General features: G+C 46.6%; 1 protein-coding gene across 7 annotated transcripts; it reads right to left on the bottom strand.

The window, feature by feature from the left end:
• Nucleotides 1–21,840: 21,840 nt before the first annotated feature.
• Nucleotides 21,841–60,517, bottom strand: LOC119169432 (uncharacterized). 7 transcript variants are annotated; one of them, XM_075883790.1, is made up of 7 exons: nt 60,327–60,517; nt 49,407–49,466; nt 43,056–43,117; nt 42,163–42,234; nt 36,760–36,897; nt 24,327–24,425; nt 21,841–21,955 (listed from the first exon to the last, which is right to left on the bottom strand). In XM_075883790.1, exons 2-7 carry the CDS (start codon nt 49,453–49,455, stop codon nt 21,860–21,862), a joined length of 516 nt encoding a protein of 171 aa, XP_075739905.1. In that variant the 5' UTR covers nt 49,456–49,466; nt 60,327–60,517; the 3' UTR covers nt 21,841–21,859. The 7 variants fall into 7 exon arrangements, with proteins under 7 accessions (XP_075739905.1, XP_075739915.1, XP_075739907.1 ...); XM_075883800.1 differs by having other exon boundaries at nt 36,760–36,882; nt 60,327–60,512; XM_075883792.1 differs by lacking the exon at nt 60,327–60,517 and adding an exon at nt 54,856–54,875.
• Nucleotides 60,518–60,948: the final 431 nt, after the last annotated feature.

Raw genomic sequence — 60,948 nt, forward strand, 5'->3', positions numbered from 1 at the left:
GTGTAGTGGTTATGACGCTGGGCTACTGACCCGCGGAGTGCGGGATCGAATCGAAGCTGCGGTGGTGAAAATACTAAAGGCCCATGTGCTTAACTTAGGTGCACATAAAAATGCCAGGTGGACTGAATTCCCGGAACTCTTCTCTACTGTGTCTCTTGTCACCATATCTTGGTTCACATCACATCCATCACATCACATCCAGCAAGGGGGAGTCATCAATCACGAGTCAGGCAAATAGGAAACACGTCGGCAGCGTGGTGTCACCCAAAGGGCTGACGGGGTATTGGTCCTGGATATTTTTTCGGAAAGTACCATCTATCTTCTGCCAAGCCGCTGCGCCTCACAACCTCCTCTCGGGCCGCCCGTCGAGAAAGGTCACGAACATCGCGCGCGTTATCAGCGTTACATGGCTTTATTGATAGGAAAGTGGCGCGAGCTGAGTTATACGGCCGGCACCTGCATGGTGGTCATTTGGGAAAGATTATATCAGAGTCCTTCATATACAAGGTTTGGACACTTGGTAGAGGAGGGTTGTACACTTTGGAGAGGATATGGAGGGGAGTGTCGCTACTTTCTTTATATCAAAGTACTTCATCATGAGGACCCCGCAGCGGATTGCACTTCTTCGGCATAAACTGTGTATACTTCGCGCGAACTTTGTATACTTCGAGTGTGTTACCTTGGCAAGAAGAAGCACACATTTCAAACTTTCTTACTGATCAGTTTGCGTCCAACTAATAGACAGCACGAAAGACGCTTCACTCCACGGAGCAAACCCGTTTCCTTTGGCGAGCGTTTTGTTCAGTTACGTCGGGTCCAATGCCTACAATTTAGTTGCTGGCCTAAAAACCAAAAACTTTCCACGTTATGACCTCACGCAACAAATTTCGAACATAAACCTTGCTCTTTGTTGGCATTAGGCATCGCTGACAGGGGACTTGACTATTAAAGCTAAATTCACACGCGAGGGCAAAACACCACTGCTCCGCGGACTGAATAGTCACGCGATTAGTTTTATCCGGTGCAGCAGAGGACACGTCGCATGCAGACAGCCGGAGCTACGATCGTAGGATCGTTGTGCGTACTCTCGACTCCTATGCTTATGCAGCGCGCTTATGAGGTCATGCTGGCCACACGCTGTGAATGAAAACCACCAATCTACCACCAAAAACCACTCGCCTCTCCCACTATCGCACGAAACACATTCAGTTGCTGCGCAAAACTAAAAAAAAAAATGTGGACTTTAAGTCAGCAGCCTGCTTCCTAGCCACGCCAATCTGACCAATGTTGACAGGTTTGACGCCGAATCCTCTCGATCGAGAGCAGAAGACCGTCAAACGGAGAGATCAAAATAGAGGCGACTCATTTCCATCCCTGCCGCGAGCGGAGAAGAGTGGATGAAGCGAGGATGGCACGTTTCGATGACGCGCACGTCACGTGATGCACCTTCCGCTGCGAAAATTCTTCATCCGTTCTCTCGTGTGAATTCACCTTAAAAGAGCAGTGATATCAACTTGACGCGTGTCGAGTTTTTAGCGTCAACGTGTATAGTTGTCGATACTGTAGTAACGACTCGGTGCTAATAATGCAAGAGAGAGATGAATAATATGTGTAAAAATGATCGGCATGACTGATATAAAACCCAATTCAAAACGGGTGCAAAGCCGACAATTTTCGATGGTGCCAGCCCTGCCAAGCGGTCACTTCACACGCTCGTGCCCCATCGGATCACGTGATCACACGAATTGGTGACACGACCTTCAGTTGACATTTTCTATGCTCGGCCACCGTAATCAACGTCCACAAGCGACTATGAAAACAGTTTAGAATATGTGATCACGGGGATTTGAGGCCTGGCAAATCATTTTCGGGTCAACCCTCATCTTAGCAGTGATTCGGCAATAGACTCTAGACTGAGCATCGGCGAAGCAGCTGATTACCCAATCTGTAGGCATGTCTAGGCCACGCAGGCCAGTAAGACATATATGTACGATCACTGCGCGCGTTACTTGTTCGTGACGACTGCAACTCTAAATAATGACATTGGCACTCACGACACCATGACAAATCAACCGAAGTGGTTGAAGTTTCCGGAGCCCTCCACTACGGCGTCTGTCGTATACATCTGTTTTTTTTCTGGAACATTAAACATCAAATATCAATCAACCGAAGTGAATAACACGAAAACGCTGGATTCACTCGAACGCGCTGCAGGAAGCAAGCGAAACAAAACAGGTGGAGCCGTTGCTAGGCTGCCATGCGTCCCCACCAGACGGTACCGCACGTAAGCACTGCGATGACAACACCAAAAATTGTTGACATCATCGTTGCTGACTCGTCGACACTAGGTTCCTGAGCCGTGGCACAAGAGCTAACCGAGCCCGTCAGAATACTGTCGTTGTTTCGTGGTCGGGAACGCACTGGTGATCCTTGGACGCTCTTTGCGCTCGAAATATAATAACAACAACAAAGCAGACGTGATTGATTCTTCACTAAAATAAGCCACGCGTACCAAGCAGTCGAATTAACGCTACATCCCGAGTTTGAAATTTGGTGTGCAGTGACATGAACTTCACGCATGTCATGTTTTCTTCTTCAACGCGTAGCCATTCCCATACTAACAATTCGCTACTGAAAAAGCAACGGAGGAGCGAATGAATATGGCTAATATTGATTTAGGTGCAATTCAAAATGAGTGCGAAGCCCGCACATTCACAGCGCTGCCACAGAGCCACCAAGTGCGGTAACACCTCATCTATTGACATGGCCTCGCGAAACGGTGACACACGAGTTTCAGCAGTTTCTGCTGAGATTTCGTCTGGCAGGCGTGCACGTGTAGCCAGGTGTTTGTCACCAGCTGCAGGTATTTCATTTCTCCGAGATGCGTGTTTTAAATTTGTGACCTCACAATATACCCCTTATGTAATAGCCCAGCAATAGGGACTTTTAACTGACCGTGTTTTGCCTCCCGCTCATCCACTCGGTGTTTGCGCCACTGCGCGTGGGCTATACGGTCCGGCACTGAGCGGACCGTCGTAGCGAGCGAAGGATCACGTGACACGAGGAAAAACGACCAAAATGGCAGCCTGCCAGCCTCCTGTGCCACGTGTCCACGCTGCTCGGGAAATGCAGTGGTTGTTCGACAAACACGCAAGCACCGACGGTACTTCAGGACACACAAGGATATGTGCCTCGTCTGAGAAGTCGTCGCAGGCAACCCTTTCGCTAATTCGCGCAGGTGGGATGAAGTTCCACGTAACAATCTAGAGCTGACACTTGGGACCATAAAGGAGCGTCTCGGGATGCTTCTGTGGTACTTCCTTTAAAGGGACTTCGCGGATTTTCAGTAGTAAGCGATTTTATGCAACAATAGTAACAATTTAGTATTTATTAGCAGCCACTTTTCCTCTTATTCAGAGAAGCTTTTTAATTTGTTTTGCAACAAGGAAACGTGGTGAACGCGCGGCCCCAGGGCAGGGCGTTTGAAACACGTTTGGGCTACCTTGAAGGCTTTGAAGTATCAACTGCAAATGCAGGTGACAAAAAATGGAAGAAATGTTCATGCGTCCAATGGTAAATGACTTTACATTCTTTTAAAAAAGAATTTTCTATCTCGCTGCATGATAACACTTATGTAAGTTTCTTTTGAAATAAGTTTTATGCAGTGGTGGCGTCACGATTGCGTTGACCAAACGACGCTTGGCTAAAACTGGAACGTGCGTGGCCCTCCGGTTATTTAGAGCGTTTGAGCGGAACAGGGAACGAATTTCAGCTAAAAGTTCCTAAAGATGACGATGATGATAACCACCATTGTCGCCGTGACTAGTGTTTACAAGTTTTAAATAAGTACTGAAAAATTGAAAACTGCTGTGATTCGACGCCTCAGCTCATTTTCGCTTCGATCTTTCTCAAAGCACCTATTCTAAAACTGACGCTGCTCGAGAAGCTGCGAGAGGGCACCTGGAGGCGTCCGCTTAGACCATGCTAGGTGGTGAGCACACAGGAGAGGAACGCTGTGGGCAGGACAGAGGCTCCTATACTGCCCACAGAAATGAGCAGTCCAGTGGCTAAAAATAACAAAAAGTTTATTGAACGCAAATGGTATATCCGTTAAAGATTAAGTGCGTACTTACTGCTCTAATTTCACTACGCTGAACTCGCATTTTACCACTCGCCACCCACACATAGACCCTGTCAACGCTGTGCTCGTCTCATTCTGAGCCAGGAGTCGGTGCTGGCGCGTCTCGACTAGAAAGCCCATACTCGGCGACAACTGTCTGTGGCAGCAAAGCCAAGACTACGAAGCCCACGCAAGCCCTTTTTTGCTACGCTTCTGCATGTAGTCCACAAATGCTAACTTTTGTATACTGTCTAGCTTGATGGAAAATATAAAAAGAAATGATGTAAACGTTACGTTCAAGATTGTTTTCATTATTATTATAAAGCATCAACCATACAGGTTTTTCGTTTGTGTCTGTTTCTAGTTTTCTCGTTTTCTAATGTTATTTCACCTTTTCCCTGCCCGGTAAACAACAATGGCGTGTCGCTCAGTTGCAGCAAGTTCACATTGAAGCTTGTGAGCGAGCATGAGCGCGTGTTCATTAGGTGATCTCCATTCATCGAGCAGAGAGAAGTGAAGACAGAGGTGCATTGTGAAATGTTTTGTTTCCCGCACAAGCAATCACCGAGAATTCGTGTGCGATGCGATATCATCAGTTAAAGTGCGACTCTAACTGAAAGTGACACCGGCGACCAGCCAGTCTTCAGCATACTAGCTGCTTGGATGAAAAAGTGTGATTGGAAACCGTACGTAAACCCACTGGCCCTATCGCTGAATTACGTTGCATACGTGGTTGGCGTTCCAGCTGGCTAGTGTTGTTGATACGATAACACTGAAGATTGTGTACCGTAGCACTACTCCTGTCGGCGTCTACGGAGAGAGTCGTTCCTTGCGCTTTGCCTGGATAGCGGACGCACTCATGTATGTTACCCTGTTGACTGTGCAAAAACAGCATTCTAGGCTGAGTAAAGATTACGTTTCAACCAATTGGGTTTACAAACGTCAGACGCCCGCTCATGACCTATCGGTGCAATCATTTCTGCTTCTCGTGGTTGCCATCGCGTCCGCTAAAAAACGTAAAGTAAACGTCTTTAAAAGAAGGAAAACAACGATGCCGACCAAGTATGCACTGAAATTTAGGAAAACGTTTCTTGGCTTTGCGTCGTTCACATTGCCCAGTGAAAGTTTGGTCATACCTTTCTTTTCTTTCTCAAATAGATTTCAACGCTTCAAGGAAGCTTCGTGTTCTTTCTCTTAAAAAGGAACATTTTATTTACTTCCTCCCAAATAAATAAAATATTCATAGTATGATGGTCATGCTAAAAAGTACGCATTGGATGCGCTTGCCAAACCGAAACCTATATCGCACGAAAACGGACTACTTGGTGTAGTACCGCATGTGCATAAGCTCCGCCCAAGTCACTTCGACTGTGCTGGCACACAAAGTTAAGGCAGTACGGTTAGCGTCTCTTTCATTTTGGTACAGCCCCGGTCATGTAAGTCCACAGTTACACGTGTAATGGCGTGATTACTCAACTTTAGAAAGAAGCATGGCAAACGGTCGATGTCAGGTAGTCCTACCATGGAAATTCTAACAACCGACTGTAGAAGTTCTCTGAAACAAAGAGGGCACTTGAAACGCCACTGGTTTCAGTCAGGCAAAGCTGTTTCACGACATGCTCGCATGTAATACTGTTGACATCAGCGCGCAAAATTATCGTAGGCCGACTAGCACACACATAATAATTCGAAGCGTCGCGATGAAGACACGGTATTCGCACGAACGCGGTTCATGAACCAAGCAAAACAAAACAAGTCAGGCCGTTGCCAGGCAGCCAAACATCACCGCCAGATGGTATTACAAGTAGGTACCACGTAAGGCCTCTAGATGAAGCAAGTTTTATCTAGTGACTCTAGCACCACGATGACAACACCAAAACTTTCGACGGCATCATTGCTCACACTATCGTCCTCGGTGCCTGAGGCATGGTCTTTGAGCTCGCCGAAAACGTCACAATACTGTCACGTGGTCATGATGTTTCTAAAGTGCGCGTTTAGGATGAGGCTGTTTATATTTGGCTGAACTTATGTGCAGGAAACTGATGGTCAGATTACACTGACACCTGACCACTGATGGCGGCGAACAGTGTTGGCCGTCGAAAGAACTGGCAAGGGGTGACGCGCGTCGGCATTTATACATGCCATAGGATATTCCAGTGCTATCCTGGGCGGCGTTCCAAAAAAATTTTTAATGTTCTCGTTGTGAGCGTAATCACATCGGAAGGTTCCACAGTTATCCGGAAGGCTCTTGAGTCAATGAACGTGGTTTGCAAGAAAGCACTTACACGTGTAATGGCGCGATAACACAACTTTACAAAGGTGCGTGGCAATACTGTCGATGTCGGGAGGTGCTGAACGTGCCGTTGAGCCTATGGCCAATCTGTGCGCTCGAAGCAAAATAACTTCTACAAATGGTGTCAGAAAAATTACTTTTTATACTGCGTTTTTATACGTAACTGACGCCATACATACTTCACTAAAAATGACTCATGATGTATGCCAATGATTCGAATGAACTCCACACTTAAAGTTTAAAACTTGATGTTCCGGCTTCCTCAACGTTCCGGCCTGCCAACTTTTATGCGACATTGATCCGTCGTTCATTGCAGCGTGATTCTGGGCTTCACGCTTGATGATGAATGCATGACTGGTGCGTTTTGGTGCGTGTCCATCAACGTGCGCGACGCCCTGTAATATGACCGAAAGCAGTTGTGTGCCTCAAAAGACGCCTGAAAGTGAGTAGAAGCGTGCGAGTGCACGTCTTTTGCACATATGTTGTTGCTCGCACCATCTGTTTTTTTTCACACAAAAAATAAATAAAGCATCGCAGCAGATTTCATCCAAAAGAAACGCCTGATTATATGGTTACCGCAGGTGACCTATGTTGCGTATTTTTGATCTATTGAAGCAAAAATAAAGAGTTGGTCTAACAAATTGCATAATTATTTAGGAGATAGTAATGAAAAAAGACAGGTTGCGTGTACAAATGGCTAACACTGACGTAGAGCAGATAGACCTTTCATTGAGCGCATGTTCTTTTTTGTTTTATCGTCTTTGTACGAGCTCAAATGTGGCACCCTGTATAATAAACTAATATGTGTACTAGTTCGCGTACGCTGGTGCAGTAATGATGGTTGGCGAATATTCGCTATCATTTGAAACACGCTTTTGCTTGTGATTACGTCTGCAACAGCCACGGTGTTCTTCACACACAAGACTAGCAAACCAGATATCTGGCTGATCAAGGTTCCGCCCACGCATTGAACATATCCCCGAGTTTAATGCAGTGAACGTAAACAAGTCGCATGTTTAGGTATTCCTCCTCCGAATCAAATGCTGGGAACTCGAGTTATTAAGGGTGGGAATTTTGTTTGTATGTGGAAGTGCCCGTAGCTCTAAGTAACTCTATTAAAACCACCTGTGCTGCAGTCAATATTTATTTGCGTCGTTCACAAATTATAGATAAAGAAAAAAATATGGACCATCCCCCCGAAGAGATCTTCATGGGATGCGAAACAGCGGTGGTGCGCACGGCGTTGACCCGGCTGAAACTGGCGTCGGCGCGAATGCTGGTAGAATTGTCTGAAGCGAAACTCGGTGTAGCGTTTCTTCGAGTAAACATTTGTTCGAAAAGCAAGGACACGCTAGGCGGTTTGGGTAGCGTGTAAGTTGCATCGCAGATAAAAAATCACAGCATATCCACGCAACGAAGGATGTTGAGTGGGGCGAAGCGTTCATCAATCCGTCTGTGCGTCCGTCTGTGCAGCGTGCCGATGTTTCTGTCTGTCCGCCGGCTTGTTTGTCCTTCCGTGCGTCCGTCCATCTAGTGAACAACTCAAGTACCACCATCTCACTTCTTTTTATTATGTATTCATCCTATACAAGTACCACCATCCATCGGAATATCCACGGGCTAAACGAGTGTATGTACCACATATCTGCTGTCGCCCCGCCGCGGTGGTCTAGTGGCTAAGGTACTCGGCTGCTGACCCGCAGGGCGCGGGTTCGAATCCCGGATGCGGCGGCTGCATTTCCGATGGAGGCGGAAATGCTGTAGGCCCGTGTTCTCAGATTTTGGTGCACGTTAAAGAACCCCAGGTGGTCTAAATTTCCGGAGCCCTCCACTACGGCGTCTCTCATAATCATATAGCGGTTTTGGGACGTTAAACCCCACATATCAATCAATATCTGCTGTCAGCGCTCTATTAACACCGAGAGCATGATAAGCGCACCGTGATACGTTTTAAATGCGAAGCATTTCTTAGCGAACTTCGGCGACATTGAGCGTATCTGATGTTACGGTGCATCATCGACAGGAGCAAGCATGGCACTTTGCGAAGATGAAGAAGACGCCTGTGCGTTAGGCGCTTGCGCAAGAGGCAACTCAGCCATCTTTTTCGGCTGCCGATTCTCAGTGGACGGTATCCTATAGGCCAAGGCCTCGCCCCGTCACAATTGATGGAAGTGCGGGGTAACCGCCTCGCAATGAAACTTCGCAGCGGCCGTCGTTTGAAGGGTCATTCCACAACGATGACGGAAAGTACGGCGTCTGCATCTGCTCCTGGTGTTCCTGCGGCCGGAGATGATGCGGTAACTACATCTCCTTCTGTGACCACAACCTTCGTGCTCGAACCCCCGCGGGATTCTGGCACGTTTAGTGGTTCCGGCGATCCAGATGAAGTTGACGTTGAAGATTGGCTGGTAGAGTACGAACGTGTGAGTACTCGATACCGATGGGGCCCGACTCTTATGCTGGCGAACCTGTTATTCTATCTTAGGGGAACCGCCAAATTGTGGTATGAGAACCATGAAACAGAACTTGGGAGTTGGGCAGTATGCAGGGAGAAAATGTTGGACTTGTTCGGAAAGCCGATTGGAAGAAAAATGGCCGCGAACAAAATGCTCGCGTCTCGGGTGCATACCTCGACTGAGTCTTACGTCTCCCATATAGAAGATGCGTTATCATTGTGTCGCAAAGCCAATGCGAAGATGCCGGAGGCTGACAAGGTCGGACATATTCTTAAGGGGATTGCAGATGACGCATTCAACCTCCTCATCTGCCAAAATTATTCTACAGTGGACGCCATTATAAAAAAAATGTCGGCGCTTTGAGCAAGCGAAGAGCCGGTAGATTAACAGCGTGTTTACCCGCCTTCCGAATACGGCTACAACGTCGTCTTGCGAAGACCGTGCAAGAACACAGCCGCCACCTCTAGATTCATCGGATCAGGTGACCCGAATTGTATGGCGCGAACTTGAAGCCATTGCCTCTGCTCCGACTCACACCGTCGCAAGTGGCACGACCCCACTCACTGCTAACATGGTTCAAGCAATCGTCCGCCAAGAACTCGCCAGCATAGGTATTCCCTCGGTGTGCGCTTTGCCCAGCCCGCAGCGGGCTCCATGGCGTCCACCCTCGTCCTATCACACGCAGCAATTAAGGGCCCGATCTCGCGACTCTGCTGCGTGGAGAACCCTCGACAATCGACCAATTTGTTTTCATTGCCACCGTAACGGTCATGTCGTACATTACCACCGGTCCTCGCCACCTCGGACTTCATCTGCACCTCACTACCGACAGGACAGCACCCGCTTCGCATCTGCCGCGCAGCATTCTCCGCCAAACAACTACAGAAGGTTCAACAACCGATCTCCGTCACCGCATGGTCGTCAGTCGCGTTCGCCACCAGGACGTCGCCAGTCGTCTCGCTCACCGCACACTCGCAGGTCGTCGTCCCCATTCAACCCCGCTCCTGCCTGCCTGCCTGCCTGCCTGCCTGCCTGCCTGCCTGCCTGCCTGCCTGCCTATCTATCTATCTATCTATCTATCTATCTATCTATCTATCTATCTATCTATCTATCTATCTATCTATCTATCTATCTATCTATCTATCTATCTATCTATCTATCTATCTATCTATCTATCTATCTATCTATCTATCTATCTATCTATCTATCTATCTATCTATCTATCTATCTATCTATCTATCTATCTATCTATCTATCTATCTATCTATCTATCTATCTATCTATCTATCTATCTATCTATCTATCTATCTATCTATCTATTTATCTGTCTGTCTGTCTGTCTGTCTGTCTGTCTGTCTGTCTGTCTGTCTGTCTGTCTGTCTGTCTGTCTCTCTGTCTGTCTGTCTGTCTATCTATCTATCTATCTATCTATCTATCTATCTATCTATCTATCTATCTATCTATCTATCTATCTATCTATCTATCTATCTATCTATCTATCTATCTATCTATCTATCTATCTATCTATCTATCTATCTATCTATCTATCTATCTATCTATCTATCTATCTATCTATCTATCTATCTATCTATCTAGCCGCCTACGACTTTTAGCCCTCCTGGCCGTTTCGATAATGGTATCAATACCAAACTTGGTATGGCACAACATGACTCCGTGAAGAACGCATGTGACTAGTCATAACATAAAATCATGATATGTATGCCATGAATGTCATGATTTACACTTCATGGTCCTGCAGCTCTTGCGGTGGTTTCGTTCACATGGCATGTTGCAAAACTGGTATAGTATGACATGATTGCATGGCGAACACGGACTCGCTTGCTGGATTTCGAGCTGACCGGTCGTGCGCTCGCGCGCTCCGCGCGCTTGCGATCTCCCGCGTCAGCATGGCTCTGGCCGACTGGACTCGCCCTACGTCATCTCCTGCCGCCGACGACCTTCCACCTCCGACGACAGTGCAGCTCTGATTTACTGGACTTGTTCTACGCCATCCACCGACGCCGAAAGGAGCTCTCGCAGGTGCGCCCCGTCCTCGGACTCCAGTGACCGTGCTCCATCTTTCCTATCTCTTCTATCCCCTCGATTTGTCCTCGCTCGCTGTGGCTTACCACACGTCTCTTCTTCTCTTCTCCTTCTTCGGCTTTCCCACATCTTTACTCCTATCCTTTTTATCCCTCCTCACCCCCATCCCTCGTGAGCTACTGTGGCGGTGTCGCTCTTTGAAGCAGACAATAACGGGGCTCGCTTTTCTCTTCTTTTCTCTTTTCATAGCCACTCCGCATGGCGAACACAAGGGACAGACCCTAACATGAAAATTATTACATGCGTGTCATGTAACAACATGATTACATGCCACGCTGATGACGCGCTTGCGGTGCTAACGTCACATATACAAAATTTGGTATTAGGGTACGCGAATGGATGACGAAGGTATGTTACTGGTGCAAACATGATAATCATGCGATGCGTGTCATGTACCAACATGACACTATGTGACGCTCATGATGCACTGGCGGCCGTTTCGTTAGCTACACTTATGCCAAATTTGGTATTACGTGACGTCAATCAATGATGAAGGTATGCGACTAGTGCGAACATAATAATCATGAGATGCGTTTCATGTCAGAACATGACTACTTGCCATGGTCTAGGTGCCAATACGTTTCGATGTGACGCGATACGCGTGCCCGCTGGCGTTCATTTCATCGGGTCACGCTGGTGTTGCCACGCCAGGCACCGGTTCTGCCATATACTCGCAGGCGCGCGCCGCGCTGCGTTGCTTTAACGCATGCCCGTTTAAGTGCGTGCGGCGTCCCTCCGTCCCTAAAAGAGAGAAACGCAGTGTTGTCTGGGTAACACACAGGCGCGAAATGCAGCATGTCGAATTTCGCGCCGGTTGCCGTGGGCCGCGCCAACGGACGCTGGTCGGGCCGCTTGCGCATGGCGTCAGAGTGCTCGCGTTTTGATTACGCAGCGTCGCTGTGCCCAGTGTTCGCGCGCGTCAACGCTACATTGGGGTATATAGGGCCCTTCATGATGCACTCGCGGCCGTTTTGCTAGCTCCACATACACCAACATTGGTGTTACGTGACGTCAATGGATGACGAAAGTATACGACTGGTGCAAACTTGATAATCCTGACACGCGTGTTATGTAAGAACATGACAACTTACCACGTTCATAGCGTTCTCGCGGCCATTTAGCAAGCTGCACATATACTATATTTGATATCACGTAACGTGAATAGATGACGAATGTAAACAACACATCCAAACATGATAATCATAACACGGAGGTCATGTAGGGCGTCATCCACCTCCACTTCATAACGTTGTGCTGATTTTAAAGTGACATATCAACAATTCTCATTCGTGCTTCGCACATCATTGATTCCGACTTTACGTGGGATCTGCGAATTTTTAGGGGCGAAGCTCCTTATAGCGGCAACCGTTCGTCCCTCGTAATCGTAGTCGTAATGTGTAACCAGTCTTACGCTTTGACCTCCAAGGTGGTGCCGGTGGGAGATTTCTCCTGTGCGTTGTTGAACAATAAAAAAAAATCGCAGCGTGCGCGTCAACTAAAAGCCGAATTCTTCTGTCTCTCATTCGCCATTAGCAGCCATTGGCATGTTCCAGTAGGAAACGTTAGTAGAAGGGTTCAATACCGACTTCTGCTGTCTCTCATTCCCAGTAGCAGCCATTGTTTACCTCCAAGGTAGTGCCTAGTGAGATTTCTCCTGTGCGTGAATAAACAATAAAAGTTTTTTGTTCAAAACGCCTATGACTGATGAAATAAACCAACAAAAGAGGCCAGATGTTTTCTAAAAGCAAAACAAGAAGACGCCCGAAATTTCTAAAGCAAAACAAAAAAGAAGACGCAAGCTGCATAACGAAAGACGCCAGGTGTTTTCTAAAGCAATAATTTTATAATCAAAACCATATCGATACAGGTTTGTAGTTGCCGACGCTCGTTGCCGTCGGTGTGCGCTCGTATGGATAAGGATGCCGAAAGGCGGGCGCGCAGGGCAGTGGCGGCGCGGGCTCGCAGACAGGACGCTGAAGTTAGAGGCACGCGAGGCAGAAGCGCACCGGGAAGCTGCGCGATGTCACCGCCAAGATCCTGCTGTACGGGAACAAGATGCCACATCAGCAAGACAGCGTCGGCAAGACCCCGACGTACGTGAACAAGAAGCTGCAGCGGCACGTCAGCGTCGGCAAGATCCTTCCGTACGGGAACGAGAGGTCGAGGCAGCGCGTCAACGTCGCGAAGCAGATCTTGAAAACATTCGACAATGGGAAGCGGCGAGGATGCGCGCATATTGCCAGATGAATTAACGGAAGAAAATTTCACGGTATTACTTCCAAGAGCTTCGCCCAATCTCATCATCATTCACCTCGTAGATCTGCCGTCAATTTGTTTTTTCGTAACAGCTGAACATGCGGGTATGTGCCCGAGGGCGGGCATGTGCCACTGATATGCAGGTATGTGTCACAGGTCATACACCACGACAGCAGGGGATGCACAAGCCACGCCATAAGGAGCTTCGCCAGTAAAATGGTTCGCTCAATGTGCGCTCGAATGTTACGAGCAGTAGAGCAGCAGTAGTGCATAGTAGTGCATTAAATAATAAAGGCGATAGTACTGACCCTTGCGGTATACCTCTCGTTTACCTGTATATTGAAGATCTGACACCAGATTGCGAGCAGTAAAATTCTCTATCACCTAAGAAAGCATGGATCCAGGCCAGAAAGTATTGAGGCAGTCCTAAATTGTGAAGTGAATATACCAGCTTCACATGCTCCACGCTATCATATGCTTTTGTGATATCTAAGGTTACCAAAGCGGAGTACTGTTTCTGATATCGAGCAAGTTGAATTCTGCTTTCGAGATCCACGTGCGCACACCAAATGGAGCAACCACGTTTGAATCCAATTTGACATGGGCTCAGTGTCAGTTTTTCTGACATCCATTGATCTATACGTCTATATAAAGTTCTTTCAACGAGTATTACTAGGTTCGATGTAAGTGCAATGGGCCTGATATTATCTAAGGTAAACCCAGCGCCTTGCGTTTTTAACAATGGAATCACTTTTGTCATTCTCCAATCAGGTGGCATCCAAGAGCTTCTAAGGGAGTGATTAATAATTTCGAGTAGGCCAAGTGGGTATATTTTATGTACTGACTTTATCACCGACGTCGTCATGTCATCAGGACCAGGAGCAGAATGTGGTAGTGTTCTGATTACGTTTGCTAATTCTTCAGGTGAAACCTCTTCAAAATCCTCAGCCCTATGGGGTGACTGGGCTTGGTATGAGAGAAGTGTCGTAAATCGACTTTCTAGGCCCTGAGCTATATCTTCTAGAAGGGCCTTCAGTTCAACTGGTGATGATACTACAGATTCTATGTTTTTTGTACCGGAAGAACTTTCTTAATTCTCAGAAAGCGAAAAAGTGCTTTTCTAATGACTGGCTTTGACAGGAACTCACGTCGGTCGTTTTTAAATTTATCCTTCCCATTAGCGATGGTTCTCTTAAAAATAGCGGCCGCATACTTATAATCAATCCAGTTCCTGGGACACTGGTTGAAAATAATCTTTTCCATGCAGCTTTTCTTAGTCTATAAGCCCGCGAACAGTCTGCATTCCACCAAGGGTTGGTAGATGGCTTAGACCTTTCAATGGCGAATTTTGATTTATATAACGACTCTTTTAAAATGTCGCTAATTCTGGCGTCTAGTTCTGCATCATTCGTTTGGTTAGATAAAGCGCCTCGTAACGATTTCTCGAAAGTATTAAAGTTTACATGTGTTATGAATGATATATTCTTGATGGTTATTGGACATACCACCTCGAACAATATTGTCATATTGCCACTACTTGTTCCTGAGTTAATCGCCGACCATGATAAGATGGAAAGTTTTGCGTTAGAAAAAGTTAGATCGAGTACCTTGGAGGACTGATTACACATAAAAGTAGGAGTTTTTGTGTTTATGCATATAAAGTTATTCTTGTTTACCGAATACCATAAACGTTTGCCATTCAGATCAGTTTTAAAACCGCACAAAATATGATGAGAATTGAAGTCACCTACTAATACAATATCTTTTTGGCAATAGTGAACTGCAGTATCTAGAACGGAAGAATTTAGAACACCCGCAGGAAAATAAGCATTAATAAATGAGAATGGGAGGGACCCAGGAATAGTAATGCTTAATGCTAAAATCTCGCTTTCTGAAGTCATTGACTGATAAATAATTTTAGCTCTATGGGCGATTTTAGATGAGATAAATATTGCCAAACCTCTACCCCGAGTTGGACGGTCTAGAAGAAATGTGCGGTAATTTTTGATCCTAAAATACTTATTTTCTTCAAGCCAAGTTTCTTGCAAAGCAACAATATCAGGGGAATAATTATCGCAAAGTTGAAGTAAGTCCGTAGCTGCTGAAAAATGGGGCGGCAATTCCACTGTAGTACTTTTACATTCCCTATTTTGAAGAGATACCAGCAGCACTCACTGCTTTCTCTATGATGCTATCCTTTAAAAATCCTTTTTGATGGGTTTTCCTTCTGATATCTCTTATTTCTTGATTTAGGACTAATTGAGGAGCGTTGTGCCTCAGGAGAAGCACGTCGTTTTTTATTTCTTGAGTCAGAGTCCATTTGTTCTGGTTGTGAGACATGAGAATCGGAGTCCGAGCTCCAATCTAGGTCCTGTACAAGAGGCATAATTATTCTACGGTCAGAGTTCGGCGTGTCTGGCTTTAACTTCGATGGGCCTGCTTCCGATGGAATATCAGTAACCTTAACTGGTGAAGGTAGAGAAGGGGGCACGGTAGGTTGGTTACCTCCCTGCAATATTTGATTCAACTGAGTGCTCACTATTTGTGCCAATGACTCCGTTAGGCTCACTAATAGAGATTCCATAAGCTTCGTCATGGCCCTTTCCATCGTTGATGTTATTAAATCAGGCAACGACGATTCAAGCATCTGGTTTGCCCGGTTGGCAATGGAGGCGTAGCCACGTGAGCACTCAGAAAGAATGGATCGGGCTTCACGACGGGAGCATCGTTGTTGTTCGATGATCTCTAGAAGTTGCAACTCACATGTCCTTATGGGGCAACTTTCATCGTCAGCCGCGTGATTTCCTCTGCATAGACAGCATCTCACCTCTTCGGTTAAACATTTATCGGGTTTATGTTGGTCAGTACATGCGCGACACCTCACATCCGATCTACATCCCTTGATGGTATGCCCATACCTCCAGCATTTTTTGCACTGCAGTGGGCGAGGAGATAGTGCATCTACACGATAAATTAGTGGTCATGGCTTAATTTTGGTCGGTCGAGCCGTGCCGGCAAAAGGCACGATCACTGATTCTGTGGGGACCTTTTTTTTTCTCAACGTTTCGCGAGCATCTAAATACAGAGACTGCTCCTGCGGTCGCAAACATTTCAAGTATTTCGGGTGGTGTAAGGCTCAAGTCCACTCCTCGAACTAGTCCCTTCACACAGGCCAAATGGACAGGTATGAAACAGCTCACCGGATTTGAGGCAAACATTGTTCATTTTAGAAGATCTGTGATGCAGGCCTGGTCTGGCGAGCAGCGCAGGATGCCTCCTCGTCAAAATTGACGCACCTCAGTAATCATTTGGTAATAATCGGAAATTTTCCGGAGTTCTTTCTGAAGTGGTTTCGGATTTTTCATGCGAATAGACTCGCCGTTGGTTGGAACCAGGGCCACAGGAACGCTCTTCAGACCACTGCGCAAAAGTAGATCGATTGGCAAATCACTGTGAGGAAAGGAAGCCGACCAGGCAGAATATGCCTGGCCGGGAGAGGAAAGAGACATCAGGTTAATAGGCTTAACTGCACCGCCCGATCCGGCCGCTCCCCCACAGGAGGAAGCAAGAAGGTGCCCTTGAAGTAGCAGCGGGGGTAGATCCTGAATTGAAACCGGACGCTCAGGCCTCAGGAAGCACCGGAGGAAACCTCAAGGACAGCGAGGACAGCGAGTCCTGGTGTCTTGCGGGAGCTTGGACAGGACCACTTCAGGCGCTGTGAGGTGACGAATCCTAAAATGCTTATTTTCTATACACTGGTGGGCTGCGACCAGTCTTTATCCACTTCGTAGTCTTTTCTTCCAAGCAGAGACCCTCTACCGCTTTATGCCCCAATCCTACTACTGCCTTGCGGCAATAATAAATATCAAATGATGGCAGAATTGATGACACAGAGGTTACCATGCGCGCGCACACACACACACACACACACACACACACACACACACACACACACACACACACACACACACACACACACACACACACACACACACACACACACACACACACACACACACACAACATATGCAGAATAAAACACCACATGAGCAGACTGCACGTGTTTTTTCTTTATTACTTACTTTTGCACATCATACAATAATAATACAGTGCATAAACCATCCATACAGTGTTAACAAACGAAATAGTTACATAGCGACTAGAACTCTTTTATACGAATAAGTGGCTCAAGATGTTCAAGCCACGCTGGAATTGGGTCTTTAGTTTTGCACTATTCTATAAACTTCATGATCTTTTGGCGGAAATATTCACGAATAAGCAGTGTATTGATGTCGGCATGGCGGACTGCCTCGTACTTTTTTGTAATGCTGTGAAGTTCGAGCAACATAACAGTATGTTAAGGGGCTCTATCATCTTCTTAATTGACTGGTAAAAACCTAATTTCGTAAGAATCAATCGGTAAATCTTTTTTTGTGGTTCTCTGCACAATGTCCCAGAAAAAACCCCCTTCCCAACAATTTAGAGAGACATGTTCGATGGTTTCAGGTTTACGACAAAGAAAACAGTGCGTTCCCTATGGTAAGACCAGTGCCCTTTCTTGCATCCACGTTTTAACTTCTAGAGTGCTTGTATGAAGCTTAAAGAAAAATGATTTTGAACTAGATGGGACAGCCATTTTTTATTCACTCGGGCCAGTACATTTTGGCCACGTCCAGCAGGATACAAACTCCTGTAAAGTGGTACCGGTAAAACAATGTCGAGATGGTCTCTATAAAACATTTTTCGTTTTACTCCCGCTAGATATTCGCTGGAGAACCGTGACTATAAGAAATTGCATGCACCAACTACTTCTTTTAGATAACCATAAAGCGCCCCTTGCACATGGTCCGTTGTGACAACGAGTGAAGGTAAAAATCTTCCAAGCCTCAGCAGAATAACAGAACGTAGAAATGGGTCTCTTGTGTCTCGAAGAAACATAAAACGACTAACGACCTGTCTTAAAAACAAATGTGACAGACTGAGACCACCAAACCAAACACGACGAAAAAGATTAGTGTGACTAGACCGTTCCCACACTGATCCCCATATAAATACTGCAAACACACTGTGAAGCTTCTGCTCGCTTCCACGCGAGCAATGTAAAACTTGTAATGGGTACCAAAGTTTAGATACAAAGAAAAGGTGACATATGGTGGCCCGTGTGAAAATCGAAAAGTCCCATCCTCTAACATTATCCACTTTTTCACGCATTTCAGTGGCTTGCCACCGCCAGTACGGTTCACTGTCACAATAAAATTCTAGTGGTACACCGAAATATTTTGTAGGCTGATTCACCCATGGCATGTTGACAAAAACGTCTGGAGTGAAAGGCCGATCTCCGTGCCAATATCCCAAGCTGCGCTCCAGCCATCTGGTTCAGGTGACTTTCCCTGGGTTTAGCCGTTCATTAGCTCTTTTATCTTCCAAATTTAAAAGGCAGTTTCAATCCTACAACAACACTTTCGGGCACTTTTGACATCAAAGGTAAGAATTTCTTCCTAAACATTCCTATGTCAACCTCCGATCGCTTAAACAGATCTCGATAGTCGTTAGAAAAAACGTTTCTTATCTCTTGTTATCTATGTAAATGACACCAGTGTGATGTCTTTCCGCTATGGTATTTTTGCGGGCATACCTCTTCTCTTCAGCCAGTGACCGTTTTGTTGGTGTTTCATGAACGAACAACTTTTCAGCATGACCTCGAATTATAGCCCCCTTATCACGCTCAATGTTAGAAACTTCCAGCTTATGCCTAGCCTTGCGAATATCTTCCGTGAATGTTACTGGTGATTTTGCTTCTTCCTCTAACAATGCAGTAAAATTATGTTTTAGCGATTCTTCCTCCTGTCTCTTCTCTCGTTTAATTGTACAGGCTCTTTCCGTTGTCAGCATCTTAATATCACTTTTAAAATATTTCCACTGAGCACCAATCATTATTTCGCTGCTTTTGCTAATTTTTCTGACATGTTCTAGTACCTTCTCTTTAAAAATGTCGTCCTCCAGTAGCTGCAAGTTCAGCTTCCAAAGGTTCCAGGAAAACCTTAATTGTCTAGCGCCGTCACAGCGGATATTAAAGCTGATTAGGCAGTGATTTCTAAAAAAGACTGGTTTGACTACGTATTTGTAACACATTAGTATTATACTCGCCTTTAAATAAGCTCTGTCCAAACGAAAGTGACTGGAATTCTGAAAGTGCGTAAAATGAATGCTTTGCCCCGTATCTAGATATTCCGCCACATCTTCAAGGCTATATCGGTCTATATTATTGCTAAGGGCTGCCGTACAGGGGTCCTTATACGATGCCCTGCTGGTCTTGTCATGTGCAGAAAGCACACAATTAAAGTATCCCATTATTACAACCTGCATGTCGGTATCGCAATATCCATATAGGGATTGGAAGAAATCACATCTTTCGGATTGCACATAAGGTGCATAAACAGCACTTACGCGCCATTTAGAATAAAAGTGCCTTAAATCGCATAATACTAACCTCCCCGATAAACTAGATGTAACAGACTCAACGACCAGCCCCTGTATCTGGCGGACAAATAAAGCACAACCGGCTGAGGAACCAATGGCATGACTTATACAAACACTGAACCGTCAACTAAAAGGGTTCACCATGCTCCCAGTTTCTTGTTCACCTTCAACTTTGGTTTCCTGTACAGCTATAACGTCCAGATCTTGCTCTACAACTAGTTGTTACAGTTGATTCTGTTTCTTTCTGCCAGCGAGACCTTGCACGTTAAGTGAAGGAAAACGGAAAAAGCTTTCCATAGCCATGGTGTGGTGGTTCTTGGGCCCTCAGACGCAGAAACCCAAGACAAGGACAAGAGAAACATTTATCGACTTCACACACAAAACGATCACAACACTGTGGCTATCTGTACAACACACTGGCTCCATAATTCAGTCATACAGTCCTTATGTCTACGCGCCCGCGGGTAACCCACGCGTCCTCACTACTCGGAAGTCTAATTCCGTCGGGTGCCACTCACGCTCCCGCTGAAGACGATGGCGTCGACGACGCAACCTCGCCACGGGAAGGTTGCCGAGTGCACGGGAGCTCACGAGCAGACCATCAGCTGCTCGTGCTGGACCAGGCGGCCCCACGCTGCGGCCGACGCAACACCGAGGTCGCACCTTCAATTGGCGGTTGTGCCGGACCGGCTCCGACGTGGCACCGTGGCCACGATCTCGGTGACTGGTTTTGCCGGACCCGAGTCTGGACAGGATCAGCCGCTTGCCCTGGCCCGCACGCTCGTCCGTCACAGGAACAGCATGTCAGGCCCGGCCCGGAACCGCCACTCACCTCAGGAACATGCCACGCTCGTCCCGGTTGGGTTGGTGACACCCGCTCGTTGGTTCGGTCCCCTGAGGCCCAACGCCTAGCGCTCTTGCTAGCTGGCCGCGTTCTTCCTCTGCCCGTCGCTGTTCCGAAGCTCACGCGCTCACGTTCGTCTGACCCCGTGCACACTTTCGTCTTCGTCGGTTATTTTCCGCTGTCGGTTTCACTTCCAGTTTCGATTTTGGTTGTGAGAAGCACTCTTACCACACATGGTATTTGGTCGACTGAGAATAGGAGCATGATGCTCACCTCCACCACTCAGTACAGCTGAACCTGCCAGCCGCACGCCTCGTTCCCCATCCGTAGACGCGCCCTCGATGCTACGAAGGCGACGAAGCCGCTGCCGGCGGAATAGTAGGCCGCGGGTGCCACGCCAATCGACGCGGCGGTAATGCTTTAGATGGTGGTTCTTCAACGCCAGCGTCTCCTGCAACGCCATTATCTCCCACGTCCTGCCGTTCCCGTTTGCCTGTTGTGCAGCTGGAAGCTTCCATCGCCAATTCATCCACTTGCGGATTCTTTCTGGTCACGTCCACCACTACCTTACTTACTTCTGATGTCAGCGTCGCTGTCACTAGCGCCGAGGTTTCCGCAATGTCCATTACCATGTGCTCTTTTTCTGCTTCCGAAGTAAGGGAGGCGCTAGCCGCGCGTCGCTCTGTGTCTTCTTTGCTTGCAGGTCTCGGTGTGCTGCCAGCGACCTCCTCGGCATCGGCCTCGTCCATCATGAGCTCCACAGCGTCTCCACTCGCCATTACCCTGGCAGGTGCCGTAACACTGGCATGCGTTCGAGCGCAGACCACGTCCTTGTGACCGTAGCGTCGGCACTGTCCGCACCGCGGTATACGACAATCTCGTCGAATATGACCAGCATTTCCACATTGCAGGCACAGTGGAGCTGTACCCGGGACAACCACGAGGGCTCGTTCACCAGTAACTCGCAATTGATGGGGAATATCCTCGATGGTGATGCCACTTTTAAGCTTCAGAGTAACAGTTCTCGTTGTTGACCCTTTATCCGTGACGCCATTCACACGCCATCGCACACGAGTGATGTCTGTGACACGGCCGTAGGGCCGGGTCACCGACATCACTCGTGAGCATCACTCGTGAGCAACATAAAAAAAGACGCGGCACCACGTTTAGAGAAACTTCATAAAACTATTATGCCCCTGATCGTATGCCGAAAGATATATGTTCCATTCCCTAGAACGATCGGATTGATTTGCAAGCTTCTTCAATGACAAAAAAAACACGCATCGCATTTAGAGAGTTCATGTTGTCTAACAAGAAAGTGGGGCTTTTATTGGATGGCAAATCATTTTATCCTCTGCTTTCACACATGTACCCTTAGTGTAATTCCCTGGACCAACGGCATGCTGGAACAACAAGAAAGAAAACTTTCGTTGTACTGCAATGCCCCAGTTTTCTTACTAAGCAATATCCTAATAATGCAGTAATTAAAGTGCGGATGAGTGCTCCGTCACTATTATAAGACTGAAATCGCCTCTTATGCTACAGCTTTCCTAAAGGTAGTATTTATCTCTGTCTTCGTGCATTTTTAGGAATGTTATAGGAAGCACTGAATGCAGTTAGATTAGTTATTGTAGAAATTTAGCTAGCGCAAGTGCTATATGTAGCAGTTGATAGCAGACTATGGTTTATGTCTTATTGAAAATTAAAAGATACGATCATGACATCGCGAACCATCCCAAATTTAATGCATTTTGTGCGTGGAAAAGATGAGCTGGGACTCGCATTAGAATGACTTACATTATGTGCGGGAGTAACAAAGACTGGCGGTACTTTGCCATCTTTTTGAGAACTGGGTGTTCTAGTGACTTCGAGCAAGGGCCTGTAACCCCTCAACTTTTGCTGTACACTTGGATGCGTAGCAGCAGTCAGTGCTCAGACCTCTTCGATATTTATTCTATGTCAACAGCCTGGATTCCACACCTTCTTATTACAATCTCCCCAATGCTGAAGAATGACCACGTTTCGTGTAGTAACCAACCACATTCTCTTTATTCCTATAATCTGGTGTTAACAGCTTTGTTCATTGTGCGGTACTTCGCGAATGGAGCTTAACGTTAACAAATGCGAAGCAATGTTTGTTATTGGATGTTCTACCAGCATGATAACATTATTACCATTCGACTAGCTTATTTTTCGGATATTCATATTCAGCACATAATAACACCGTTCCCATTTTAAGCTACGTATGCATAACTGCATAAAAAGGCTTCGTGTACTGAAATTGCTTCTCATAAAATATTAATACGTGCCAAACTTGAATACAGTTCATCTGAGACTCAACGACATCTTGCTGACTTGCCTTGAACTTCGGCAGAATAACTTTCTGATTTCATTAAATATGTTATAATTTAAAAGTGAACATTTTCCTAAGGTATTTAATTTCTAACTACACAAAGCTAAGTGTGCACTTTATGATTTATAAGTGTTTGTTTGTATAGTTTCATAATTTTGTGTCCATTTTTTCAGCTTTTTCTTTGCTATTTAACCTCTCTTTTATATAATACCATGCACTCCAAGGTAACGTGAATAAATGAGTATAAACAAATTCAAATTTCATATTGAAACACGTAGCTGCCTTGGAGACTGATTCGGCACACTCACGACATTTTTAGGCTAATAAATTTCGTCGTCGCTAATGGTCACCGTGCGCGTGCCAGATGCTGTAGCAATACATTCGCGCGCTTGCCTGCCCACTTTTCATTTCTAAAAATTATGGTTGCGGGCTACTTGGAATAAAGGACACCGTGCGGGCCAACTGTTTGCATCTCTCGAAAGCCATATTCTGCCTGATCTACCCCTTTTTCGCAGTGTGGACATCACTAAAATAATTTCTTCTTTAGTTGCTTATTATTGTTTATTCTTGCGTATTAGCTCAATTGGTCCTAGTAGGCTTGAAATGAAGCCCATAACGCAAAGCACGTAGCCTGGTAAATATATAATGTATTGCCGATTTTTCGGAGTGATCCATATAAAAAAAGCTAAAATCCCACCAGTTAGGCTTATTCAGGAACATGCGCTTTTCAAAAGGGCCCTGAAACACTGTTTTAAGTAGCCCTGGATTTGATTAACTAAAAACTAACATTGCCTCTAAAATTCACTGCCTCAAAAAGTTTCGAAATGTATTCAACATAACTGGAGTCAGAAAGATTTGTCGCTCGCTGCAATCGCATCCTGTCTTATCTCGTCCCGACGAAAGCACTGGAAGCTAAGCAGGGAGCGATGGCATGGTAGAAGAAAATGCGCCACGCACGTCTGGAAAGATTGAGAAGTTTTGTCTTTTTTTTTCGTCAAATACATAGGCATTCAGTACGATCGCGCGAGCATGCGTCGACAAGTCGCGGCCTCCCTTAGCGGCCCCAGTAACGACCTAGCGCGCCATGCTCAAATGAGCCAATGGCTGGTACAAGGCTAGGAAGTCGAGCTTTGGAGCCTATGTCGTCTTTTGCAGTGAGAAGAGAAATCGATTTTTAGATGACTTGGGCAGTTTTTTGTGACTTCTAGGCCACGTGCTGTGCGGTATCAGACACGCCTGTTCTCGGGAGCCTCATCTACTGGTCGGCAGCGTTTTCTCACCATGCCTAAAGAAGTATTTATTGCAGGGCCTCTTTATACTCCCCTCAGAAGTATTAAATGTTAATCGATCCTACTACGAAGTGAAAAGCATCAAAATATTCGTCCACCACTTAATTCAAATTAGTTTGCTTCAATACTTACGAGGCACGGGGCACCTTCGTAGTAGTAAGCAAACTCTTTTGTCTTCGTCTCTCGATTGTAACACGTAAAGGCACACCCAACTTGATCACCAAGCTTCATCTGGAAGATCAGTATGTGTACTTAAAAATTTATGAGTCACTTCTTTTTAATGCATCTAAGTCATGTGATTACTAACATAAATCTGTTCACCAGCGGTATAACAATTCGTAGCCTAATGCGAATTTTTCTTTGTTTGTGAGAAGAGAGAATGACCTTGCATAAGACGTACTTCAAGCGTGACTGATGCCTCGCAGTGTCGGCTGTGGCTACTCTTAGCACTTTCGCAGTTCGATTACGTGAATGCAAGAATGGGGCTACAGTGTGACGACCATCCGGATTTTCACAGCCTTGCCACACTACAAGGAGGTTCCCGCCTCACACATCTGCTTGTATCCTCTGGCTACGATAACCCTGTTGTTGATATTGTCGCGGTGGCTAAACATTTTGTAGTTTATTTGGCGATTGCCAAGTAAATATTGATCAGTCATTCTCTACTTTTTTACTAAGATGATCAAAAAGAAGGAAGCTGTTTTACCACCAAACTATTTGCAATGGCCTCGGCAGGCAGATGATGCAGCACACAGAGACAAAGCGCAGCCCATTCAAAGATGCGGTGCATTGGATCATGACAGTAACAGCAATAAATTAGACCACCAGTGCTTCTAAAATGAAAAGACAACAAAGCTAACACCGTCTCGAGCATACGCAGGATCGTTGACACAAAAAAATGTGCAGCGCAAACCATTATTTCACTAGCCGTGACACTTAGCGAAGATGTTTCATCAGCAAAGCTATGTAGTGTTCCACAGAGGTGGCACAAAATTTTGATAAAACGTGCAGACACATTTGATTGTCTTCAGTAGCAGCGGTAATCGCAAAATATATAGAACATGCACACAAACTCATGCTGATAGTTACTTGTAATTATCGGAACGTTGCTGATCGGCAGCGCGAAATATGCACGGCCTCCACACAACTGCGAGAACAGTAAAATTAATAATGGAGAAGGACATCTTTATTGCTCACCGTGCTAGTTACCGAGACAATTGTGAAAGGAAGCAAGACCAACAAGCCGTTCACGGCGCGCAAGGGCAGCTTCCCCAGACCATCACTGCCAGCGAGAACTTGGGGGGAAAATGGCAGATCCCACGTACAGTGGGAATCAATGATATGCGAAGCACGAATGAGAAATGTTGATTTGCTGCAATAATAGCGAAAGTTGGGCTAGTTGGTGGTTCATACTTGGGAAGTAAAAACAGCGCAAAAATATAAACAAGGACTTTGGTTGTCCACGTAACCTGGTCAAATGCTTGATATATGTGCGTGTATCTTTCAATAAAGTTTAGTGGCGAGTTCAGTGCGTTGTCGTCTCTTCCTCTGTCCTTGTTTATATTTTTGCGCTGTTTTTGCTTCCCAGGTTGATTTGCTGCTTAAAACTCAGCACAACGTTACGAGGTGGAAGTAAATGATGCCGTACATGACTTCCTTGTCATGATTATTATGTTTGGCTCTGTCGTTTACCTTCATCATCTATTCACGTCTCGTGATACAAAATTTAGCACATGCGGAGCGAGCAAAACGGCCACGAGTACACTATGAGCATGGTGTGTTGTCATGTTCTTACAAGACATGCGTGTCAGGATTATCATGCTTGCACCAGTCATATATTTCGTCATACATTGACGTCACGTATCACCAAATTTGGTATATGTTGTGGGGATCTGAGGCTCGCCCGCGACCATTTCGCGGGTATTCTACCGTACGGCCGCTCCTTTTCCTTTTACGTGCTCTGGTAACAGCGCATGGCGATAGATGACGCCAAGCGCGAGTGCGGCACGTGTTCTCGGGGGCTGCGAGAATCGGGAGGCCGAGCCACGTGCGCGCTGAAAAGGTCTCTCCTCCGTTGGTCGGCGCCTGGTGAGCACGTGTATCCTTCATCCGCCTCCCCTTTGGGAATCGCCGGACTGTAGCCTGCCTGGGGGCCTTGTCATTCCCGGCAGGCGTGTTTACTTGGGCGCTAGCTTCGGTACTGTGCGATAAGCCAACAGTGGTGCCTAGTGCTTGAAGTGGTCACACCATATCAAGCCGCACATGCTATAGGCCTACGCGCACGAGGTTTGCCCTAACTCTCGCGACCAGGCCCAGTGGTCATCGTGAGAGTGCGCAGCATAGCCGTGAGGGACCTTTTGCCGACCCGCGTGTCAAAACTCGCCATTGCCAGCTGCGACGTGCTCGCGGTTTTCCCTTATCGTGAACGTCCGCGTGCGGGAGCCTTTGCTCTCCGCGTACCGGGAGCGGACGTTGTTGTGTGAGGTGCCGCCAACGGCAATAAAGTGTTTGTGTTTTTATGTTATTCGAACACTGCCCGTTTTGCCGCACCGCGCTGAACGCCTTGTTGATTGATCGTGCACGGAGTGGTGCGCTACACGTGAGTAGGTGACAGAGTCGCGGCCCTGTGGCTCGCCAAGCGTGAAACCACGGTGATCATCCGCTACGGTAAAGAGTGAGCTCACCACACTGGCGCCACACGTGGGGCCCGAACTCACAACCCGGAGATTAAGAGTCTCATGCTCTACCAACTCAGCTAGTGAGTAGCAAGGTCACCACAATGTGGAGCTAGCAAAACGGCCATGAACACATCATGAAGGGCCTAATATACTCCAATGTATAGCGTTGACGCGAGCGCACGAACGGGCGCAGTGACGCTACGTTAGCAAAACGCGAGCACTCTATAGTCTGACGCCAGGCGTGACCAGCGTCCATCGGCGTGGCCCGACGACAACCGGCACGAAATGCGACAAGCTGCATTTCGAGCCAATGCGTCACGTAGACAACACTGTGTTTCCCTCTTTTCGTGACGGAAAGACACCGTACACGCCGAAACGCGCATTCGTCAAAGCAACGCAGCATGGCGAGCGCCTGCAGTATATGGCAAGACCGGTGCCTGGCGTGGCAACGCCGGCGTGACGCGACAAAATAAACGCCAGCGAGTGCGCGCACCACGTCGCGTCGAAATGTATTGGTGCCTTGACTGTGAGATGTAGTCATGTTTTCACATGACACGCCCCTTATTATTATCATGTTTGCACCAGTCACATACCTTCGTCATCCATTGGCGTCGTGTAATACCAAATTTGGCATATGTGGAGCTAGCAAAACAGCCGTGAGGCCTTCATCAGTGTGGCATGTAGTCATGTTGTTACATGACACGCATGCCGTGATTATTATGTTTGGATGTGTCATTTTTCTATATAATCCGTTCGCGTCACGTGATACCGAGTTTGGTACATGTGAAGCTAGCGAGACGGTCGCGGGCGCATCATGAGCGTATCATTTAGTCATGTTGTTACATGACACGCATCTCATGTTTATCATGTTTTCACCAGTATCATACCTTCGTCATCCCTTCACGAACTTTATTACTAAATTTGGTATATGTGCCGCTAGCGAAACGGCCGTGAGCGCATCATGAGCGTGGCACGTAGTCAGGTTGTTACATGACACGCATGTCATGATTTTCATGTTAGGGTCTGTCGCTTGTGTTCGTCATGCAATCACGCCATACCATACCAGTTTTGAAACATGCCATGTGAACAAAACCACCGCAAGAGATGCAGGACCATGAACTGTAAATCATGACAATCATGACATACATGTCATGATTTTTATGTTGTCACTGGTCAAATATGGTCGCAATACAGTCATGTTATGCCATACCAAGCTTGGTATCAATACCATTATCCAAACGGCCAGGACAGCTAAAAGTTGTAGGTGGCTAGATAGATAGATAGATAGATAGATAGATAGATAGATAGATAGATAGATAGATAGATAGATAGATAGATACGCTCAAAAACGCCGCAGTTCGCTAAGAAATCAAAATACGGCGCACAACCGCACTCCTTACAGTGAATCGCCAAATGACTATCGGTACCCTTTTGCACTTTATTATGATGCTATTTTAACCTCTAATTTCTGCATCTTTCAGTAGTTCTCACATAAGCAAGACCACGCGACAAGGGCACTCTGTAAACAACCAACAGTGCACACTCAACATATTTAATGTGTTAAGGCGTTTATAGCCGGTCCACAGCGAGCAAGCACAATGGCGACGGTCACGGCCAAGCACGGGCTCTCAGTGCGAGCGGCGTCCTTGTTGGGTAGCCCCACTAGAAGGTACTCAAGAGTTCGACCCATTTCATAGTTCGGAGGCTTCGCTACAATTACCCCGGGGTCGAAGAGGGAGCCGCCTGGCGACCTAACAGCTTGTTATTATGAGCGGGTCATAATAAGCCTTCAGGCGCTCCACGTTGACGATGTCTCGCCCACGGCGGCGCATGTCCGAAGATTGTTCAACGGGTTCGATCAGATAGTTGACGGGTGAGGTGCGCTCGATGACACGGTAGGGGCCTTCGTATTTGGGACGTAGTTTGGAAGAGAGGCCAGCGGCAGAGGTCGGGATCGAGAGCCATACAAGCGCACCAGGAAGGAACGTGGGCTCAGAAGTGGTGCTGGCATCACGGATACTCTTCTGCCGCTCTTGCTCTTGCGTCGTAAAAGTCTTGGCAAGCTCGCGACACTCTTCAGCAAGCCTGGCTGTCTCGGAAATAGGTGTACACTCAGATGGATCCGGCGTGTACGGGAGTATCGTGTCCATGGTGTGCGACGGGTGCCTTCCGTACAGCAAGTAGAAAGCTGAAAAACCAGTCGTGCTCTGAGGGGCGGTGTTGTAGGCGTAGGTGACGAAGGGCAGTATATTATCCCAATTAGTGTGGTTGGCAGCGACGTACATAGAAAGCATGTCGCCGAGGGTGCGGTTAAAGCGTTCGGTGAGGCCATTCGTCTGTGGGTGGTAAGCAGTAGTTTTGCGGTGGACAGAATGGCACTCCGTCAGAATGGCTTCGACGACTTCCGACAAGAAGACGCGGCCTCGATCGCTGAGAAGCTCTTGGGGTGGTCCGTGGCGCAGTATAAATCGATGCAGCAGGAAGGACGCAACATCGCGCGCAGCAGCCGCAGGGAGAGCGGCGGTTTCGGCGTATCGCGTTAAATGGTCAACGGCAACGATGGCCCAGCGGTTACCAGCCGACGTCAGAGGAAGTGGTCCATACAAATCGATACCTACGCGCCCAAAGGGACGGTCAGGTCAAGGTAACGGTTGTAGACTGGCGTGCGACATGTGAGCTGACGGTTTACGGCGTTGGCAAGTGAGGCAAGAGCGAACGAACTGCTGCACATAGTGGTACATCCCGCGCCAGAAGTAGCGTTGTCGAATGCGATGGTAGGTTTTGAATACCCCAGAGTGCGCGCATTGCGGATCAGAATGGAAGGATTCACATATCTCTGACCGCAGACTGCGGGGTATCACGAGTAACCACTGCCGGCCGTCGGCGTCGTAATTGCGTCGGTGTAGAAGGCTGTCACGAATGGCGAAATGGCGAGCTTGACGACGCAATGCACGCGTGGATGGCGTTGCGGATGGATCAGAGAGCAAGTCGATCAGCGGGCCGATCCAATTTTCCTTTCGCTGTTCGGTAGCGATTATGTCAACGTCAATGGCAGAAACAGCAGCCGAGGATACTGAGCAGAGCACATCACCTTCAGGCAGAGGGGAGCGCGAGAGGGCGTCGGCATCAGCATGCTGCCGTCCATTGCGGTACAGCACGCGGATGTCGTAGTCTTGTAAACGAAGAGCCCAACGGGCGAGACGGCCTGAGGGATCCTTCAATGATGAATGCCAGCATAGTGCATGATGGTCAGTGACGACATCGAATGGGCGTCCATACAAATACGGTCGAAACTTTGTAAGAGCCCAGACAATCGCCAGGCACTCTTTCTCCGTGACGGTGTAGTTTGTCTCAGCTCTCGTGAGCGTACGGCTTGCATATGCTACGACATATTCAGGGAATCCGGGTTTGCGCTGCACCAGGACAGCGCCGAGGCCTACACCGCTGGCGTCTGTGTGCACCTCCGTCGGGGCCGTAGGGTCGTAGTGCCGTAGAATGGGAAAAGACGTCAGCAAATGGCGGAGCTTCGCGAACGCGTCGTCGCACTCAGACGACCACGAATTGAGGGACCCGTTACTTCCAAGGAGCTTCGTCAGCGGTGATATGATCGTGGCAAAGTTTCGTATGAAGCGTCGGAAGTACGAGCACAGGCCCACGAAACTACGCAGTTCTTTGACGGACGCAGGTTTGGGGAATTCGGCCACGGCCCGAAGCTTGGCTGGGTCAGGAAGAATGCCATCCTTGGACACGACGTACCCAAGGATGGTGAGTTGCCGTGCTGCAAAGCGGCACTTCTTCAGATTTAGTTGCAAGCCGGCCGTACGAAGGGACAATCCAGAAATTGGCGTCGTCACTTTACGACGCAAGAGCCGATGGACGGAACGGTGGCTGGAAAGGCTGCAGGGGGTGCTGGAGCTGAGTCTGAGAGGTCACGTCAACATACGTAGCCGGCATACCCGCTGCAAAGGATGGAGGTCGTGCGGCAGCTTCGGCGTAAGTCAGTGGGGCGGGCGCTTGAACGACTGGAGGCGGCCTGGCGACCACTTGGGCGTAACTTGGGAGTACAGGAGCCGGAAGCTGTTGTGGGTGGTACGCAGGCATAACCTCCGCTATTTCCTGCTCAATCGCTCGGCGGATGGGGGGGAAAATGATAGTGGCCGATTGTTGAGCAGCCGGTGGGTGGGCGAAGGGCAGGAGAGAGAACTGCCGTGCGATTTCCTCACGTATGAAGGACTTGAGGTCTGCCAGCAGTGCCACCTGGTCACAGCTCGCCTCCAAGCCTGCAAGCCCTGCATCTCGTGGTGTGGAGCGACGGGTCATCGAACGCTGCCGGCGGAGCTCCTCGTAGCTCTGGCACAGCGTGATGACCTCAGCTACTGTGCCTGGGTTTTTGGCCAGCAGCATCGTGAAGGCATCATCGGCAATGCCCTTCATGACGTTCCGGATCTTGTCTGATTCGGACATGCTGTCGTTGCATTTCTTGCATAGGTCCAAGACGTCTTCAATGTAGCTGGTGAATGATTCACCGGCCTGCTGAGCGCGTTCGCGTAAGCGCTGCTCGGCTTGCAGCTTACGAACGGCAGGGCGGCCAAAAACGTTGGTGATAGCGGTCTTAAAATCGGGCCAGGTTGCGAAATCAGACGCGTGGTTGTTATACCACATGCCGGCCACACCCGCGAGGTAGAAAACCAGGTTGCCGAGTTTACCTGCCTCGTCCCAATGATTGGGGACGCTGACGCGTTCGTACATGACGAGCCAGTCCTCGACGTCGGTGCCATCCGCGCCGGTGAAGACAGGTGGGTCGCGGATGCGGGGGACACCGGAACATGGCGTCGGCGCAGGAGGAAGCGTTTGCTGGGCGGCGTCTTGTTGCATGGTTGAAGGCACGGTACGGGATCTAAGCTCCAAGGGCATCGAATGTGAACCGAAGATGTTTGAAGGGCACAGCACTCTCCACCAAAATGTTAAGGCGTTTAATAGCCGGTCCACAGCGAGCAAGCACAATGGCGACGGTCACGGCCAAGCACGGGCTCTCAGTGCGAGCGGCGTCTTTGTTGGGTAGCCCCACTAGAAGGTACTCAAGAGTTCGACCCATTTCATAGTTTGGAGGCTTCGCTACAAATGCGATACTTAATTTGGCAACTTTTCTTTTTTTTCGAATCAGGACAAGTTTTGTTCCATATTTTTCACGTTTTCTCTGGAGCAGACATAACCACTCGGACACCCACCTTATTTACATTCTTTTTATATTGTGTACCACACCATGGATATATCGGACAACAGTCGTTTTACGCTGCTGTTTCGAAAGAAAAGAGAGGTTGTCAAATAAAGCATCGCAATGAATATGTTGAGTGTGCACTGTCGGACGTTTACAAAATGCCCTCGTCATGTGGACTTGCTTATGTGGGAACTACTGAAAGATGCATAAATGACAAGTTAAAGGAGCGCCATAGTAAAGTGCAAAAGGGTACCGATAGTCACTTGGTGATCCACTGTATGGAGTGTGGTTGTGTGCTGTATTTTGATAACACTTGCGTTTTATATCGAGACAGGGATTTATTTACCCGTTTGATCGTAGAAGCAGCAGAAATGGCACGTGATGATTTTGAGTGTGTTAGTGCACCTTTTATCTCACTCACGCAGAAAGAACTTTGTTTTTTGGGTGGTGTGATTGATAATAACGGATGAGTAATCTACGGCACTGCACGTGTGCTTTTTGTTGTTCTGCCTCTTATTTATTTTTTCTCTTTTACCCCCTTTATAGACTCTGACGTTTGCAATAAACGTTTAGTTGAAGTTGAGCACTTGGGTCGTGTGTTCTGTGTAAAAATTTTTGCGCTTCCTACCAAGATAGTTTCATGCCAACTGGCCCAATTTAATTGTCTATTGAGTGAATTACATAAACAGTGTGTAATCGAATGCTGTAACCCATTATAACTGCCTCAGGCATTGTTGTTCATCGTCGTAAGCCACATCATTAAGAAATTGCACGTCTTGCAAATGCACAGCACGTACCACGCTTCTCCGAATAATGGCATAGTGAGTGACTCTCTAGTACAGGAAAATTAGGCTTATTTATGGCGCAGTGGGTACACTGCAAATATGCTTGCAGTGTTTATGGTATGGTATGAAGAACTTTATTAAGGGCATGAGGATTAGTCCAGAACTGATGCTGGCTGCTCTCACGTCGGAACAGAGAAGCCAAACTCTTCTGCTGCCACACGGGTCGTCTGGACAGCCCTGAGTTGGTCTGCCAGCGTGTCACTGTGCAGCATTCACTGCCACCACTGTTCACCGTGAGAAGCCACACCGGCCAATGCCGAGCAGCGCCACAGCATGTGTTCAAAATTTAGCAAGCCCCCACGCTTACAACAATAGATCGAAATCCCGCAGTTCGGAGCATTTCATTCATGACGACCGGGTTCGGGTATGTCCGCGTCTGCAGAACTCTTAATATAACCGCCTGTGGCCTGTTAAGTCTATAATGTGGCTCCAAGTAATAATGTTTGGCTATATCATTGTACGTTAACAGCTGGTCCCTAAACTTACGAGCGGGACATTCAGGCGCCTCAGGGATTGCCCGGCACACTAATCCTCGTGCCTCCCTGTGCGCCACCTCGTTGAGGCTAGGTGAAGCTCCCACCACTGACCCCATGTGCGCCGGGAACGAAATTATGGTATGCGGAGTGATGTGCGCACCCTGCAGCAGCCTTGAAGCGGTTGAGAAGGCGTTTTTAAAAGGCACTGGAAAGGCCGCTCTTCAAGCTTTTTTTGGGACTGTGCTGCATGTTTCACGCAGGCCTGGAGATGCCCGGTCTTATTCATATGTTCAACCAATATTTGATGTGTCAACTCAAAAATTCACCTTCTACATGATATTCTTCTGTTCGTTTACGAAGCAGTTTCAAACACTCTCATGGCTCCACTGTAGAACACTGGTTTGCCATGCAGTAGGTCTCACTTTGATATTTACCCCAAGCGAATATTCGTATTTCCTGTTTATTTATTTGTACCTATGTCAAAAACTCGATCGTGGAAAAATGGCAATGATGACTTTTTGCTCAAAACCAAAAACACCAACGTGGACACCGATGATGATGATGATTATGATGATTATAATAAGCAAACTGTATTTAATTACCAGAAAGATCCTCCTCCCCTTTCAGGTGCGCGAGGTGAAGGGTGGACCAAACCTAAACGACGGCCATGATTCCATGGGCCCTGGTGGCGTCTTCGGCCTGCCGTATTAAGCGGGCTTGTAATTGAGAGTCAGAGCTGAGGAGCGCGGTATCCCATCCACTCCCGTGTGGAAATTCGCCTCTCATGGGGGCTTGCGGGGATGCCCTTAAATGTTGATCAAGTCCACCTTGTTGTGGCAAAATTTACACTTTTCCCGATGAAGTTCTGGCACGCAGCGGTTCATTGTTACCGGAATAGGAAACGTATGGGTCTGGAGTAGGCGCCACGCCACCGCCTGTTCTTTGTTCAATGACGAGTAGACGAGAGGATAAGTTTTCCTGCTTAGTCTGTAATACTTCGTAATATCTCTGTAAGTGGTCATCCGCTCAAATCTCTCATCGTCCTCCCCGCTCGACCAGGGCAATCCAGAGGCTCGGTCTGTAAGTCCTCGAGCTGTGTGGTGTTCAGCCTTATGGCCGGGTAAGGAGGAGTGAGCGGGTGCCCAGACTATATCTAATGTTCGTTGGTCTTTGCATCCAGCTAGTATTCTTAAAGCTATTTGGGATATTCGCCCTCGTGCAAAGTTTCTCACAGCCGTCTGCGAGTCGCTAACAATTAGTGAAGTCGAGGTGGATACTATGGTCATTACAATAGATGCTTCCTCCGCCTTTTCTGTAAAGCTCGTTCTCATCGAGCCGGTGACCTCATGATTACCTTTGTAGTCCTCTAGTGGAATAGTCATGTTGTCATTTCATTTTTATTCAGCCGCGTCCACGTATGTTGTTTCTGTTAAATCTTTACGTTGTTATGTATATTTTTGCCCTTTCAGCCCTCCTTTCCTTGTGATGGTCGGGGTGCATGTTTTTTGGAATCGGTAAGATTAATAAACATTTTCTGATCTCATACAGACTATATTTTTTGGCGCCAAATTGATATGCGTGGTTTATACCCAATTTCTATAGTATGGCTTTGCCTGTTTTACTCTGCGTTAGTCTTTCATACTGTGTGATTCTTTGAGCTTCTATAAGCTCTTCTGGTGTGTTGTGAAGCCCTAATTGAAGTAATTTCTCATTGAGGGTAGTTATTAAAAGTCTGATTGCCTGTTTGAAAACTCGTCTAATGATTCTGTCAATCCTTTCACATTTAGGTCAGATTTTATAAAAACGATCAGCCTTACTTATAATGTGGACACCGACAACGGTATTTTTTTTGTAACGAGCTTTTTACGCTATTCCTAAACATGACAGCTTAGTTGATTGATTTATCAAAGGACCCGTTACAATTATTTAGAACATAACTTGTGTAGTCAAGCATGTAATTCACTGAAATGCTATTGGGGTAGCTAGAGTATGCAAATGATCTTCATGAATAATACACTATATTTATAAATAACCAGAACACTCGTTCAATATTCAGTGCCTACCGACACTTCAGGAGGCGGATCAAGGACATTCTGCGGCTGTTTTAATTAGCCCTTTCATTCACGATGTGTACAAATGAAGAAGTCAACTTCAATGGCATGTCAAGGACCGCGTGTTTCATGAAAGGACTTGAAACTTAGTGTGCACATTCTGGCAGGCCTCCTGAGTAGACAGCTGATGACTATTTACCTTTATTATGCTGGATATTGCTATAGAGAGTCACTTTGCTGGATGCACTACCATTTTTGACGACTGTTCAACGTGACGCATTCCAAGACCAACGTTAAAAGTATTTTTTTTATTCTCTCAAAACAAATGTAACCTAAAAACAAACTGTGCATGCATTTTGGGCCAAATCGCAGACTCTTTTGATGCAGGTACAGTAGCTGAATGGTGCCAGAATAATTATATAATTAGTCACACACACATTAACTTCAATTACCACAAGTAACACGGAAGAACGTTTTCCTTCATTTTCTTATACTTGGAATGTAATACTGAGTGCTTTGAAATTATGCTACGTGAATTTGACGTGTTTTCGACAGCGCGTGATAATTCGAAACTGAAGGGGCTAAAGTATGAGATATATGTTAGATCATTAAGCGCCGCGCAGTGGGGTGTTTAAGAAAAACAAGCGAAAACATACTGCAGGAAGTTGATGCAAAAACAAGAGCATTTGTTGCTAGCATAATTATTAGTATGTATACAATAACAAAAACAACATTACATATTTATGCTCATTTTGGTAGGCACAGCTTTAAAATGACATGGATCTATTAATTTCAGTTCGGCGCAATTTCGGAAATAAACACAGAAGGAAGAAGGTTACACGCCGTGTAAAGCTCAGGCAACAGCGAAGCTTATTGATCCTAAAAGGTTAACGAGGCCTTCTTGGTGGATGTGAGACGGAGACAAAAGAGACAAACCAAAACCTGTTTCAAACCATCCAAGAATATCAAGACTTCAGTGCCAGAACTACCGTGAAACGCAGGCTGTGACACCCCCGGCCCAAGCACTTGCCTTGTTTCGTCGCTCGTACTCGGCTCGCGCACCAGGCAAACACGGCATCGTGGCTGCGCGGGATATTTCCGCCGGTAGACGTGGTTGATAAATAATGGCACGTATAGAGAAGTTTGCCGACAACCACCGTTTCATGTCGGGCTTTGAAATTTCGCCCTCAAGAACACGAGAAGAAACGCTACTCGGGGTGAAAACTTATGACATCACCCACGAATTTTGCCGTTCTATACACTTATAAGAATAGTTGCGACATTCGCACTATCTTACCCGCTTTTTTCGTTTCTCGTCGACGTGTTTACAACCGTATGAAATGTTGGTATATAGGCACCTTTCACTCTTGCATGTTCCTTCCTTATAGTCCAACTCGTCATTGTATCCACTGAATTTTACCTGCAAAAATAAGAACTGGTTTACAGGTAACATAATCCAGTTTCCACATATTTGCTTATTATTTTATTGTTTTCCTATACATCGAGTAGTAACAGGGGCCAGCAGAAATGGAAAGACAGAACAGGCTCAGAAACAAAGCAGATTACTAAGGGTGAAGGCTTTTATCAGTAGAACAGGTTCACATCACTAAACATGTAATGCAAATTCGGTAGCTAGGAAAAGAAACATGGTTGATCCCTCTGTCATATGAATACGTAGGACACAAAGTGAACCCTGTTTTCACAGAAGCAGATTGTTCATTGTACACACGTGAGCAAAAGTCTACGGACCACGGCAGTACATGCTAAAACTGCCATCTGCGCCATCTAGTGGTCAGCCGTCCGCTAACGAGAGCAGTGCACTGTCGAATGAGCTGCCAAAGGTATTCACGAAGGGTTCATGAAGGCTAAGGCAGCTCGTGAACCTCTCGTTGCCAGCCTGAGCGCATCGTTCCCGCGATGACCTAGCGAGCTCAGTTCGAGAGGAGTCCCGCGAATTGTCCCTGGTGGTAAGAGGCGTAGGCAGAACATTTGTTTTCGAAGGGGGGGGGGGAGGGGGAACGCCCAATGATCATTTTTGCTCGCTATGGCATGGCGAGAAAATTTGGGGGGGGGGGCTACATTCCGGCGTGTTACCCCCTGGCTACGCCCCTTCTGGCGGCATTGAAGAAGGCCATGGTAACGTGTAGAAAAGCGGGACCTGGTACGCCAGGATGTTTGGACGGTGAGGAGCGAGAAGTATGGCCAGAGTTCATTAATACGTTTACTGGCTGTGAAGCTTCGCCGTAACTCTATGTGAGAGCTTTGTGCGCTGCGAGTGGAGGCCGCAGCTTCCGTGGCCTCCGCTCGCATTCCAATTATGCTAATAAAAAAACTAGGAGAGAACTTTAAGCAAACATTAAAGAGAGGCAGCGAGCAAAGCAATGATGGATATTGAAGCCCCCAATCGGTGTAAACTATGCAGGGTGAGCATGGTCTCTAAAGGAAAAGGGGACAAAGCTGATATACACAACTACCGTATAATAACAGTGCCATCAGGAGTTTACAGGCTGGTGATGCAGATAGTAAAGGAAAGACTACCGACATGGCTAGATGATGAGGTGGTGCTGGGAGAAGTACAACATAGGTTCCATAAACGAAGCAGGTTGGAGGAAAACCTGTTTTCATTGATGCAGTGTATTGAAATAGCGGAAAAAGAACACAGGCCTCTGTGGCTGGCACTTCTAGATATAAAGGGAGCTTACGGTAGTGTGATTCAAAAAGACTTGCGGGAAATACTGGACACACTAGATGCGGAAGATAGAATAATCAATCCTCTGAAAGGTATCTGTAAAAATAACAGAGTAGCTATAAAATGAAAAGAACAGGTATCCGACCTTATAGTAATACAACGCGGCATTCGACAGGAATGTTCCTTGTCACCTTGTTATATATGCTGTATCTACAGAGACTAGAAGCCAAGTTAGAGGCGAGTCAACTCGGCTTCAGCCGCTCTTTTGCCAAGCAAGGAAAATGAATTCAACAGTGATTGCCAGCATTGATCTATGTAGATGATATAGTATTAATAGCTGACAACAAGGAAGATCTGCATGGATTGATAGACATCTGTGGTTATGAGAGAGATAGGTTAAATTTGAAGTTCACTTGGGGAAAATCGGCAATCGTAATATTTAATGGTAACGAAGGCAGTGAGCCTAAGATAAGGGAAGTCACACTAAAAATAGTGGATAAATACAAATATTTGGGCGTATGGATAAACAACGGGAATGAGTACCTAAGGGAACGCGAAAAATGCGTAATGACTAAGAGTAAGAGGAATGCAGCTGTAATGAAAAGCTAGGCAGTGTGGAACCACAATAGGTATGACGTTATGAGAGGGATTTGGAAAGGTGTCGCGGTCCCAGGTTTGACGATTGGTGATGTGGTACTGTGCATGAAATCAGAGGTACAAGCAAGATTGCAAATTAAACAACGCGGCATAGGTAGATTTGCTTTGGGAGCACATGGGAATACCCCAAATCAGGGGGGTACAGGGTGGCATAGGATGGACATCGTCCGAGTGCAGGGAAGCTAGCAGCAAGATAGAATTTGAGGAGTGATTGAGAAAAATGGGAGAGGAGCGTTGGGCTAGGAAAGTTTTCAGCTACTTGTTCATGATGAATGTTGATACTAAATGGAAGAAGTGAATTCGAAAATTGTCAAGCAAGTATTTAGACAACAGAATACCAAGCCTAAAGGAATCATCGGTTAAGAAGAAGGTGAAGGAAACAGAGAGGGACATGTGGAAGATTGGAATGCTTAAGGAATCATCACTTGAGACCTTCCGAAAATTCAAGCAGGATTTTACAAAAAAAAAAAGATCTACGATAATTCTCGGGGTAGTTCTCTGCTGTTCGAGGCCAGAACGGGAGTATTGCGGACCAAGACGTATCGAGCTATATACGAAGGCACAAACGCGTTAGCTAGTGCGTGTGGAGAGGAAGAGGAAACGGCTGAACATTTCATAATGTTCTGTTGAGGACTCCACCTTATAATCCGAGATAATGGCGCGGAGTTCTTCAAAACATTTGGATTTAGGGACCGTGAAGGCAAACTGGGCTTTAAACTGGTAGAAATAACAAGGAGGGGGCTAACTGATTGGTGGCTACCATCAAGGCGCGAGTGAAATTCAATCCTTCAACGCATAGTGATAGTACTTAACTTTACGGCAAGGTGGCGTGAGCCGTCACCTGATCTAAAGGGCAGAGATTAACACATTCATTCATCCATTCATCCAGCGGGGCGGCGCTGCATCACCGCGTGAGGCATCGGGCAGACCGGAGGGCAGCAGGCTGCTGTTTCCGCCATGGGGTAAATGCATAATGTCGTGGCGTGTCATCCGTGAATAGTCACCGTATGATTACTATTTAGACTAGTGTGCTGTGCCTGAATAACAGTACGGATACCGTATACCTGCTGGGTACCTGATTGTCAATCTGGTTAAAAGAGAAACGATGAAAAAGTCTCTGAGTTTTCGCTGCCTATAGTGATCGGCGGGAAAAGTGGAAGCTAGCGATGACAAGAAGTTGGTGGTTTTACATTTGTTTCCCCAAATGTACATGCGTGCCAAAAGCACTTCAATGAGAGTGAAATCGTCTGCGTGGAGCAGTGGCTATTCAGAGGCGTTCGCGACACGTTAAGAACCACCAGTCATTGAAGAACTCTGGATTGTACACAAATGTTGACTAGATGCTTAAAAGTCAAAATAAGCATGCTTTTATAGCGGTGCATACCTTACAGTGGAATCAGCTTGCCGTCGAATTTATAACTTTAATGTCTTATTCGACACTAAATATCATTGTAATAGAGCTTTCTTGATTTTTCTTTAAGCTAAAATCATTCTGAAGACGTATTCAACCTTCACAGTTACATTTATTTACGCTTCACAGCTCTGGCCCGTGCCGTACATTGGCAGCGCTGCGGCCGCTCCGAGTTGCGCCTAGCAGTTGCTCCTGTCTCTGTATCAAAATTTCGCCGAAGCTTTATGGCGAGTAAAAGTATTGAAAGACTCTGGTGTGGCTTTTGCGTGATCAAAAGACATGACGTTGTGGGTATGTCCGCCATAAATAACACTGGTTGCTGGTAATTGAGCAGCGTGGGACTCAGAAAACGCGCTAGAGGGGAGGGGGGGGGGGGGAACGAGGTGCAAAAGGAAGCGGTACTTTATAGCCACACAAGTAGTCGAATTCGGTGACGACGTTTCACTCTCTATATGTCGTTAGTTTCAACAGGCCGATCACTATCGCAGATATCCCAGACATGAACTGCTTTGTAATATGCAGCCTAAATATCTATCTGTTGCGCACTGAAGCCGTCGATAGGTCATTTTATGAATAAGAAGCCGATAAAACATAACAGCAAAAGAACACCACATAGAATTTTTTTCTACGGCGTACCCCTTTAAAGAACTATGTTAAGCCATATCCATGAATTACCCTTCATTTCCATGCTTGCTGAACTTCTTTGACTTTATAAGTATAAGACCTTCATACAAACTATATGGCCAGAATTTTGCACAGTCTCTTCAGAAGGTTCGAGCATATATAACTAGAACCCAGCTGGCTTTAAAATACAAATGAGTGAAAACGTTATACGGTGATTACATCGCAGTTCAAGAAAAAAATTTGTACACGTTTATCAATCCCACATTGCGTTTATCAGCTATTTCTAGCGTGAAAATAAAGCAAACAGTAATTCATCTAAGGCTGGTAGAAAGTTATGTCATTGTAGAAGATGAGTTGCGATCAAGCAAGAGGACTCCCTTAGGTAAGTGGGGCATTTTTAAGTGAGGCTTTTATAAGTTAGCGATTGAGTGGCTGCAGCTGCACCATAATTCACGGTAAACAGTGTGCCGACGAGCGTGGAGAAGTGGACCCTCGAAGACGCGCTTCTAGAAAGTGTTTATGCGCTGATTTGTATCCACCGTTTTCCCAAAAGCTGATGTTCCCTCGATCGTGGCATTTTCAGCGATTATCTTTTTTTCATTTTTAGGGCTGGTCTTTTGTCGAGGTCACTCCTCATCTCACGTTGCCGCATTCCATTTTCACCTTTTATGGTGGTATGTCTTTGTTTCCTGGCATGATCGACGTTGTCGCCTGTAGCAACAGAAAGTTTGCGCTGCATGAGCACGTGGGCGAAGGTTCCATTCCCGGTATGACAGTTTTACTAGAATAGTAGAGTGTACCGGTATGAAGGAAGTATTTATTTAGGAGAAATCAGGGCGCAATGAGGTAGGAAAAACGGGAAAAAAATCAACAGCAGGAATTCACGTGGCTCTTGTCCCCCTTTCTTGTTTGAGAAATAACTCTTAATTTCTTCCATCTCCAATTGGTCACAGACTTTAGCTTATAAAAAAAACTTCTGAAGTCAATACATGGGCAAAGGAAAAAGCTACACGTATAGCGATGTTGAGCGTCACCGTAAGTTCACTGCAGTGGCGTCCTTAATTTATGTCACTTCATAAACCTTGTACGCTAATAGTACTTGTGCTTATGTAGTTTTCGTCGCATTTTGCCGACATATTGATGCCAGCACCTTCAGAAACGTGTTCTCTGTCCAAGAAGCACCCCTACTGTGCACTTTTATTTAAGTATAGCGTATTATATTTCCCGGTAATACGCATTATTAGGGAATAGCAATTGTTATGAGCTGTCACTAAGAAATATATTAAAATATTTGTGGCATTTACTACCGATATACTTACGTAACATGCCCTGCCATCTGGGTAATTCTGTTTCTGTCCTTCTATATAACAAGTGCAATTATCGCGGGGTTTCTGTAAGAAAAACCAACTTTCAGAAATGGTATGTTCTCATTAGCAGCGCTTTCTCATCATAAAGTTCCTAAAGTAGGCTCTGGGCTGCCATTTACTAAAAAATATTTAGAGCACATACACACGACCATGCCCACACCCAAGTGCACAAGCGTGTACAGCGCTCACCATCACGTAATGACACAAAACCTAATGGGTAACATAACAGGCCCACTGTGCTATAAGTGTACTGTGAAATAGCTTGCTCTCGCGTTAGTTGGTTGCTCGTTTCCAAAAAACAACCTAATGAGAGCACAAGAACACCACACATCCACACACGCAGACGTGAGTGTGTCAATGTACGTGCGTTTGCGTTCTAAATGAGCAACCAAGTATCCCAACAGCACGTGATTGTCGGGAGGGGGGGCGAGATTGCTATATTTGAATTGTTTTGAATTTTAAAAACACTTTTTAAAGCCCTTACGTGTCCGGGGGACGTAGTACAAGAACATTTCGCATCCTAAATGCTGAATGTCCTGCTCTAAACTGAGTGGGAACGGGGATCCTACCCAACGGGGCTTTGGAATGATAACCATGGTAAGACCTTCGCAACGCGACTTAAAGAAAAAAAAACAAGCCGAGGTGAGAGGAGTACAAACGACAGTTTTCTTAGCGCATACAAGCAACTCGGCTCCCGAAGTGTCGACTCCATTTAAAATCTGTCACTATAGAGCCCTTTCAGTATCCACAATTTTTTGACGCACGTACCTCTTAATTTGTCCCGTAAAGCTGTTTTTTCTGCTGCATGTGCTTCGAAAATTCCACTTATTTTATGATTAACTCACCGGTCCTTGGCAAAACTTTTGATGCCGCTGTTTTAAATTGTGCTTAGCTGAAAATGCAAGTCCTGCAAATAAAAGAGACAGTATGAGATCACAATAACATTTCATACTTTTTGTGTAACTTCACATTTTTTTCATTAGAAGATTTTCTGTGTTATATTTTTGATAGTCAACTTTTACGGATCTGTATGTATGTGCATACTAATGAGTTTATTATTCTAGGTTTACATGAGCAAATGTATCCCGCTTCTCTGTGTGCTGCTCTACCATTGGAATGTGCACGGCATTCTGATTCGGGTGAATAGGTGTGCTTGATTACAGAAAAGAAGCCGCTTGACCATTTCATGACTCTTGTACTTCTGACTCTTGTATTTCTGACTCTTGTACTTCACTGAGATGACGAGGAAGTGATTGCTTAGCAGATCACTGTTTCAGTAGGTGCTCTCTTTTTTCACCTAATTATAAGTGAACATCGCGAATATCACATCTGTGTCCGTCGGTGATGAACGTGGGCCCCAACGGACGTCCTCCAGTTACGGCGGCATCGGCGGTGGCCGCATCCAGGAAGCGCACGGGACTCTACAACGACTACGACAGCGAGGGCACTCTTGTTTACTCAATGAGCATCGAAGAGCCTTCTGACGACGACGATTTTAAGCTGGTGCTGAGCCGTAAAGCGAAGAAGCGGAATGTCAGAACATCTTCGTCATCGAGTACGTTGAACGACAGAGTGCCAAGGAGACCCGTGACAAACACTATCCTTTTTGTCCCCGATCTACTGGACGGTAACATGAAGTGCCTCGACAGGCAATCTGTTTCGGTGATGCTGGAAGGATTCGTGCTAAACGAGATCACAGACATCAGAGTGAACACGCGTAAGAACGTATTGGCCATCGACGTTTTACAAGCTGCGGCACTTAATATACTGCGCAACGTCAACGAGCTGGGGGGAATGAAAGTTCGCTCCTACATTCCTGTGAGCTCTAACGTCGTCACTAGAGTCATCTACGATGTGGATACTGCCATTCCCAGCTCCACCTTCGATGTTCTGGTCAAACCGGCAAATGAAGCCAGCGTCATCGCAAAATTTGTCCGTTTGGGAAACTCACGCTGCTTGAAGATCATGTTGAAGGGCGACTCTCTTCCTTCACACGTAAAGGTGGGCCATTTTCGGCATTCTGTGCGACCTTTCGTAACGAAGCCCTTACGGTGTTATAAGTGCATGAAGATGGGCCACGTGATAAGCGTATGCAAAAATAGGACTGTGTTGCGCGGAAGCCCATTCTGCGGATGACTGCGAAGCAACTACCCTCAAATGCTCGAATTGTCATGGGTCACATGCAGCTTCGTCAAAAGAATGCCCCAAAATCCAAAGAGAAATAGTGGTATTGAAACAAATGGTCAGAGACAATTTGTCGCATCGAGAGGCTGCCAGGACCGTCCAAAAGAGGCGTCATCGTCGCCGCAGTTCATCAAAGAATGCCGCAGACGCTGCATAGAAAGCGCCACTCAACCACCCTTCTCTTCCACCGCCCTTGCCTCCCAGACCAAAGGCAACCAGCGCGGTCAACAAGCAACGAGCAGCACTGTTGCAGATGAATCAGTTTGGCCTTCATTGCCGAAATCACAGCCACCTGCGAATTCCAAGCGCACATCGACAGTCACATCACTCCAGCCAACCGCTGACAAGCTGCCTGAGGAGGACGCAGAAGTAATCAAAATGTTCCGAACACTGCTGGATGCCATGCGAAAGCTGTGCAGCAGCCTGAAGTATCCACTCACTCAGAGCGCACTACAAGTACTGGATGCTCTAAGCCCAGTATTTGCAAGTCTCCAGTAGCAACCATGGCTCGACCAATTTTCTCCTTCCGCAACGAGGTCCGACAAGCATCGATAATGCAGTGGAACGCGAGAGGCCTGAGATCTCGCATCTCTTCATTCCGTCAGTATATATTCATGAATCGTATTCCTAACATAAGTATATGCGAACCAAACGTGCAACAACCTCCTAAACTATCAGGGTATGAATCTTTCGTTTCTTCAACGTGCGAGGAACGCAGCAAGGTGGTCGTTTACACTCGCACAGACTTCACATATGTGCATCACGCAGTTCAACCGCATGATGACAATCAATATGCCTGCTTACCTGTTAAAAAGGAAAAAGTGTCATTCACACTCATTGGTGTCTTCATATCACCATCCGGACAATTTGAACAACACCGACTACGAGACAGACTGACAACAACTACGGGCCCGTGGGTTATAACTGGAGACTTCAATGCACATCACTTAATCTGGGGTAGTTTGACGATCAACGCTAAAGAAAGAAACCTCGTGTCATTCGCCTCCAAGCATGACCTGTGTTTCTTAAATGAAGGCAGTCCTACATAGCTGCGGGGCCTTACGTACAGCAGTTGCCTCGATTTGACTCTGGTATCCAGAAACTTCCGGTCGCAAGTGCACTGGTTTTCAGACATCAAAACGCATGGGAGTGACCACATTCCAACTTATATGCGAATGAGGGGTCTTACTAACTCCTCTCCTAAGACCACAACACGAAGTATTGTTTGGTCCAAATTTCAGCGACTCATAGAAAATACATGCCATGAAGACCCAGACCAGAACTTGAAGGATGTCATCAAAGAGGCAATGAGGGAAGCTTCCTGTCTCCTCCCGTTCACTGGCAAGTGTTTAGATTTCGACGTTGAACTGGAAAAACTGTGCGCGCTTCGCCGAAGGGCGGAAAGGAGATACAGGTGGACGAAAGCAATATGCGACTTGAGGCTGGCACGACGCATACAGAAGAAATTCCAACGACGTTTAGACAAACTTGAACAGGAAAGCTGGAAATCATTCTGCGAATCATTGGATCCCCGAAAGCCGTTGTCACGCATCTGAAGCACTATTCGTGGCCTGCGCTCGGCTCCCCAACAAAGACATCTTTTCATGGCTTTAGCCCTACATTTAAGCCACAACCAACTTGAAGTGGCAAATGAGTTTCGTACGCGAATCGCTGGTGTGTCCGCCCTGTCCGCTGGCATCATTAGGAGTGTTATCTCTGAACCCCGCATCTCCGAAATGGACAATCTTTTCACTATAGAAGAACTTGACGCATCTTTGGCGGCTTCCCGACGATCATCTTCACCAGGAACCGATGGCATCACCTACGCCGCTCTAGCCAACCTTCAACAGGAGGCAAGGGGACCATTGTTAAGCTATTACAACCACTCGTGGCAGGTGGGCATTGTTCCCAGGATTGGAAGATAAGTCGACTTGTGCCACTACTCAAAGCAGGAAAGTCACCATTTGATTTGACATCATTTCGCCTCGTTGCCCTCGCAAGTTGCGTAGGAAAAGTCATGGAAAGTATGATACTTACACGTCTAGAATGGTACCTCGAGCGCTACAACGTATACCCAAACTGCATGACGGGTTTTCGGCGACGTAGGTCATCCCTTGACAACGCGATTGATCTCACAACATTTATCCAGCAACAAAAGACCCTCAAGCGCATACCACTGGCACTCTTCCTCAACGTCAAAGGGGCTTATGATAACGTAACACATGAAGCCATCCTACACTCGTTGGAAGCTGTTGGAATCGGTGGTCAGATGTTCCAATGAATCCAGGATTATTTGAAGAGAAGGTCTTTTTTTTGTGCAAACCTCAGATGGACCTACCACCAATTACTATACCTCCCGTGGCGTCCCTCAGGGTGCCGTATTAAATCCCACTTTATTTAACCTCGTGATGGTTGGACTGCGTGAAATTTTGCCAAGTACTATCCTCATATTCATATATGCTGACGATATTTGTCTATGGACTTCGGCTGTAACTCGTCTACAAGTACGTGCAAGAATCCAGCAGGCTGCCACCCTGACATGCTCATATCTCCGCAAGCAAGATCTTTCCGTCTCAACGGAGAAATGTGCATTGGTTACGTTTACTCGCAAAGTCATGACACAATACCCGTTACCATCAATGGACAAAATATTCCATACCAGAAGAACCATCACTTCCTGGGTGTGATTATTGACAGGGACCTTTCGTGGAGTGCCCACTGCAATTACCTGAAGAGAAGGCTAACTTCCATCGTCCATATAATGTGGTTCCTCTGGGGAAAATCTTGGGGCACATCGATAAGGTCAATGATGCAGCTATACAGGGCACTGTTTCTGGGATTTTTGCACATCAGCTTGCCGTTACTGGCAAGTACGTGCAAGACGAACATCCGCACCCTCGAAAGTCTGCAAGGACAAGCACTACGCGTGTGCTTAGGATTGCCGCGATGCACCTCAACATACGGGGCAATTACGATCGCAAGAGAGCATCCAATTCAAACATACATCCCCACTGACAATTTGAGAGCCCACATAAGACACCTCTGCCGAGTTCCTGGTCACCATGTTGCAGTGTTGCCACTTCAAAGACCACAAGCGATGTTTTCAAAGATTATTTCTGCCCATAGAGAATGCCTTCCTTTGGGCTTCACTCCAGCAACAAGACCAGCGTCACCTCCATGGTGCCTACAACAACCACAGGTGTGCCTCACTATTCCGGGAATAACAAACAAGAGCCATCATTCAACAGTGGTCCTACGACAGGTGACATTGTCGCTACTCAACGAAAAATACGGCCAGAGGACCCACATTTACACCGATGGATCGGTCTCGGCTGACAGCTCCACAGGTGCTGTTGTCATCCCGCCGTACCAGGTCACTATAAAGCTCAAACTGTCGCATAGGACAACATCCACAGCAGCGGAGCTTGCCGCCTTACGTGCCGCTATAGTTTATATCGCGGAAGCCTGGCCTCAAAAATGGGCTGTGTTCTGTGACTCCAAGGCATCCCTTCAGAGCTTGCAATCAGCTTTACGACAAAGGGAGCATCAACAACTAGTGAATGAAATAAGAAAAGTGATTCACGAATTTTTATCGAAAGGACATGACGTGGTGTTCCAGTGGTTACCGGGACATTGTGGTATTGTCGGTAATGACCTTGCTGATAATGCTGCCCGATCCGCCCACGCGGACGCCCAGACAACCCCAATTCCATTGTCGAGAACCGACGCTGCAAGGGGCCTTTACTCGTTCGCTAACACCATGTCGGAAACTTGGCTGAGTAACCCCAGTGTCAGGAAGCACCGCCTTCACAAATTGGACCCATCGAGAAAGCTTCATGTTCTATCAGACCTCTCCCGCCAGGATGCAACTTTACTGTGCCGCATGTGGTTAGGAGTAGCTTTTACAAAGGTGTACTCCTTTCGCATAGGAATGGCGGATAGCTCCCGATGTGAATCGTGTGACACTGACGAGACAATAGAACATCTACTGTGTTCATGTGACCGTTTTGCGAGCGAACGCAACTTCCTACGCGAAACGTTAGAGACACTAGACAGTAGACCTTTTTCCGAAGAGAAAATCCTTGGCTCCTGGCTCTACGCGTCGCTGGCCAGCAAAGCGACGCGGGCATTGCTAAGTTTTCTTAAGACAACCGGACTACGCGACCGCTTATAAGCGTGCGATGAACAAGGTCACATCTACACACACGTTGCCATTCACTTCTCTCTCTCTCTTCTCCTTTAATCCCCTCCCACCTTCCCCCAGTGCAGGGTAGCGAACCGGACGTGCGCCTGGTTGACCTCCCTGCCTTTCATTTCTTCTCTTCCTCCTCCTCCTCCTCCTCCTCCTCCTTGTACTCCTGGGTGCATTTTGCGGGCACATATTTGCGTGCGAAAACTAAGACAACGTTATCAATGCTTTAATTCATCTGTAAATGATGTTGGCCTACTGAAGTGATGGAGGATGAGTGCAGGAATCCGAAGAATATAAATTGAAAATCAAGATGTCACTAACATTGCTTGAATGATGCATGTACCAGTACAGTCAGCGATGAAACACCATCATCGCACATGGGGATATAACGAAGGCAATATTACTTTACTGTACTTTGTTCTAACTTTTTAATGAAGCCAGCCAATGTTATTAATTACCCGCATTAGCGAAGTTGTGTGCGCGTAATATATTTGCCAAATTAATATTTATTCGACCTTTATAGGTTGGTCATATAAAACTGCATTGTTGAAAATACGTTTTGCTGGCTGAGGAAAAATGGCATGCGTAAAATGAATGACACAATGTCTTCACTACAGCACTATGCCGTGAGAACCATGATTTTCTTCCTACGCTGTAAAGCCAAAGCTTATAACTTCCTCATTCATTGTCTTATGTCACAGAATGTGCATCTATCTTGATTCGATGAGATATTGAAAATAATAAACACCTGCCAGTTAAAGCACTGGGATAATGTGCACAAAAACGTCTTGCGTAGCTCTGGTATAGGGGATCAACTTACCATATGCCAGAAATAATATCAGAGAAGCTACGCCGCTTGAGGTCCTCATGTTGGCAATACCTGGAAAGAAATTCTAGTTTCAACAAGAACTTTGAAGCACAAACTTGGACGCTGCCCCAACCTTGCGCGCCTTACGGAATATAGATATGTCCACTAAGCAACATTTATTTTGAAATTTGTACCAGAATTTGTCGAAAGTGTGAACTTCGCTTTGAACGGGTTCATTTTAGCCAAATTAATATTTACTTTATTTTACTTCATAATGCAAGTTTTTTGTATTTCTATTCTTAATCAATATTAATGAGAACATCTAACAAAAGAAAGACGAGCATTGAATTTGCATTTCTTTTTTTTATTCTTAACCCAGTTGTTTTGAAGTAAAACGGGTGCAATTGGGTCTCCATGCATCAGTTTTTCATTCATTTAGTAGCGGTTCGAGTTCTTACTTTATTATGTATGACAGGTGGCATGCAGCATAGAATGTACATTGCGATTGCTCTTCAGATTTCTGCTGACTTCCATGTCCACTTACATGGCTCGATATTAACGTGCAAGCGTTATTAATCCTACAGAGGCAGCAAAATATATCGCTCAACGATACGACCCGCATTAAACCGAAATTGCTTCGTAATGAACCATTACGGTAAAGAACGCTGTTGTATATAATCTATAGCATAGCCAACATTTGACAACAGCCCGGATTATGAACTGGAACAGCCCTGAAGAAGGAACACAGGCATTTACTCAGATCTACCTATTGACACCGGGGTGCAACAAGACATATTCTGATATTTCAACCTATTTTGCACACACATACAATTCATGTATAACTTGTAGCTTGGCGCGTTGGTTCATAATTCAGGGTAAACAGGTGTGCGCAAATGCAGACAACAACACAGAAAAGATAGGACAGGGACAAGTGCGAACTTTCAACTGAATTTTATTACTCGTCACCCTTCAAATATATAGTCACGAAAGAACACAGTCCATTGGTCGCATGGTCAAAACCAAACAGCTAGGTGTCACACATGTCCCGTTTATTAGGGAGGCGATCGCCGGGCTAATTCCAAGAGCCGAAATATCGGCTCCCCGAACCGCACCACGAAAGCGTGGACAATTTAGAAGTGGTCCTTTTTGGCGCGCCAGCGGACGCCGGCTGTGGCCCAAAGAACAAGACAGAGCCGAGTATTGATAAACAAACAAATTATATTCTCAATAATGGCAGATCGAAAACAATACACAAAAATGCACACTCCACAATAGTTGCATACAATATGTCACCAATCAAACCAATCAATCAACGTACTACACAATACAATCAGCCACACTCAAAACAACGGACACAGACAACAATACGCACTACAATGCAGTCGCATGCATTGAACAACCAAGACACTTAAGGACTAAAGAGATAGAAAACCTATTCAGTCCAAAGTCCTTGGAACAAAAGTCTGAATGATACTCTTCCGAGAATCACTCACTCAAAGTCCAGCGTTGTTGTCGTTCCGCAGCTCTCGAAGTTTCTCTTCCAGGAAACCTTGCGTCCTCAAACGGCCACTCTCCAAGCTTCAAGCTTCTTCGCCGGAAATCCGTCGGCTTCACACACGCAGCTGTTGCCCGCGTCTTCGCTCGATAGCGGTAAACCCACGCTCTTGCCGGTAGCTCGAGCCGTCCCTACGGACCAAAACTTCGCCGACTACACGGCGGAATCTCTACGCACTCTGGCGCTCACTTCCGTCTCCTCCTGTTCTGTCACTACGGGCAGAACCTTCGCCGACTACACGGCGGAATTCCTACGCGCTCCGGCGCTAACTTTCCGTCTTCTCCTGCTTTCTCGTCTCGGCCGCTCGATTAAATACCTTCCGCGCCACCTTCCAGAAATTTCTCGTCATTTCGTCGGCGCGATACGCAGCGAAGGCTGGGGAGAGGCACGAGACGGTTCGACTGCCCTCTCCGGAGGATGATTCACTCGGTCTGACCCCGCCTCCTTCGTTCTAGAAAAATCGCGGTCTTGCTGGGCCGCCGATGTGGGGTGAGGAGGATCGTCTGCGAAGCCGTGCTTCTGCGGGGAGAGCGCGCGCCCGGGAGCCCTGGATGTTGGCTTTCTTTTTTTTTTCTTTTTACCTCGCGGCGTTTCTGCCGCCCGTTGTCGCAAGGATTTGGCGGCGCGCTCTTGTTTAGCGCTCGTTCTGTGACACTAGGCAATCAGCTTATAGGAGGACCTGATAGGTATACTTTTTGGCGGTATATATCAGAAACTCCCGGGTGGGAGGAGCACATTCAGAGTACGCTGTGGATACAGCAGGGCCGCCGACATTCTGATAAACAAATGCACGCAAAAGTGTTGAATTTATCGAAGGGCTCTAGAATGACCGCGAAGAAAGTTCAAAAAGGGATCTAGAATGACCGCTTTTACTGCTTTCGCTGTAACCACGCTGCACGTTCGGTGCAGACCTGGCCTCTCTTTAAGGGGCGAAGCACCTAAGGGTGTTGGCGTGCCAGCTTGCTCTTCATATGCTGCTTGCTGCTGTTGTCGGGACGGCGCTGCTGTCGGAGCGCAAGAGAGAGTGCTCGCCGCGCGGCGAAAGAGAGAAAGAAAGGCGAACGGTGCGCGTTGACTATGAAAACGACTTTCACGACATAAAATGCGTCCCAGGTTGCGTTTGCTAGTGAGTTTCTTCATCGCATAAACCGACTGCTCACACTGCGAAACTGTTCGCCGGTCGTCCCATATAGCATACAAGCACTGCAATGTAGGGCCGGCGGGAGATTTCTCTAGCCCGTAGTTGAACAATAAATATTTCATAGCGTGCGCGTGAACTAAAATGGACTGCGGGTCTCTGTGTCTAATCATAGTGAACTGTGGGCTCTGATTAGACCCGTGAACACTGCATGTTTCACACTTGCCGAGATTTCACGTTAGTTGAGGGGAACCTTGGTTCTCTCTTCTCTACATGCCCCATCGCCGCATTTTTTTTTGCGTGTTCTGTTACGAGTAGTTGTATGGGGTGACTAGAATGAAAAGTTGTGACGATCACGAAGCATTTCGCTTTCTGGAATTGGTCCCTTGGCATCACGGAAGACACTTCAAAAGTGAGCTCTCAGTACAAGGCAGAACTTTCACCTGTTTCCGTAGGTAGGGTACTCCAAACAACGCACTGGTAATAGTAGAAGGCGAAGTACTCTCCTGATCCTGCGCTGGTTCGCTACTGCGTATATAGCACGTGTACGGAGAGAAGAAGAGTCGCTCCACGCTCCAGCTGCCGGGACCTCGCACACAGGGTCGACGTCTGCAGCAACTGCAGATCTTTGCCTACTCTCTTCATTGCAGCAAAAAAAAAAACTTCCTACCGAGCAGGTAGCTTGTGAGCAACCTCACAAATGCGAACAGCACTGTTATTGTGGCCAGCACAGGCACTTTCCGACATCCGAAAACTACTTCAGGGAAACTCTCAGTCCCTAACTCCACAACACAGCCAATGATTCAGCCCTTGTGCCACAATATTCTCTGCTCAGCGAAATCCCAGAAGGCTGGCCGTCTCTACCAAGCTCGGCTTTGCCCAGGTGCAGTTGGTTCCACCCCTGCAGGATACTAGTAGTTCATGCACCCCCAATGGTAACCGCAGCAGAGGTCTCAGCAGACGTCGATGCGAATATGGAAGGGGATCACCATTACTACAGAGGAATCCAAGCTTCCACAAGCCGGAGTATTCCGCTATACTGCCAGCCACCAAGGAAAACCACTGATTGCCACAAACTCCACACAGGGACCATTATGAGGTCATAGTCATCAGTTATCCACAATACCACGCCTTGGTGCACGTTCCTCACAACCACACAAAGTATGGTGGGAATAACGCAACGAAGAATCTTGAACTCACCAAGCAAGCAGCCCAGACCTTCCTACAACACGCCATCAACACATCAAAAACGCTCATTCACACAATGATATTTGATGTTTAGTGCAGGAAATATATTTTTAAAAATATTTCATCTATTATAAAGCCATAAAACAGGTACTTCAGCAAGTGTTAGCACCACACAATGGCCGCTTCACAGAATGAGAGAACGCAGTCGGCCTTATCAAAACACTTGCGCATGTAATCTTTGTGGTTGTTATCATGCTTGGGTGCACAACAGATAACGCTGGCGAATAAGAATGCCCACTAAAGTCTGGAAGAAACACCACTACGAAGCAGCTGTTTATAGATGCAAATAGATGCAACTGTTTATACAAAAACCTTAGTGTAATACACATTATGCAAGAACAGATCAAACCTACCACTTGGCAACTTCGAACTGTGAAGTGTCATTTTGCCACTACGGTGAAGTGTCATTTTGCTGAAGACACTACCATCTTCGACTATCGTTCGACGTGCTGTTTTCCAGGAAAGCATCAAGAGTTCGAAATGATTATAACATAAAAACAAAATTTGCATATTTTTTCGGGCTTGTATTCCATTCTGTTTCTAAAATCATTGAAGCTGAAGGATTGTAGAATAAATAGTTATTTATATACACGCTAATAAACAATATTACTTATACACGCGCCGAACTACACATTCCTTCGTTTCCTTTTTTGGAGTGTGATAATAAGTGTCTTGGAATCAGTTCATGTGAATTTTCGCATTTGCAGACAGTTCATTAAAATTCATGTCTGGAGGGAATATCGACGTTACACAACACCAAAACACACGCGAACTAAAAGGCATGTTGAAAGACGCCTTTCATGCATGCCGCCGACAGCTTCAAAGTGATCCGAGCTCACACCACGTTGGTGTCATCTACCATATGAAGGTGTCAAAGCAGTCCTAACAACCACAGGCCCGCGTAATCAAACAATCGTGAAACATCATCAAGAAGATTCTTGCGTGGAAATTGCCGAAGTACTGGTCCTAAAGCAAGTCATCATACAGCATGAGCACGCCTCAAGAAATCGTGGTCAGGACAGATTCCCAGGAAGCCCTATGGCCATCCTCCGGAGCCTCTGGAACTCCAAACGTACTAAATGAGCTCGCTGCATATTAAAATATTAATCTCACAATAATAATCCAGCTGGAGTGGATGCTCAGCCGCACTTAATGCTTGGGCAACGCATGAATCCACGCTGAGGAATCAATAGCCTGCTGTTCGAAGACTTTCCAGGGCTCGCCTGAGATTTATAAGCCGAGAACGAAGGGTGCACATGGCCAACAGGAGGAAATGGGTCACCTGAAAACCCTCCGGAAAGCCCGAGGAGAACTTTCGAGAACCACCGATAGCTTGTCGAGAAATGAAAGCGCACTCTTAAGCAAGTACAAATGAGATCTCTTCCCGATTCCTTTGCACTGCGCAAAATACACTCAAGGACCATATGCATCCCTGATTTCCGAGAATGCGGTTCCATACAACACTTTGTCATACTGGCTTTGGCACTTTGTCAAAGCGAATATGTCTGAACGTTATTGACCTCGGTCTAGTGAATTCACATGGAAGACCTGGGTTGCGAACTTGGGCAAAAAAACCTTTTTCTGAGAAACGCTCTTACATCCTACACTCACCCCCTTGAGGGGTGTCAGTGAAGCTTCACCCTAGTGCTCCTAACAGCTTGTGAACCTTCAGCATAAATGTGTTTTTTTCTCTCTATAACGGAGCGGCCGCGGAGAGACAGCTTCTGCTCTAAAATGACCTTTACAAAAATTATTCGACAAAAAAGAGAGAACAAAGGCGTGTTCAGTGCGTGCACGCGTCAGTACTCAGTTGAGAAAAAAATGAACGCACAAAGGAGGGGAGTAGCAAACGCAAGATAGAATGAATGTGCAATGAAGAAAGAGGAAAGAGGGCATACCTATAACGACCAATCATACAGGTGAAGTGTGCGTCATTCGAGTGTGAGAATACTCTGAAGGTCATTTCAGTGCGATGATTCTTTAACGGAGGGACAGCACTACGTTCTGTTGCGGTCAGTGCCCGTTCGCTTGCAGTGCCAGATGATCGCCTGTCATTCACTGGCCCACTTGGGAGCAAGAAAAGTTTGTTATCTGTTCTTCAGCAGCTATGGTGCAGTGATGAACCAGCTTAGCTTGACTGACACGAGGCAAAGGCGCACGTCGATATATTCCGGAAAAGTGTACAAGTTAAGGGCATGTCATTCGTGGCCGTGAGTTTGGTGAGGGCTTGTCTTGGAAAAGCTTCCGGCAAAGAAGTCCTGCTGTTTGCTTGACCGGACGTTCCGTGGGATGCACCAGTGTGTTTATGCGGGTTTTCCCATGTATCTTTAATGTTTGCTGTCATTTACACATTTTCAACGCGCTGTATCCTAATTTCATTTTTAACTGATTGCGTCGTGTTCTCTAAAGGTAACCTCCCCATTGTTGATTGGCGTCTATCACACCGGTTTGTTTTACAGTGAAAGCTCTTATGATATCACAACATCGGTCACACGTAGTGCCGTAGTGGTCCGCAGCCGGTGTCCGTAACCCATATCGCACGAAATGAGAAGAAAAACTCTAATAAAAACGTTGAAGACACAGTGAGATTCGAACCCGGGTCCACTGCGTGCCAGCCCAGAACTCTACCACCAAACCACGCCGGCACTTCTAACTTGTTCGCAAACTTGCCTTAGGCAGGCTTGATGTCGGGAAAGGAATCGCGTAATTATGAGTAATAAAGAGTTTAAGAACAGCAAAGAAACAACCAGGTTTCACACAATGCGATTTGCGTAATGAGTGGGCCGTGCGATGCTGTAAGCTTTTACTAAAGCTTGATTTTGTTTACCTATATACTGTGGCGCATACCTACTTTGGGAGATTGTGGGAATTATAAAAGCTTCTGGCATAACTTTTCATCGTCGTCAGCTACAACACACAAAAAATGCAGAAAGTTTCTTTCAAATGTGCAGCAGGCACCCCGCTTCTCTGAAAAAATGATGAAAGATGGCATAGTGAATGCCTGTCTACTACGCAGTGATTAGTGGCGTAGTGGCTACCCTGCAAGTGTCCTTGCAGCAGCTACCCAAACAGTGTTTTAAAAAGGCTCTTAAAGGCCGCTCTTCTCGCTTTCGCTGTGACAGTGCTTCACACTCAGCGTAGGCTTGGCGCTGTGTTTTAGACTGCTTCACAGCCGCTGTCCTCTTCAGACTCAACCGCTATTCTCAGATGCATTCGGTTCGTCGTTCGAGGCTCTGCCGTTGGCTTAAACATAATCGATCATGTCAGGTTTGCCGTTAGTAGTATGACATTGGATGAAATTCGCTATTTTTTATAACTATGTCTAGTGTTAAATGCTTCAGGTTGGTGCCACGGCTACATTCTGACTCCTTGAAATTTTTATTTTCGCGTAATCACCTGACTTTTTATTGTTTATAATAAAAATCAAGTAATCCTAAATAATTACCTTACTTTGATGAAAACAGCAGCCAGCTGGTGCTGGTTCATGTTATAGAGGGGGGGGGGGGAGGTGGCGAGTAACAAGCGCACTATACAAAATGATGACCATACTAGCCACTCAATTTTGGTTAGGTAAAGCATTATTAGGGAAAGCTTTATTAGGAAGAAACGCTATTCGACCTGATAAACCGCATTAGTCGATATAAAAAAAGAAAATTTCCCGACCAAGCACTTCGTACAGATGATTAACCACGTAACTGACACGTGCAGCCACAGGCAGTTGCAGAGCCAAAGTGCTGCTCAAGAAGATACCGCTGAATGCGGGTGTCAGCCCCGGCGAACGTCTTCTCACCTTTGCCACTGACTTGGTCTCAACACAATCACTGACCCGGTCCTTCAATCCCCAGTACTGGAACTATGGCGCTAGAAGTTATGGGTGGAGCCACTTCCTCGTTACATGGACCCTGAACAACACCCCGTTTGTAGGCAAGCGCGTACTGCAGCCCTTCAGGCGCATCACTCCGATCACCCCGGCATATTCTATGTAGACGTCTCGGGCCATTCTACTTTAGGTCATTACATGGCCGCTGTGATCAAAGAGGACCACCACGTCGATGGCCTCTCCTTTAGAGCCGACAGTGCACCTCATGCAGAGGAGGTTGTTATCGCTTTGGCTGCCTCCCATCACACTGCTCACATTATCTTAACAAACTCGCACTCAGCCTGTTCTCAATACATTCAGGGTTCTATCACCTCATTGGCTGCTCATCTTCATGAAGCCGCTTCCTGGCGCTTTATACCACTCACTGTAAGAATAGTATGAGCTCCAAGCCACGCAGGTCTTCCTGGCAATGAAGCGGCAAATGCCGCTGCCCGCGCTTCCCTCCTCCAGGCTACTGCCCTTCCACGTCCTGAGTCGGATCCTGGGAACTGCATTGTCACACGCTACTGTGATATCCTAGGATATTACCACAGTTCACGTCAACTTTAACCTGGCGCCGCACGCAGTCTGGCGAAAGCGGACGAACGAGTGCTACGCCGCCTTCAGACTAACACTTTTCTTAGTGCCACGGTCGCCCGGCCCTTCATACCGAAAATCTCTGGCACGTGTCCAACTTGTCAAGTGTTAGCAGGAACCTTTCACGTTGTGTCTTCGTGTCCTGCTTTTCCACTTCCTTTCTCACCCCCATTTCCAATCCCATCTAGAGAGGCTTGCGAGGAGTAACTGCTCGGTTCCTCTACCTTGGATGCGCAAAGCTCCTTGGTGGCACGCGCCTGCGCAGCGGTGATCTCCATTGGCATCCCTGACTAGGGGCTGCCACTCGGGCGCACAAGAACTCTCTAGTTCATTTCAAAATAAAAAGTTTACCACCATCTCCACCATCGCCTTTGCCACGTTGACGCTTCATAGCGCTTCATCGGCTGGACCATGGGCTGGACGTTCTCGCCTGCCTTCGGCTTGGAAGGCTGCCGAAAACTCTGCATGGAGCTGCTGCTTGCAAATCATCACCTAGGCCTGTTCGCGTTTCTGGAATTCTGCATCGGCCAGATGCACAGGCATTCTCCTAAAGGGTATAAAGTTAGGACAGCACAAACTCCTGTCATCTTTCTTGTCTCGTGTCCGGCACTCTTCTTTACGCTGTATTCTCCTACCAATCAGCTGTCAGCGCTGCTCAAAGAAAGTTTTTTGCTGTTCGGGCGTGCGTATGATGCGTGCCCCCCTCCCCCTATGGAGGTTGTAGTTGTATGTTTAAAGTGCTGCGTGTGTGCACGGCGGCTCGGCCGCGAAGGGATGAACGACTTGACTAATGACTTTCCCAATGGCATGCGAACTTGGGTGAGAACGATGTAATTGACGGTGCAGCCAATGAAGACCGTTATCGTTTCTCGTGGCGGATAGTTTTCTGCTTCGCCTAACCATGTACAGCTCTTACCAGCACTCAGCAAGATTACTTCCCGTGTCGCTCGAGCAATGATATCTAACCGTCCTCCTAGTAGCGCATCGGTTGCAAGTACTGCGTCAACGTGTGTCCATTTTTATTGTTTTTTAAAATAAATCTATATAAGGAGAGGTTGGTGCCAGTGCATGGCGCCGCCTACTATGCTTCTCTTGCACAAAGGTCGGAAGGGATATTTTGTAGCAAACACAGGGCTATACATATGTACATAACACAACGCTTACGCAATGGGTTCACGTTTTTCAATACTGAGTGTCCACACCAGACAGAAATGTGTACACACTACATAGAAACGTGTCCACAGCACACAGAGTTTGTAAAAACACAGGTAGTCACGCGAATTCAGGGCTCACACAAAATATGAAAGTTCAATAAAATGTTTAAGGTTATCTTGTCTCTTAAGTACTTAACTGTTTTTAGATAGGTTTCCCCACAGATAATGTTGAGAAACACCAAAATATCACTAAGAAACACACCGGCTGACAATGACAATAATACATCTTTTTTCGTTTAGTACTTTTGAGATATTTCTGATTCCTCCGGAAAGTGAACAACTGCACGCGCTGCAGTGGCTTGTAACTTTTCTTTTGGCCACGGACCCCAAACTTTTGCAATATATGGAGGTAGTTTATCTGAAGAATTTGGTTTTGTGAAAGTTTCTTTCGAGGTACACCATAATTTTTTACAACGTGGAAGGATCTGCTCCACGTCTTCTTGTGCTTCTCCGTATGAGCAGGTAGGACTGCTAGCCAAGCTTCCATATTCTGTACAGAAAAGGCTTCATGTAGGCCGTACCAAGTCGAAGCCTATGGATGACTGTTTCTACCAATTGGCTAACCTTTAAGGAAATATTAAATTCTATACCGGAATAATATTATATAGCTCAGAGTTTTGCGCGCCATTTTGGAACCAGGTTTCCATAGACAGTTGACAGCTCCGCCTATTTATTAGACATTGTGCCCCGTTCATTGATGCACAGCTATCGTCATTTTGCCATAATGAACAGCGTGCGTGCACCCCATCCCTGCTTCACACAAGCCCATTGCCATTGCCATACAGGGTAGCCAGCCAGTCTAAGAACTGCTAACCTCCCTATCCTTTCGCTTAAACATTCCTCCCATTGCCATAAGGTTGGCTTACACCAGGCTGACCAACTTGTAGTGGGACAAAAAAAGGATAGAAAAACAAACATAGAGCAAGACAGAAAGAGAAAAAAAACAGTGAGCCAGAAATAGGAAGCAAAAAATGTAGAGAGAGATAGAAAAAACATACAAAGGCATACAAAGAAACGGGGACAACAAAGCGATACGAAAACCGAGAGAAAGAGCATTAAATATGCACCGAGAAAAGCAGAAACATAAAGAGAAGCCACGAGGACCACCCGGATGCGCTGTTGTCTCAGGCCTGCCACCGCTAGTGTGCAGCTGCTGCAATTTTTATCCGCATGCAGACTCTCATGATGCTACCGAATCCGCTAAGACCATCAGATGACGGTTATGAGCAACCCCTATACCAGTGGTTGCGACAAGAGCCTTACATGAAGATTGCTTAGCTTGCCTTCTATATGTATGTGTGTTGTTCAATTTCACACTCACCTGTTGTGTTCAGGGATGAAACCTTGCAGTTCAAAGTACAGCCTGATTAGTATGTGTATCGAGCAACCCAATTCGGCGTTATCGCACCCGCTTGCGAATCACACGACTGATCTTTGCACACTTTCAGTATACCCTACAGCTTCATCTGACAATGCGTTTGATACAAGTAATTATTCCGCACAAGCCATTTTCGCAATCAGCAAAAATGCCACCTACGTTAGAAACAGCCGCATGCGCGTCTCCTGCTGGGGCATAAGGTACACGGGAGCCTTGAAAATGTTATCTGGAGACATTTTGAGAAATACTACTGAAATAGACAGCACCTACGTATTCTGAACCTTTCCTGAATTGAAAGAAGGAGTCGTCAGACGTTCATTGACCATTTAAGCGTAGGAGAACAGGTGTGGGAGAAAGAAGCGTTGGTCGCTAGAGGCAGTGCAATCAACAGCGCTACCGCTGTAATCCACAGACGTTTAAACGTGCACAGGAACTTGCAATAGTGGTGTGCTGCATATTCGCACAACCATTATTATTTATATGACATGTGAAAGTGTCCAAGGTGGTTTTTGTTTAACGTATTTTTGAAATAGATTATTACTCGGCATCTGTTTAGTAAAAAAAG

The sequence above is a fragment of the Rhipicephalus microplus genome, chromosome 2 (assembly GCF_043290135.1).
Source record: "Rhipicephalus microplus isolate Deutch F79 chromosome 2, USDA_Rmic, whole genome shotgun sequence".
Taxonomy (NCBI): Eukaryota; Metazoa; Arthropoda; class Arachnida; order Ixodida; family Ixodidae; genus Rhipicephalus; species Rhipicephalus microplus.

Coding starts and splice junctions, on each gene's coding strand:
- LOC119169432 (XM_075883772.1), bottom strand. CDS start 53,743: ATGACACTTCACCGTAGTGGCAAAATGACACTTCACAGTTCGAAGTTG. Junction 43,118..49,406: donor GATATTATTTCTGGCATATG/GTAAGTTGATCC, acceptor TTTTATTTGCAG/GACTTGCATTTTCAGCTAAG. Junction 42,235..43,055: donor AAAAGTTTTGCCAAGGACCG/GTGAGTTAATCA, acceptor TTTTTCTTACAG/AAACCCCGCGATAATTGCAC.